The sequence below is a fragment of the Myotis nattereri genome (genome assembly GCF_964212035.1).
Source record: "Myotis nattereri genome assembly, chromosome: 7".
Classification (NCBI taxonomy): domain Eukaryota; kingdom Metazoa; phylum Chordata; class Mammalia; order Chiroptera; family Vespertilionidae; genus Myotis; species Myotis nattereri.
In genome coordinates this window covers 94,278,771-94,349,023 of record NC_138082.1, presented here as the reverse complement: position 1 = coordinate 94,349,023, position 70,253 = coordinate 94,278,771, and the positions used below count along the sequence as shown (strand labels likewise).

The 70,253-nt window shown below is 55.8% G+C and overlaps 1 protein-coding gene across 1 annotated transcript; it reads left to right on the top strand.

The window, feature by feature from the left end:
• The first annotated feature begins 41,023 nt into the window (after positions 1 to 41,023).
• HS6ST1 (heparan sulfate 6-O-sulfotransferase 1) lies at positions 41,024 to 70,045 on the top strand. The gene is made up of 2 exons (XM_081095953.1): positions 41,024 to 41,601; positions 67,347 to 70,045. Exons 1-2 carry the CDS (start codon positions 41,084 to 41,086, stop codon positions 68,050 to 68,052), a joined length of 1,224 nt encoding a protein of 407 aa, XP_080952079.1. The 5' UTR covers positions 41,024 to 41,083; the 3' UTR covers positions 68,053 to 70,045.
• Positions 70,046 to 70,253: the final 208 nt, after the last annotated feature.

The following is a 70,253-nucleotide window of genomic DNA, read 5'->3' as shown; positions in this document are numbered from 1 at the left end:
GGAGGCCAGAGCGAGGTGTGGCCTCCCTGAGCAGGTGGCAACCTCAGATATCTACGGAGAATCCTTCGTGCCCTCTGACCTCCCCAGGACAGCTGCGAGAAGATCAGCCTTTTGGCAGGTCCAGGGCCAGCCCTGACTTCACATGTCACCGTGGGGAGTGACCCCAAATCCTCCCCCCCAGGAGCGGCATCACTTTTGTGAGACAGTTTCAGAGGCTCCCCTGAGCTGTCGGGAGGTACATCACAGGTCCTCCCTCGGGTCCCCACATTCCCCTAGTCTGAGTTCAAGTATGGAGAACAGCACAGGCTGTGGCTCCCCCAGGCCTGCCTTTCTGCCCACCTCCCATTGACCAAAACACAACCATATGACCCCAGCCTTACCACCCAGGAAGCTGGGAAATGTAGTCCCCGTGTGCCAGGATAAAGTACTGGGACAGGGGCATCTGACGGGCTAGTTCACGCAGGCCCCAGGTTAGATGTCCAGGCTCTGGCCCCGCACTCCACCACCCACCCTCCCATGGGCCTCCCACACCCGTCTTCTCTGAGTCTGCTTCTGGGACAGGCGCTGAATCAAGACTTCAATCTGAAACCCCTCATGGAAACTTCGCTACAGGATTTTTGGTTAATAATGCAGATTTTTTTCAACAGATGGAGTTACACATATGTTGATATATATGCGATTTGATATGTATGCTGTTTTGTTGTATTGACAACAAGCTTCAAAACTTCATATGTCAAATTTTCTGAAGGTGTTAACATCACATATATTTTTACGCTTAAAAATGTCGAATTTCGTGCCAAAAAAAGCATTTGCGGGAAGTTTTAATTCATTACTTTATTTTGAAGAAAAGTTCTGCTGAAAACTTCAGGAAGCTTATGGTGAACATGCTCCATCTCAAGATGCTTGTGAACGCTGCTTTAAACGCGTTAAGAGTGATGATTTCGATGTGAAAGATGAGGAACGTCCAGGTCAACCCAAAAAGTGTGAAAACCAACAATGACAAGCATTATTGGAGGAAGGTGCGTGCCAAACTCAAAACCAACTTGCAGAAGGATTAAACGTTGCTCAGCAAACAATTTCCGATCGTTTACAGGCACTGGGACAGATCTTAAAGGAAGGAAAATGGGTGCCACATCAACTGAATGAAAGACAAATGGAAAACCGAAAAGTCATCAGTAAAATGTTGCTTCAACGGCACGAAAGTCTTTTTTGCATCGAACTGTGACTGGCGATGAGAAGTGGATTTATGTTGAGAATCCCGAACGCACAAAGTCATGGGTTGATCCAGGTCAACCAACAACATCAACTGCAAGGCCAGATCGCTTCGGAAAGAAGACAATGCTCTGCGTTTGGTGGGATCAGGAAGGTGTGGTGTATTATGAGCTTCTAAAACCAGGTGAAACCATTAGTACTGATCGCTACTGACAACAAATAACCAATTTGAACCATGCTTTGATTGTGAAACGACCAGAATGGGGCAGAAGACACGGCAAAGTAATTTTGCTCCATGATGACACACCATCACACACTTCAAAACCAGTTAAAGACACGTTAAAAATCTTGCCTGGGAAGTATGAACCCACCCGCCGTATTCACCAGACCTCGCTCCTTCAGATGACCACTTGTTCCGATCGATGGCACATGCACTTTCTGAGCAGCACCTCAAAACGTACGAAGAAGTGGAAAATTGGGTCTCTGAAAGGTTTGCCTCAAAACAAGAAAAGTTCTATTGGGACAGTATTCAGAAATTACCTGAAAGATGGGGAAATGTGTAGCTAGCGATGGACATTACTTTCAATAAAGCACTTTTGATGTTTCTCTTGAAATTATCGTGTTTTCTTTTATTACAAAATCCGCGTTATTAACTGGTACACCTGGTAAATACCAGCTAAGTGTAAAGACAAGAAGGCATTTATGATCACCCAAGAGGAAATTGCAAAGAGGGAGATTAAAACCACATTTGAATTATAGAAAAAAAATAATTGGCAAAGTTCCGGGAATCCAATACATACATTCCTGCAATGAGCTGCTTCTCCATAGAATTCTCTCCCCAACTGCAAAGCAATGCACACATCAGCTTCTAGGAGGCCAGAGACCTGGCTTAATTACAAGCTGGTTCGAGATTAAAGCTGCCCACGTCTTTCACTCTTCATTTAAACACTTTTAGATGCTGTCCACATGACACCTAATTTATTTGTAATGGGGACTTACCCTCTGAGCACCTGAATTAATCTGAAAGATAATCATATTATTTTAAATCTTAGAACGCATACCCTTATGTGAATAGGGGGTTACATCTTTCTTAAGTTTCCTTTTCAAGGCCTGTGCGAAGCAATTGAGGTGACTCAGCTGTGAATCCAGCAAGCAGAACCAATAAGCATGGTCAGGCCGACTCACCGGGAGTCAACACCATCTCAGCAACATCATCTCATCGCCTGAGGACTACAGTAGCTGATGTCTGCGGAGCCCAAGCCCGCACCTAGCACCCCAGCCCCTTCCCCCTTATAGTCCTGCCCCCTGCACCTGCTGGAAGACAGGATTTGAATGCTTGTACGCGCCCTGTCTTCTTGGTTGGCTGGCCTTCTCAGTAAACGCCTACTCTGACTCAACCCCACCTTCATTACTGGACACAGCAACAGGCAGCCCGAGCCCAGCTGGGGGTTTCCCGGGAACATCTGAAGCCATGGAGCAGGCAAAAAGCAAGGAACATCCCAAGAGAGGACGGCCCTCATTGTCTCTGGGTCAAAAGGACACATGGGTGCCTCCTGGGTTCAGTCTGTTTTTCATGGCAAAACCATTTGCGTTATTTGCTGCTGTGTAACAAATAGCCCCAAATTAACAACTTAAAACAACACACATCTTTATCACAGTTTCTGTGGGTCGGAACGGAGCTTGGTGCAGCTGGGGCCTGTGGCAAGGGCATCTCATTCAGATGTGGCCAGGCTGTCAGACAGGCTGCTGTCTCAGCAAGACCCCACACATGGTTCGACCGGCCCTAGCCCTGGCCTGGGCGCTGCTCCACTGGCTGCCTCCTGACAGGGCACCTGGTGTCCCCCAGGAACAAGTCAACACAGAGCAAGAGCCAGCATCCAAGCTGGGCCCATAGCCTCTTCGCAATCTGATCTCAGAAGTGACGTCCTGTCACCTCGGCCACACTCTGCTCGTTAGCAGTCGGTGCACACACCCAGCCCTGTTCGGGAGGAGGGGCTGCACAGCACCAGCGGGGGGCGGGGGGGGTGAGGGGGGGCCCGCTGCAGGCCACTCACAGCTGCCTCCGCATCTTCATTCCCGTGGCAGGTCTCCTTTCCCCACTAACGGCAACGCGCTCTTCCAAAACCTCGCTGCCCTGGACCCTCGTGCTCCCTGGACCCATGTGCTCCCTGGACACACGTGCTCCCTGGACACACGTGCTCCCTGGACCCTCGTGCTCCCTGGACACACGTGCTCCCTGGACACACGTGCTCCCTGGACCCTCATGCTCCCTGGACACACGTGCTCCCTGAACCCTCGTGCTCCCTGGACACACGTGCTCCCTGAACCCTCGTGCTCCCTGGACACACGTGCTCCCTGGACCCTCGTGCTCCCTGGACACACGTGCTCCCTGGACCCTCGTGCTCCCTGGACCCTCGTGCTCCCTGGACACACGTGCTCCCTGGACCCATGTGCTCCTTGGACACACATGCTCCCTGGACACATGTGCTCCTTGGACACATGTGCTCCCTGGACACACGTGCTCCCTGGACCCATGTGCTCCTTGGATACACATGCTCCCTGGACACACATGCTCCCTGGACACACGTGCTCCCTGGACACATGTGCTCCCTGGACACATGTGCTCCCTGGACCCATGTGCTCCTTGGACACACGTGCTCCCTGGACACACGTGCTCCCTGGACCCATGTGCTCCCTGGACCCATGTGCTCCCTGGACCTCGTGCTCCTCTACAACCTTGACACCCACCCATCAAGACTTGGAGCCGAATCCCCACTCCTTGCACCAAAGAAGCCTCTGTGACCGTTTCCGTCCATCCTGCGGGGGGAAGTGAGGTGACGGCTTGCAGGGCTTTCCCCTGGTTTTCTGGAGACCCTCCCTCACTTTTGGAACTCGGCCACCCTGTTTTAGAGAAGCCCAAGCAGCCTGTGCAGAGGAGCCCAGGCCTCAGGCCGCAGCCACGCCCACCCCAGGGACAGCCAGCACAGCCTGCCCGCGCATGTGCCATCGTGGAAGGGCCTGTCAGCTGATGCCATGAGCAACTCAAACTGAAGATTCATGAGGAAGCCCTGACCGGTGTGCCTCAGTGGATAGAGTGTCGGCCTGCTGACTGAAGGGTCCCGGGTTCGATTCCGGTCAAGGTCACATGCCCAGGTTGTGGACTCGATTCCCAGTGGGGGGCGTGCAGGAGCGAGAAAGCCAAGGGCATGCTCAGGAAAATCCTCTCACGGAAGGACCTCTGTGGCCTCACACACATGTCCACGGGCTTAGCCGCACGCGCTCTGGCTGCCCATCTCAAATGCACTCCCCACAGAGGGACTGCACATCTAGTGGCAAACCTTTCGAGAAAAATGCAGAGTGTGAGAAAGTCAAAGAAAGTGGGTGGAGAGCTCTTGGCCCCGCACCCAGGCCCTTGGGAAGAGAAGCCTGTAGTGGGAGGGTGGCCAGCTGAGAGGAAGACCCGCCACATGGCAAGGAGGAGGGGCACCGCGGCTCTCAGGTGCCCAGGAAGTCTGACAGCAGATTTTCTTTTCAAAAAGTGACCCTTTCTCCCGGCCAGTGTGGCTCAGTGGTTGAGTGTTGACCTGTGAACCAGGAGGTCACGGTTCGATTTCCAGTCAGGGCACACACCCTGGTTGCGGGCTCCATCCCCAGTGTGGGGCGTGCAGGAGGCAGCCGATCCATGATTCTCTCTCATCATTGATGTTCTATTTCTTTCTCCCTCTCCCTTCCTCTCTGAAATCAATAAAAAACATATTTTTTAAAAAGTGACCCTTTCTATGATGGTGTCACAAGCACCAGGTATCCAGCCTTGTCACGAATGTCCCACACACCATCTTTGTGTAGGAGTAATTATAACCACAATTTAGGAATAGTGTAAGATTGAGCTTTAAAAAACATTTACGTTTAGCATTTCAATATGATGTTCCAAGCATAACTTTTAAAAGCATCCCTGTGGCCGAAACCGGTTTGGCTCAGTGGATCGAGCGTCGGCCTGCGGACTGAGGGGTCCCAGGTTCGATTCCGGTCAAGGGCATGTGCCTGGGTTGCGGGCACATCCCCGGTGGGAGATGTACAGGAGGCAGCTGATCGATGTTTCTCTCTCATCGATGTTTCTAACTCTCTATCCCTCTCCCTTCTTCTCTGTAAAAAATCAATAAAATATATTTAAAAAAAATTTTTTTTAAAAAGCATCCCTGTGATATGCCTAGGCTGTGATGCCATTTTCCTGGGTCTTTTTCTAGTACCAGGTGCTCTGGAGCCAAATTCCCCACAACCATGGGGTCTCCTGGGAGAGGCCTGGGAGACACCTGGTAGGAGCACTGCCTTGCCCCTGCCCCTGCCCCCTGGTGGAAGGATGAGAAGGGCCTGGCAGGGCCTAGCAGATTTCATCTGGCAACGTTTTGGAAACAGACAGAGGCAGGGCAGAGAGGAAGCAGACACGCTTGGAATTCCAAAAATGCAACTCTGTCTCAGGCCTCCACTTGCTTCCCACTTCCCAGACCTCCCGACGGAGAGCGGGGCTGGGAGAGCAAACCACCAAACTCCCACCCTCCCAGAGGCAGGTGGGAGCCACCCAGCACCAGCCCCGCCTGGGCTGCCTCTCCAGGTCCCCAGCAGCCTGTAAGCCAGTGGCCACCCAGGGGATGCCGGGCTGTCCCAAGAACGCAGCCTCGGGGAGCCCACCTCAGGGCTGCCATCTCCAGGAGGGTCCCCCACCCCCGCTCTCACCCGGACACATGGAGCCAGGAGGCAGCTCTAGCCAGTCCCCTCCCACTGACACCTGACCAACCCTGTCTAAACCCATCTCCTCCCTAAAGAAGGCCCATGACATCGGTCACAGGAGTCGGGCGGTGGGAGGAGGGCTCACCCGCCAGGAGACACCTGTCTGTGGTGCAGGGGGAGGGGCTGTCTCTAAGAGCAGGCTCTGCACCTGGGGCCCGGCTGCCAACCCCGCAGCGGGCCTGAGCCCGCAGTAGCAGGAGGGAGGCAGACAGAGTGACAGACAGGGAGCAGCGGACAGGAAACAGCAGGCAGGACGTCACGGGGCGGCCGCTGGACACAGCCACCCTCTGCGCCTCCGCTGTGGAGCCCTCGGCACTTTTCGTCTTGGCTGGGGATGTGGGAAGCAAAAAATGTGTGCCGACCTCACCTATGAGTCTGATGGCGGTGGTTCCAACTGTAAAGTAAAATAAAATGTCTTTATTTTTCTTCTGCTCTCAGCCTCTTCGTCAAATCTCTTTGACACACAGCTAAGCCTCAAAACCCAGTTACACTGCACCGTGCCCATGGCCACTCACCCCACGGGGCGTGGCCCACTGGGCAGGGCAGGGGAGGAGGGGAGCCCTGCTCCCCAGGCACAGCTCCCCCTGCAGAGGCCAGGCGGCCTCCCATCACCCTTGTGGGCAGCAGCTGCTCCCCCAGAGCCCAGCCCTCCTGGGGGTCCACAGCACTGTCAGGGCCACTGATGGCTAATGAGAGGTACACTGTGTATTTTATGTTTTATAAAACGTTTTTAAAATATTTTTATTGATTTCAGAGAGAAAGGGAGAGGGAGAGAGAGAGATAGAAACATCCTATATAATAAAAGGGTAATATACAAACTGACCCTAACAGCAGAACGACTGGGAATGACTGGTCACTATGACACACACTGACCACCAGGGGGCAGACGCTCAATGCAGGAGCTGCCCCCTGGTGGTCAGTGCGCTCCCACAGGGGGAGCTCTGCTCAGCCACAAGCCAGGCTGATGGCTGCCAGCACAGCGGTGGTGGTGGGAGCCTCTCCCACCTCCTCAGCAGCACTAAGGATGTCCAACTGCAGCTTAGACCTGCTCCCTGCTGGCAAGTGGACATCCCCCGAGGGCTCCCAGGCTGCCAGAGGGATGTCTGACTGCCAGCTTAGGCCCAATCCCCCGGAGAGCGGGCCTAAGCCAGCAGGTGGACATCCTCCAAGGGGTCCCAGACTGCAAGAGGGCACAGGCTGGGCTGAGGGACCCCCTCGAGGGCACAACTTTTTGTGCACCGGGCCTCTAGTCAATGATAAGAGAGAATCATGGGTTGGCTGCTTCCTGCTGGCTCCACACTGGAGATCGAGCCCAAAACCCAGGCACATGCTCTTAACCGGAATCAAACCCAGAACCCTTCAGTCCACAGGCCAACGCTCTATCCACTGAGCCAAATGGGCTAGGAATATATATTTCTTAATTTAAAATTGTGAGGTAGTGGACATTGATAAGATATAGTCCTGGTATGCTGGTAAATGTTAAACAACCAGGTCTCCATCAATAAAGCTGAAATGTAGTACTTGCCAATTTCCATGGTGTAAATATTCTCACAATGGCCAGTTTTAAGCTACCAACATCATGTCCTGAGCACAGGTCAAACATCACATGGGACGTGTGAGACCCTCCTTTATTTTGTAAATATAGACCTCTTGCTACTCCCAGTTCCCTTGTCTGATGGAAATGTAACTTCTGCCTCTCCCAACTTCCCTGTCTTATGGAAATGTACCCTTTTGCAACTCTGTAGCCCTGTGTTTTTTTCCATGGATCCCCTTAATTTTAAAAATTCCCTAACCCTGTCTATTTAACCCCAAAAAATTCCTATTTCAGTCCCCCTTTCCGATTAGGAAACCCCAACTGCCATTGGTGACAGGGGATGCTGGGTCTTTCTGGCTGCTTCCTGCTGGCAAAGGGGTTGTAGTTTGGGGGTGGCAGTCAGGGTCCCATTGGAAGTGGGCGGTCTAAGGGTCACAGATGATGGATATAGCGGCCTTCGTTTGTGGTTCCATGTGGAGGATTAGTTATAGCTTTAGGGCTTCTAAATGGGAGGCTATGAAACACCACAAAGGTTAAACAGGCAACGGTTAGAGACAAACAGGATAAACCCATGTCTGAGAAGGGGAGCTAGCTCATAGGGACGGCATTATGTCTCTAATTGTTGCCCAGACCTCTGGGGCAAGAGGCTGTGAGGCCTTTTCCTTTGGCCAAGTTACTTGTAGCAAGAAGTGTTCATTATGGCACAGACCTCATCCTGCTCAATTGAGGGCTTCTCTGTGAGTACGGCTCAGAGATTTGAGAAGTGATCCTGATTTGATTGGTGTCAGTGGCAGCATAAACTGTCCTATCGACTACAATTCAGCACATTTTACTCTGAGAAGAATGTGGGAGATATATATATACTAGAGGCCCGGTGAACGAAATTTGTGCATGGGAGGGTCCCTCAGCCCGGCCTGCACCCTCTCCAATCTGGGATCTCTCAGACATCCCTCTCGCAATCTGGGACTGCTGGCTCCTAACTGCTCACCTGCCTGCCAGCCTGATCACCCCTAGCTGCCTCTGCCTCAGCCCCCACCACTGTGGCTTTGTCCGGAAGGATGTCCAGAAGATGTCGGGTCTAATTAGTATATTACCCTTTTATTAGTATACATATGTGTGTGTGTGTGTGTGTGTGTGTGTGTATCTTATATAATAAAGAGGTAATATGCAAATTAAACCTCACACCCTCACAAGATGGCTGCCTACAACCAGGCTGGCAGAGGGGTTAGTGAGGGACGACCAAACGACTGAACAGAAGGCTGAGTGGGGCGACCAGGCCAACAGGGGGGTTAGTGAGGGATGACCAAATGACTGAACAGAAGGCTGTGAGGGGTGACCAGGCCAGTGGGGGGGCCGTGAGGGGCGACCAAGCCGGCAGGGAAGGGGCAGTTGGGGGCAACCTGTCCGGCAGGGGAGGGCAGTTAGGGGCAATCAGGCCAGCAGGGGAGAGCAGTTAGGGGCAATCAGGTAGGCAGAGTGGTTAGTGGCAATCAGGCAGGCAGGCAGGTGAGCAGTTAGGAGCCAGCAGTCCAGGATTGTGAGAGGGATGTCCGACTGCTGGTTTAGGACCGGTCCCTGGATTCGGGCCTAAACCGGCAATCAGACATCCCCCAAGGTGTCCCAGATTGGAGAGGGAGCAGGCTGGGCTGAGGAGACCCCCCCACCCCATGCATGAATTTCATGCACCAGACCTCTAATATATACATATCCAATTGAGATTATTTGACCCTGAATTGGGCTGCTTATAACATACTTAGTAGTTAGGAATTTGGGGAGCCAGTATGGCTGAGAAAGTTGCTATGCCAGAGATACAGAAAAGCAGCTCTAAGTAGGAGCATCTTATGGTTTCTGGGTCCCAGCAAGGGCAGAGAAGATCTCCTCCAGGCACCAGTCAAGGGTTCAGGTGACACTTATGAAAAGACAGAATAAGAATTATTAAAAAGATGAAAACACGGATTACCTAGAAGTACCAGAGTATGTTACTTATCTGGCACTTATTAACTCTTCAGGATCCCTTCAAAAGAGAAGTTTCACGTCCTCTAGAGGCTCACACAGATAGGAATCCAGTGATTTAGTTGATGGCAATGCAGCTCCGTCCTCCTCCTGTTCTGGCATTCAAGGCTCACTCAAGACACAGATCTAGGAGTCGATGTTGCTGACCTGTGGGGAGACTTAAAGCCAGTGCCTGTAAAAGGGCTTTTTGAGCTATTTAAAGGGCCTGCCCAAATAAATGAGGGCCATTCCCAAAAATCCTGGGGCAGCACTGTCCATGTTAGCTGACGGTTGTGATTATTGTGATCTTCAAAGGCAAAAAGGAGCTGTGAGTTAGGAGGCAGGGGTATATAGAAAAGGCATCCTTGAGATCTAGTACTGTAAAAGACTCTGTGTCCTCCAGAATCTGGACAAGTAAAGCACAAGGGTTGGGGACAATTGGGTGGATAGGAATCACTGTCTTATTTACTACTTGTAAGTTCTGAACTAGTCCGCCCCCTCTATTAGGCTCTTATACCCTAAGATGGGGGTATTGTAATTACTATGACAAGGTTTCAATAAACCTTGGGCTTCTGAAATAGATGGCCTATTAGAATATTGAGTCCCTAGAGCCTCAGGGTTGAAAGGGTAGTGTTTCTGATGTGGATATGAGGCTTTCTGTGGGATCAGGAAGGATGGGAAAGGAACCACTTACCCCAGCTGCACCCTAAAGGCTGAGAAAAATTCCTTATTGGCTTCCCAGACATGCCTGTAACAGCTACAGGCTCTGCGGATGATTTGCCAGGGCTTGGGAGGAGTACAGAGAAGGTGGCTCCAGCATCGGGGAGGAAATTAATTTTCTTACCCAGGACTCCTGGGAAGAGGTGGCAGTCCTCTGAGGAGCCGGGTTGGGAGACCCCGGAGCCCGTCGTCCTATTGGGCCAGCTGGGTCGCTGGCCCACCCCAAGGGACCTCAGTCTCCAGAGGCAGTCCGACTTCCGATGGTTTGCTTGGCAGACAGGACAGGGCTTGAGGGGCCTAATACGCCTCTTGGGGAAATTCGGGCTCATATGTCCAACTTGGCCACACTTGAGACAAGTGACCGGGACTGACCATTTGCCTCCAGGCTCTGACGGGGGCTCCTGCTCCCCCGAAGCGTGGCTGCTGTGATCTTCTCTATCTCCTGACCGTGGCGACTGTGATCTTCTCTATCTCCCGAACATGGCTGCTGTGACCTTCTCTATCTCCCGAAGCGTGGCTGCTGTGACCTTCTCTATCTCCTGAAGCGTGGCTGCTGTGACCTTCTCTATCTCCCGAAGCGTGGCTGCTGTGACCTTCTCTATCTCCTGAAGCGTGGCGACTGTGATCTTCTCTATCTCCCGAACGTGACTGCTGTGACCTCTATTCCTGTGGCCTTCGCCTGCTCTCTCCTTTTTCTCCTCTCTTCCTCCTCCTGGCACAGAGCTGGCAGTCTTCAGGAGGTTCTCTAAAGTATTCTCAGGACCAATAGCCAAATCATGACATTTTCTCCTGACATCTGGGACAGCCGCCTGAGTGATAAACTTGTCCTTTAAAATTAGTTGTCCCAATTCTGAATCTGGGGTAATGTTGGTATGCTTGGCCAACGCCTCCCTGAGCCTTTCTAGAAAAGCCGAAGGGTTTTCATCAGCCCCTTGATTAATGGTGGTTAATTTAGAGTAGTTGATAGGCTTTGTTCTACCGTCTGAGGCCTTCTAGAACACAAAACTGGCAGTGCTTTATTTTCCACCTCAGTTGCAGGATTCCATTGAGGGTCTACAGGGGGGAGCTGTCTCTTGTCCTGTTAAGAATCCTCTATTTCCCCAGCATAAGTAAGGAAGTGATCACTCCCAAGTTCTCTTGCTTTTTCTAGTATATTTTGCTTTTCAGTGGCTGAGAAGGTCAGGTATAATATGAGCATGATGTCTCTATATGAGAGATCAAATACTTGAATGAAGTTTTGGAAGACTTCAATATATTTGTTAGAACTTTCCTGAATCACTTTTAATTTGTCTCATGTGCTGGGGTGAGAAGGGGATCTGGGTTAAGGTATGACCAGATCCTTCATCTGTCTTGGGGCAAGCTAAGGTTGGCTCAGCCTGGGAGGGGCAGGGCGCCGCCACTGCTACTTCCTCAGTGGACTTTGGGTTGTTATTGCCAGAAGCGAGGGACTTAGTTCACAGTTATTGAATAAATCCGGCTTGTTCCTTAGGGTAAAGAAAGTTTGAACATGTGGGACTTCTGACCATTTCCTATTTTTCCTACAAAAGGATCTAACTGTAGGACGGCGTTATAATTAAATCTGCCCGCTGTGGGCCAGCTTTCACTATTCTCTAGTTGGTATTGAGGCCAAACCTAAGAGCAGAAAAAAATCAGGCATTTCTTTGAGGTTTGTGGGTCAGCTGATCCCAATTCTTGAGGGTACATCCTAGGGGGCTGTCTGTATGTGGACAACACGCTTCCCACCTGAAAGAAAGAAGAAGTGCACAGGATGTCTCCTGTATCCACTGTGCTTACAAAGATGTCCTTGCCAGCGGGGCGTCCCCCACCTGGCCAGGGCTGAAGGGAGTCCCCACTCTCAAACTAGGAGTGAGGGGTTCCTTTGCCAAACAAAGCCGCAGGGTGGATTCACAGCCGCACTCACTATCGCGGCGAGGCCCCGAGCTCACGCAGAGGCCGCCCTCCTGCCTCCCTGTCTCGTGGGGGGAGCGTGCACACCCCATGACTCGCTCTCAGGTCCCCTGTCTGTGGTTAAAAGGGCCTGAGTTGGCCGTAATGTCTTTGAAGTGCCCACTGCACTGGGTGGGTCGGAGTGCCTGCTGAACCGAATTACTGAGGGGTCTGCTCTGGGCTGAGGACGGGGAGCACCGACACAGTAGCCTGACCCTGGCTGGGCCAATGTCCCAGGATCTGAGGAAAGCATAACCAGCTCCGGCCCCACCCGTGTAGAGTATGCCCTCGTCATTAAAGGGTTCATCCTCTGCCTGATTTGGGGGGAAAGGATTTAAATTCCCTGCTCACTGGCTTGACACTTAATTTTAACTGCACCTTAATTTGTGCTGTTTTACTTCCAAACCTTAAAAATGTCCGCCTCCATGGGTGCGGCAGCAGCTTATTCTACAATGTCATTAATAATTTTTGATATTTTACAACAGCATATTATACATTTATCCCAAACAAACTTACAAACTAATTCTTTGAATGTTTGGCAGCAATTTAATAAGGACATGAAAGGATTTAATCCCTTCCACTGTGTGGAAGGCCCCCTGGGAAGGCACTTGAGCATTCTACATTGACCTCTCTTGCCCTTTTTGCCAAGAGGGTCCCTCTTCTTACAATCCAATTGCCCATAGCTGTTGCCTGAGCTCTCTGTTCATGCTGAGGTTGAAGCCTCATGGTGGCTGGTACCATGGATCTGTCTCTCACCCAATGGCGTAAGATGGGCCCTCCCTGGAGAAGAAACCTGGGTTCCCCAAGATATGTGATAAATGCCAGGGCCCCGCCAGCAGGCCAGGGGACCCCAAGGCAGTTGCTGGGCGTGGAGGCCACAGGGGCATACGCTACCAAGGAGATAGAACTGAACCTCACATCACCCTGCTTGGCCCCGGAGGATGGCTGGTTAGGCAGAGACAGGTAAGATTCCCCAGGGAAGGAACAACCTAAGACAGGCACAGTCACAGAGGGGCCATCAGGAGAGAACTTGGGGGTCAACAGAGGTGGGGCACAGATCCTCACTGCCCCCCAATTATGCAGGGGCTTGAATACTCGCCCCTTCTGAGGGAGGTCTCCTGCCCCCATGGCTGCTGCGCTTCCCATGCCCAGCTCTGATCCAGACCCAGATAACAGAAAGAGACTTGGCCCGGCTGAGATCGGTACCCAGACAACAGAGACTTGGCTGACAGCAGCTACCCTATATCTACATCCAGCCTCACACCAGGAATGCTCAGGGCCTTCTCAAGGATGCAAAATAATCCTTCCCATTAATATTTACAGTGCAAACTAAGATTGTTGTTAGAGTATTAACTTTGACAGTAACGAGTTTAATTGAAATAAGTATTATTAACCAAAATTTTCATTTCATGGTAAAATTGCATAACCTAAAGCAGTCATATTTTTGTGCAAAACAATTAAAAATTTAAAGTTATCTAGACTACATTATAAAAATTTTCCAAAAGCCTCCAAATAATTAAATCAAAAAGGGGGGGATAGTGGAAAAAATACCATGTAAGGAAAAATATCCTGTAACTAAATTACATCTAGAAAAATTTTTTCATTTGTAATGCTAACAGCAAGACACCCATTAAAACATACGTGGTGTCAAAATAAGCCAAAGGAAAATCATTTGGGCAAATATAAAAAGGACCCCAAGTAAAATTTCCTTTATTAACCTTTGGTCGAAATACATTTGTATATTTTCAGAAAACAACTCCAAGACCATGTGGATTCCTGCAACAGAGAGGAATTATCAGGAATGCTCCAGCCATGAGGACAAGAGGAAAAACAATCCAAGAGGAAAAACGACGCTTTGCCATGCTAGTAGTTAAGCATCTGTGCGTCGCTGCAGTTTGCCCAGGATCAAACCAGAGAGGGTCGGACCTGCATTGCCACCATTTGTCCACCATCCAGAACTGAAATATCATTGCTGACATGTACACATAAGGAACTGTCGGACATTGAAACTTGGACTCAGAACTGTTGGACAAAGAAATTGGGACTTAAGCATTTTTGTTCTTGATGTTTAAGTTTTATTTTCATTATAGTAGTTTAATAATAAAAAAGGGGGGGAGATGTGGGAAACTGATATAGGGTTAAGCCTCAGACTGACCTGTTGGCAAAGTCACAAACAAGTCCCAGCTTAGAGGGCATAGTCCTCTTAGCATAATTAGGCTTTACCTTATAACACTCCCCAGATCTTATCTGGGAAGCTAATGGGCTGAGGGAAGTGCAGGAAGTGTAACTATGGTCAAAACAGGTGAAACTCACAAGAACTGTGTAACTATGGTGACCACTGCCCTGTTTACCTCTGACTATAAAAGGTTGGTGCAGCCTGAGCACCAGTGGAAGTCCTTCCCCTTGAGTTGGACTTGCCCACCTGGTCCCCCACTATTCCCAAATTATCTCTTGTCTCTTCTCTTTCATTTGTGTGCGGCTCGGCTCCTCTTCCAGATCCTGAACCCTGAACCACGCAGGACGTGGAGGGAAACATTTACAACACTGCCTCCAGGCTCTGTCCTTGGCAGTGGGTGTGGAGGGAGGCACGCAGGGCCTGCTGAGCAGGGCAGGTGTGGAGGCTGTGGTCCCACGTGGATGGCCAGGCTCTGGGGCTGGCTCAAGAGGTGCCCCCGGGAAGGCCATCGGCTCCTCTCACACCAAGGCCCTCAACCATCACAGCCCCATCCTCACAGAAGGCGGCCACAGGACAGCTCCCTGAGGGCGCTCTAGACACCGGCTGTGCATAAGAGCCAGTCATTCCATGAGCCTCGGTGTCCCCTCTGTAAACTGGGTCAATAGAAGTGTCACCTAAAAGGCTGCTCTCAGGATAATACATGTTAATGTGCCTGAGGTTGTCAAGGGCTCAATGTCATTCAAGTTCCCTCTATTCTCTTTCATGGGACCTAAAATAGGTGTATTTCTGATTTCCTCCAGACAGCCTTTCTCCGAGGATTCCACAGACCAGAGGGGGGGTGTCACTGGATGTCCCCAACCTGTGAAGAGGATGCGGCCAGCATGAGTGACCGCAACCCCCTTCCGTACAGACATACACCCCCTGCCAGTGGCCAGGAGAGGGCGACAGGAGCAGCGCCTGGCTGGCCCACGGCTCTGGATTTAATGACCTGATCCACGTTCAAGCTTGCTGGCTGATACTAAAGCAGTTTTTACAAAGAATTAAGGAGGGGGTGGAAGAGGCTATGCAGATGGCTTAGTAAGAGGTTGAACATGCCTGGTAGTGACAGTAAAATGATGTTGACTTAATTTCATTGTCCAGTCAGTGCTTATTGAGCATCCACAGTGTCTGAGGGAGGCCCTGCCCTCAAAACCGACACGCCCACTGCTGTCTGATATCTCAGGTCTAGCAATGGCAAACAAGTCTCCCCACGCTACAGCATGGCGTCTGCAAACGATTGTGTGTGCTGTCAGAGAGCTGTGTGGTTTCTACCCGTATTCCTAGAATAAAGCCTATTTTGTCACGGTGTAGTGTTATTCGATTTAAATGTCTATGTTTCACATTTTTGTGTTTATATTCAACAGTGAACTTTTTGTGTAGCTGTGTGCATGCATCCATGTGTGCACATATGCACACACACGTGTGTAGGTGTTGACTTTATCAAGTTTTGACTTCAAGGGAAATTACTTACCAAAGTTTGATAGACTTTGACTATAAAATTGTTTGGATCAGATAATACAATAGAAAAAGAAGTATTATAGGGGCTTCTGGTCACGTTGGCAGAATAGGTAAATGCTGCACTCAGAGCTTCCTGCAACCACATCAAATTACAACTAAACTACAGAACAACCATCATTCGGAATCTAAAACCTAGCTGAACAAAAGCCCTGGAACAAGGACTCAGAGAAGAACCCACATCCAGGCCGGTGGGAGGCAGGGATGCAGCATGGCTGGCCCCACACCCACGTGTGGCAGGTGAAATTGGGAGGGGGATTTCGGCTGCAGAGGTTGCTCCTGAGGAGCAAGGGCTTCCTGCCTGTAACCGAAAACGCAGGCTGGGCTGCCGGCCGCCACAAAGGCCAACCTGTGAGAAGGGTGTGAGTGCAAAACGGTGTACTCAGGTGGCGTGACCTGGGAGAACAGTAGACTCCCATCTCAAAGACCATCCCCCTTCCTGCTCAAGCCCAAGGTTCTTATAAGGATAGAAAGGGGAGGGCTTTTTCCTATCCAATTGCCTTGCTACTTTTCGTTGGCTCAGGCTCTATCCAGCCCTCCACCTCTTTAGCTTGGTGAGCTTGTGTAACAGCCCCACCTGTGCCTTCCTGGCCCATGAGGGAGACTCTCGAGTTATCTGACTGCCTGTGGCAGTGGGAGGATGCTGCGGGGCCTGCCCTCTGGAAGACAGGCGATGGCACAGCCCTCAGTCTGCCTCCCATGCTGGACTGGTGCCTGCACATCTGGGGGAGCCGGATGGTATCTGCACTGGATACCACTGGATCCTGGTGCGCCCATATCCTCTGCACAGGCCTTGCACAGCCCACCCCTCCAAAGTGCCAGACAGGCCCACTCTAGCTGATGGCTGCCTACAGGAACAGCCCCACACCAGGCCCTCAGCCCAGGGTTCCGGTGCCAGATAAAGAAGTCCCCATAACTTCTGGGTGTAAAAACCAGCAAGGATTGTGGCTGAGTGAGACAGAGGCTGCTGAAGTCCCAGGCAATTCCTCTTAAAGGGCCCACGCATGGACTAACTCAAACTCACTCTGAGCTCCAACACCTTGAAAGATACCAGGGACATATGAGGAGAAACTGAATTGTTTGGTTTCAGGGCAAGGGCTGGAGGGGCAGCTTTCTCCCAAATGGAAGTACTGGTACAGGCCACTGTTTCTCTGCTGAGCCTCCCCCGACAGAGCCTGCAGGCAGATGCCATATCTGAGTCTCCATCAACCTGGCTCACACTGTTTGCCCTGCCCTGGTGATTCCCCGAGATCCTGCCTCACCAAGCCAATTCCAGTAACACTGCCATACAAACAGCCTGTCTTGGCTCATGTTGTGGACTTTCTTAAAATCTCTTAAATGCCCACAAACCACAAACAAGCAGCAGCTGACCTCAGCCTGCCCTGTATCCCTTGCTAAGCAGCCTCAAGGTTGGCACTAGCAGCTGGTACTGGTTGCAGCTTGGCCTCTTCTTGGCACCTCCAAGCCCAGCATAGGCAGCAGCCATCTGATCACTTTGTAGCTCATGTCAGGTAGCCCCAGGCAGTCAAGCTGTGGCTGACATTGGCCTGCACCACCCAGGAGACCTAAGCGCCAACATATATGGTGGCCAGCTTTAGACCACACTGAAGCACCACCCAAGCAGCTCCCTGAATGACATATTCAAGGGGTTGCCTCATCAGGCACCAGAGTCCTGCTAAAGTGAGTCCTGCTCCCCGGGGTCAGCCCCTGCACTGCAGCTGCTCCACAGTGGACCAGCCAGTCTTCAAAGATGATTGGCCTTGTGTTAAACACCGCCCACCGATGTGCCGGTAGCAAGCAAGCCTTAACTACACAGGAGGGTACACACAGCCTACATGCAGGGCGCACCTGAACCACCAGGCTAGGGTAACCAGAGAGACCCCCAGGAGCCCTAGTACACAAGGCCACTCTACAAGACTGGGAGATATAGCACCTCTATCTAATACATAGAAACAAACAAGGGAAGCTGCTAAAATGAAGAGACAAAAAAGATGTCCCAAATGAAAGAAATAAACAAAACTTCAACAAATAAGTAAACAGCCCTGGCTGGTTTGGCTCAATGGAAAGAGCGTCAGCCTTCGGACCGAAGGGTCCCAGGTTCGATTCCAGTCAAGGGCATGTACCTTGGTTGCAGGCACATCCCCAGTAGGGTGTGTGTAGGAGGCAGCTGATAGATGTCTCTGTCTATCTCTCTCCCTTCCTCTCTGTAAAAATTCAATAAAATATATTTTTAGAAAAAGTAAGTAAACAAAATAGAGACAAGCAGCAGCAAAATCTCAGACAACTCTATGTTTGCCAATGCAACTCTTAGGACAAAGGAAACAAAGAATAAAATAAACAAATGGTACTGCATCAAAATAAAAAAAAGCTCCTTCACAGCAAAAGAAACCATGAACAAAGTGAAAAGGAGGCTCACTGCATGGGAGAACACATTTTCCAATGACAAATCTGATAAGGGTTTAATTTCCAAAATATATAAAGAACTCAGATAACTTAAACAAAAGGAAGACAAACACTCCAATTTAAAAAATGGAGAAAGGCCCAGCCAGCATGGCTCAGTGGTTGAGCATTGACCTATGAACCAGGAGGTCATGGCTCAATTCCTGGTCAGGGCACATGCCTGGGTTGCAAGCTTGATCCCTAGTGGGGGTCAGGCAGGAGGCAGCCGATTGATGATTCTCTGTCATCATTGGTGTTTCTATCTTTCTCTCCTTCTCCCTTCCTCTCTGAAATCAATAAAAATATATTAAATAATAATAATAATAATAATAATGACAGAATACTTCCCCTACCTGGTGAAGGAAACAGACATACAAGTCCAGGAAGCACAGAATAACAAACAAGATGAACCAAAGAGGTCCACACCAAGATACATCATAATTAAAATGTCAAAGGTTAAAGACAAAGACTCTTAAAACAGTGGTTTTCAACCTTCTGGCCCTTTAAATACAGTTCCTCATGTTGTGACCCAACCATAAAATTATTTTCGTTGCTACTTCATAACTGTAATGATGCTACTGTAATAAATCGTAATGTAAATATCTGATATGCAGGATGGTCTTAGGAGACCCCTGTGAAAGGGTCATTCCACCACCAAAGGGGTCGCGACCCACAGGTTAAGAACCACTCTCTTAAAAGCTGCAAAAGGAAAGCAGTTATTTACCTAAAGAGAGCTTCCATAAGACTGTCAACTGATTTCTCGACAGAAAATTTGCATGCCAGAAGATATTTGCATAAAATATTCAAAATGATAAAAAGCAACAACCAAGATTACTTGACCCGCAGGCTATCATTTAGAATTGAGGGAGAAATAAAGAGCTTCTCAGACAAGAAAAAGCTAAAGGAGTTCATCACCACAAAACCAGTATTACAAGAAATGTTAAAGGAGCCTCTTTAAGAGGGAAAAAAGAACAAAAATATGAATAATAAAATGGCAATAACTACATATCTATTAATAATTACTTTAAATGTAAGTGGATTAAATGCTCCAATTAAAATACACAGAGTGATGAATGGATAAGAAAACAAGATCCATACATATGCTGTCTACAAGAAACTCACTTCAGATTGAAAGAAACACACAGACTGAAAGTCACAGTATGTTCAGTGACATAAGCCAGTCAGAGAAAAATAAGTAATATGATTTCACTTATATGTGGAATCTAATGAACAAACTGAAGTCACCAGCAAAATACAGACTCATAGATAGAGAGCAGGCTGACAGCTATTCAGGGACAGGGGCTTGGAGAAGATGAAGGGATTGAGCAAAAAAGAAAAAAGGAGAAAGAACTCATGGACACAGACAAAAGTGTGTTGATTGTGGGGTGAGAAGAGTGGGGAAATGAAGGTGAAAGAGAGGATAGGGGAGATTAATGGCAATGGAAAATAAATTATATTAAAATAAATTTAAAATATAATTTAAAAAGTTAAGTCCAGAAAAAGCACTGGTCAGTTTGAGATTGTGGAAGGAAATGGAAACATTTTAACTGATTCACTTCAAAAATGGACTCTTTAAGCACTTCAAGGATCTAAAGTTAAAGAGGAACAATGAAATAATTCCTCACATACAACAAAACATGGAAAGTCAAGGTGACAGGTTTGGCAGAGGTGGCTTAAGAAGTTGCAAGGGAAGTGGATGCTGCACAGACACGCTCCCAGGACTACACTGGAACTACAACTAAAATACAGAAAAACTTCCTGAATAATCAACTGAAGACTCACTGGGGAGAATACTAATAATCAAAGATGGAAAGTGGAAACCACATAGAGACTGGTAGGAAGGACAGAGGCATGAAAGGGCTGGCTGGGCTCCCACAAACAGCAGCTGAGTTCAGAGAGATATCTCAGCTGTGCCGGGGGGGGGGGGGGGGCTTGAGGGGGGGCGGGGCATGTCACTGAGAACTCGGGTCTAATCTGTAAGCTGGGCCCACCAGCAGAGAGCACCAGAACTGAGAAGGGTACCCACATAACATCTGGCTGTGAAAAGCAGCAGGGTTCCTGTCTGCCAGGGAGAGATGGCTGGAAATGCAGGCACCCTCCTAAAGTGCCAACACACAAACTTTGATGTGGAGCCACTCACCTTATGCTCCAGCAGAGGGAGGGCTGAGTGGACTGAAGCTGTGTGATCAGAAGCCAGGGTCAGGGGCTCTGGTATATAGCTCAGAAGACAGAGACGCCTGTTTCCTGTGCTGAGTCAATCCTACACACTGCAGAGGTCACCATTTTCATGCAGACATTTGCTATAGAGGTGGCTTTCCTGGGGGAAGACAGTTGACCCACCCTATTAGAATATACTTGTTCCACAGTGCGGAGTTTCTGAGGCCTATTAAGAGACTGAGAATAACAATTAGCCTCCAGACAGAAACAATAGCCCCACCCTATTGGAAAAAAAACAAAAACACACACCACACCTGTGGAGTATTTCCTGATGGCAATTCAAGATGGAATCCTATCATCTGTAGGCAGAGGCAGTCTCTGGTGGCTTTGAGACTTTGCCTGATCTAATTAGTCAGAAACAGCATTTCAAACTGTCATGCACTAGAGATTGAGAGGCATAGCAGATCTACCTAATACAAAGTCACAAACCCAAACAGGCAGCCAAAAGGAGGAGACAAAGAAACAAACCCCAAATGAAAGAACAAGAGAATTCTCCAGAAGAATAAATAAATGAAATGGAGATAAGAAATTTATCTGATATAGAGTTCAGAAAAATGATGGTAAAGATGCTCAACAGCATGAGAAAAGATATAGTAACTAAGAAAACAGAAATAAAGAATGACATAGCACAAATAAAGAACACATTGGAAGGAATACACAGCAGATTAGGGGAAGCTGGGGATCAAATAAGTGAATTAGAAAACAGGGTTGAAAAAATCACTCAATCAGAGAATGAAAAAGGAAAAAAAATTAAAAAACAGGAGGACAGCTTAAGGGAGCTGTGGGACACCATGAAACATAACAGTATTTTAATAGCAGGAGTTTCAAAAGAGGCAGAAAAGGAGGAAGGGATAGAGAACATGGTTGAAGAAGTAATGAAGAAAACTTCACTAATCTGGTTAAGGAAAAAGGCACACAAGTTCAGGAATCACAAAGAGTCCCAAGCAAGAAGAATCCAAACAAACAGGCCCAACTCAGACACATCATAATTAAAATTCCAAAAATTAAAGACAAACAGAGAATCTTAAAGGCAGCAAGAGAAAAGCAAACTATTACCTACAAAGGAACTCCCATAAGGCTGACACCTGATTTCTCATCAGAAACTCTACAGGCCAGCCCTAGCTAGTTTTGTTCAGTGGATAGAGCGTCAGACTGCGGACTGAAAGGTTCCAGGTTTGATTCCAGTTGAGAGCACATCCCCAGGTTGTGGGCTTGATCCCCAGTTAAGGGCACGCAGGAGGCAGTCAGTCAATGATTCTCTCATCATTGTTGTTTCTATCTTTCTCTCCCTCTTCCTTCCTCTCTGAAATCAATAAAAATATATTTAAAAAATTGATTTGGTAGTGGATTTCCAGTTGGAAGAAGAAGAAGAAGAGAAGAAGAAGAAGAAGAAGAAGAAGAAGAAGAAGAAGAAGAAGAAGAAGAAGAAGAAGGAGGAGAAGGAGGAGGAGGAGGAGGAGGAGGAGGAGGAGGAGGAGGAGGAGAAGAGGAAGAAGAAGAAGAAGAAGAAGAAGAAGAAGAAGAAGAAGAAGAAGAAGAGAAGAAGAAGAAGAAGGAGGAGGAGGAGGAGGAGGAGGAGAAGGAGGAGGAGGAGGAGGAGGAGGAGGAGGAGGAGGAGGAGAAGGAGGAGGAGGAGGAGGAGGAGGAGGAGGAGGAGGAGGAGAAGGAGGAGAAGGAGGAGGAGGAGGAGGAGGAGAAGGAGGAGGAGGAGGAGGAGGAGGAGGAGGAGGAGGAGGAGGAGGAGGAGGAGGAGGAGAAGGAGAAGGAGAAGGAGAAGGAGAAGGAGAAGGAGAAGGAGAAGAAGAAGAAGAAGAAGAAGAAGAAGAAGAAGAAGAAGAAGAAGAAGAAACAACTCTACAGGCCCGAAGGGAATGGCATGAAGTACTGAAGGTGATGGAAAGCAAGAATCTGAAACCAAGATTACTATATCCAGCAAGGCTATCATTCAAAATAGACGGTCAAATAAAGAGCTTCACGGACAAAAACAGGCTAAAGGAGTACATCACCACCGAGCAGCATTACAAGAAATGCTAAAGGGACTGCTGTAATGAGAAGGAGAAATAGAAATAGAAAAAGAAACCTAGGCATACAGAATTAAAATGGCAATAAATAAGTACCTATCAATAATAACCTTAAATGTAATTGGATTAAATGCTCCAATCAAAAGACGTAGGGTAGCTGAATGGATGCAAAATATGACTCAACAATATGCTATCTAAAAGAAATCCACCTCAGAATAAAAGACACACACAGGATGAGAATGAAGGGATGAAAAAATTTTCCATGCTAATGAAAAAGAACAAAAAGCTGGGTAGCAATACTCATATCTGACAAAATCAACTTCAAAATGAAGGCCATCACAAGAGACAATAAAGTTTACTACATAATACTAAATAGATCGATTCCACAAGAGGATATAACCCTGGTAAACATATATGCACCCAACATAGGAGCACCTAAAGATATTTTAAAAAAACTTCTAGAGGACTACAAGGGAGAGATTGACAACAAGTCTTAGTATGGGGCTGTAATACCCTGCTGACTTCACTGGATAGATTGTCTGGACAGAAAAATTAACAAGGAAACAGTGACTCTAAAAGACACACTAGTTCTAATGGATTTAACTGACATTTATAGAACATTTCACCCCAAAGCTGAAGAATATATAATACATTCTTCTCAAGTGCACATGAATGCTTCACAAAGACAGACCACATGTTAGGACACAAAACAAGTCTCTACAAGTTCAAGAAGATTGAAATCATATCAAGCATCTTCTTAGATCACAGTGGAATGAAATTAGAAATCAACTACAGTAAAAACACCCCAAAACAATCAAACACATGGAGGCTAAATAGCATGTTATGAAACAATGAATGGGTTCTCAACAGGATCAAGAAAGAAATCAAAAACTTCCTGGAAACAAATGAAAACGAACATGCAACAACCCAAAATCTCTGGGACACAGCAAAAGCAATCCTGAGAGGAAAGTTCATAGCACTATAGGCCTACCTCAAAAAAAAACCAATAAAAATCAACAATAAATTAACCCTAAAACTTAAAGAAATAGAAAGAGAACAATAAGAAAAGTCCAGAGTAAGCATAAAGAAGGAAATTATAAAGATTAAAGCAGAAATAAATGACATAGAGACTAAAAAAAAAAATACAAAAGAAATCAATGAAAGCAAAAGCTGGTTCTTTGAAAGGATAAACAAGATTGATAAACCGTTAGCCAGACTCATCAAGAAACAAAGAGAGAGGACTCAAATAAATAAAATCAGAAATGAAAGTGGAGAAGTAACAACTAACACCACAAAATACAAAGGATTGTAATAAAACACTATGAACAATATTTGCCAATAAGTTGGACAATGTGGGTGAAATGGAAAAATTCCTAGAAAAATGCAGTCTCCTAAAACTAAATCAGGAAAAAACAGAAAACCTGAATAGGCCAATAACAACTGATGAAATAAAAGCAGACAAAAGCCTGGGTGTGACAGCCTCACAGGGGAGTTTTACCAAACAATCAAAGAAGAACTAACACCTATCCTCCTCAAACTATTCTAAAAGATCCAAGAGGAAGGACACTTCCTAGCTCTTTTTATGAAGCCAGCATTATTCTAATTCCAAAACCAGATAAAGACACTACAAAGAAAGAGACTTATAGGCCAATATCCCTGATGAACAAAGATGCTAAAATCCTCAACAAAATATTAGCAAATCGCATCCAGCAATATATTAAAAATATCACACCCATGACCAAGTGGGATTTATCCCATGGATGCAAGGCTGGTACAATATTAGCAAATCAATAAACATGATACATTACATAAACAAATTAAAAGACAAAAATCACATGACCATATCAATAGACACAGAGAAAGCATTTGACAAAATCGAACACCCATTCTTGATAAAAACTCTCAGCAAAGTGGGAATAGAGGGAGCATATCTCAACATGATAAAGGCCATATATGACAACCCTACAGCCAACATCTACTCAATGGGCAAAAACTAAAACCATTTCCTCTGAGAACAGGAACAAGACAGGAATGTCCACTTTCACCACTCTTATTCAACATAGTCCTGGAAGTCCTAGCCACAGCAATTGGACAAGAAGAAATAAAAGGCATTCAAATTGGAAAGGAGGAAGTAAAACTCTCATTATTCGCAGATGGCATGATATTGTACATAGAAAACCCTATAGACTCCACCTAAAAACTACTAGATTTAATAAATGAATTTGGCAGTGTACCAGGATACAAAATCAACACCCAAAAATTGATGGCATTTTTATACACCAATAATGAATTCTCAGAAAGAGAAACTAAACAAACAATCTCATTTACCATTGCAACAACAACAAAAAATTAAGATACTTAGGAATAAACTTAACCAAGGAGGCAAAAGACCTGTACTCAGAAAACTACAGGATGTTGAAAAAAGAGATAGAAGAAGATATAAACAAGTGGAAGAATATACCCTGTTCATGGATTGGTAGATTCAACATCATTAAAATATCTATACTACCCAAGGCAATCTACAAATTCAATTCAATTCAATCCCTATTAAAATACCAATGGTATACAGCAGGAAGGCTGGGGAGGGTGGGAGGGCAGGAGGGGGGTGGGTAAGAGATCAACCAAAGGACTTGTATGCATGCATATAAGCATAACCAATGGACATAAGACACTGGGGGGTAGGGGAGGCCAGGGGATTGTCAAGGGCGGGGGGGGGGGGGAGGAGACATATGTGATACTCTTTGTAATGCTTTAAGCAATAAAATAAATAAATAAATAAATAAATAAATAAATAAATAAATATAGAAATATAAATAAAATAAAATACCAATGGTATATTTCACAGAGCTAAAACAAATACTTTAAAAATTTATATAGAATCCAAAAAGACATCAAATAGCTGCAGCAATCTTGAGAAAGAAAAACAAAGTTGGAGGAATCACAATACCATATATCAAGCTGTATTACAAAGCCACCGTAATCAAAACAGGCTGGTACTGGCACAAGAACAGGCATACAGATCAATGAAACAGAACAGAGAGCCCATAAATAAACCCACACCAAATATTTATTGTCAATTAATATTTGACAAAGGAGGCAAGAGCATACAATGGAGTCAAGAGAGTCTCTTCCATTCGTGTTGGGAAAATTGGGCAGATACATGCAACAAAGTGAAACTAGACCACCAACTTACACCATGAGTGCATAAAAAAAGTTGTGGTACATTTACACCATGGAGTACTATGCAGCAGTGAAAAAGAAGGATCTTTTACCATTTGAGGCAGCATGGAGGGACCTGGAGAGCATCATGCTAAGTGAAATAAGTCAGTCAGAGAAAGACAAGTCATTCATATGTGGAATCTAAGTAACAAAATAAACTGATGAACTGAGTGGATCCGGAGACATGGAAGCATGGAATAGTGTTTGGAATCTTGGAGGGAAGGCAGGGGTGGGTGGGTGGGAGGTAATAAACCAAAGAGCTTGTATGCATATATGCATGGCCCATGGACACAGACAATAGGGTGCTGAAGGCCTGGGGGGGCGGGCTGGGGGGGGGGGTCTATGGGGAGAAAAGGGGGACATATGTAATACTTTCAACAACAAAGAATTTTTTTAAAAAAAATTTCCCAAATAGCAGGTCCAATAGGTGATTGCAGCAGGAAATAAAATCTGCAGAGGTGAACTCCACTTTTTTAAAAAACATTTCTTTATTTTTTTATATTTCATTTAAACTTTCTAATTTCTTCTTTTATCTTTCATATCTCTTATTCTTCTCTTTTCTTATTCTTTTTATTCTGTCTATTTTTATTGTTTCCATTTTTCCTTTTCTATTCTACTTTATTCATTATGATTACTTTTTTAAATTATTTTTTCTTTTATTTTTTATTCTTATTATTTTTCTTTTCTCTTCTTTCTTTTCTTTCATATTCTTTTGTCATTTTTTTTCCTCTAATTCATTTGGTCTTTTGCCTTTCAGTATTCTTTATTTAATTCTTTTTGTTGTTTTGTTGTTGTTTTTAGTATTGTTTTCAGTGTGGTCTTGTTTTGTCTTGTTTGGTTATGGCAGCACTTATAAAAAAGTTGGCATGACATAGTGTTGTAGAAGATGGAAGAAACCCACGCGACACTTAGAGAAATGGAGTTACACAACTTTATTACGCCGGTGGTCTCAGAGGAGTCGCCCCCAGAACCTGAGCAAATCAATATGGTGGAAGCCCTTCTTTTATCCCCTTTTGGTTTCTTTGTCCCCAAATATGGATGGGACTTCCGGACCTTTCCCGGGCTTTGCAAAAAGCCCCATGGGTTGGGATGGGGGTCTTGAGATCATATCTAAGGGCCTGGCCTGGTGCCAGTGTTGATAACCCCCTCTAGGGGTTATGTGTTATTCATGGTTTAGAGCAGTGGCCGGCAAACTGCAGCTCACAAGCCACATGCAGCTCTTTGGCCCCTTGAGTGTGGCTCTTCCACAAAATACCAACTTCTGCACATGGGCCACGAAGTTTCAATCACTGTACATGCACGCCCGCACGTGGGCCAAAGAGCCGCATGTGGCTCGCGAGCCGCAGTTTGCCGACCACTGGTTTATGGCCTCTGTAAAATGTGAGCATTTAGGTCTTGCAAGACCAGATTGTGGAGGAAAGGGTCAGTGACTTAATTATAGGTTATCAAGAATGTACATTAGGTTACTGCACAGATCCAGATTGCTAGCTGCCCCCCCGCCCCGCCCCAAACATCAGGGTTACATTGGAATTAGCCTTTTAGCATTCTCAATAGCATCAGTCAGCCCGCCATGGGCTGAGCACTCCTGCGAATGGGACAAGAGCAATCAAAACCAAATTACAAAGGGAGAGCGCACAGTCCACACGAGGGACATTCCTACAGCTCACAGCTTGGGATACTGAGGAGACTACACCACTGGGTCCCACATGACACCCACTACAGAGGCCACCCCACGAAGACTGGGAGTCATAGCAGTCCTATCCAATTCACAGAAACAAACGCCAAGAAACAGCAAAAATGGGGGAACAAAGAAACAGGCCCAAAAAGAAAGAACAGGAGGAATCTCAGGATAAAGAGCTAAGTGAAAGAAAGACAAGCAATTTATGAGAATTCAGAGTAATGGTTATAAGGATGTTCAAGGAACTCAGTGAGAATTACAATGAACTTAGCGGAAAGTACCACAGCATGAAACAAGAAAGAGAAGCCATGAACAAGAACCAGTCTGAAATGAAGAATATCGTATCTGACATCAAGAATACACTGGAAGGAAAAAAACAATAGGTTACATAAAGCAGAGGATCAAATCAGTAAAATAAAAGACAAGTAGAAAAAAAATCACTCAATCAGAACAGCAAAGAGAAAAATATAAAAAGCAGAAATGACAGTGAAATATAGCTTCCCAGACCAAAAAATATAAAAATAAAAAGGATAAAGGACTTTCTTACCACCAAACCAGCATTGTGAGAAATGTTAAAGGGACTCCTTTAAGTAGAAGAAGAAGGGGGGAGGAGGGAAGAAGGGAGGAATAGGCAAAAGAATTAAAATGGCAATAATAAATAACTATCAATAATAACCAGAAATAAAAATGGATGGAATGCTCTAATCAAAAAACATAGGGTGACTCAATGGATAAGAAAACATGATCCATATATATGCTGTCTACAAGAGACCCATCTAAGAACAAAAGATTCACACCGATGAAAGTGAAGGGATGGAAAAAATATTCTATGTAAATGGAAACAAAAATAAAGCTGGGGTAGCAATACTCATATCTGAGAAAATAGACTCCAAAACAAAAGCCTTAGAGCCTGTTGTGGTGTTGTAGAAGACCGAAGAAACCCAAGCGACGCTTAGAGAAATGGAGTTACACAGCTTTATCATGCCCGTGGCCTCAGAGGAGTCACCTCCAAAATTTGAGCAAAGCAATATGGTGGGAGCTTTTTCTTTATACCCTTTTTGTGTCTTTGTCCCCCAAATATGGATTATAGGTCCGGACCTTTCGTGGGCTTTGCAAAAAGCCCCAGGTGTTGGGGGTCTTGAGACCATACCTAAGGGCCTGGCCTGGCGCCAGCGCTGATAACCCCCCTCTGGGGGCTGTGTGCTGTTCATGGTTTATGGCCTCAGGTCTTGCAAGACCAGATTCTGGGAAAGGGGCAGTGACTTAATTATAGGTTATCAAGAATGTACATTAGATTGCTGGCACAGATTCAGATTTCTAACACCCCTCCCCCCCCCCCCCCCAAACATCAGGGTTACATTGGAATTAGCCTTTTAGCCTTCTCAGTGGAGGAGGAGAAAATGGCAGCCGAGTAGGCAGACCTGCTGTGCTCCTTGTCCCACGGCCAGACTGGAAATACAACTAAATTGGAGAACATGCACCTGGAATTACCCACTGAGGTCCAGCTGAGGAGGAGACTTATACCAAGGAAGGACAGAAACCACCTGGAGACCAGTGGGAAGAACGAGGCTGGGAGAGAAGCTGACCCAGCTCCCAGGGAGGCAGCCCGCAGGCGGCAGGCCGAGAGGGGAGGGACTCCTGCTGCAGGGGGTCTGCTCTCTGAGACTGAGGCCTAGAGCCTGGCTGGGTGCACAGCCTGGAGCACCAGAGCCGAGATCCACAGCCCATGTAAGATCCAGCCATGAAAGGCGGCAGGGCTGCGGGCTACGGCTGAGTTGGGTGCTGGTAGACAGGAGCTGGTCAGAGAGAAAGCCAGTCTCCTTGTTTTGTTTTGCTTCATTTTGTGTGTGTGTTTAAAACCCAGAGCACAAGAGTTTTCATTTGCAGCTACATTTGCAAGGAGGGAGACGCAGACTAGACGTGCCTAAGGGGAGACTGGAGTGAAGTATTGAGCGGAGACGTGGAACAGCAGCAGCCAGCAGTATTAGTCAAAGATCCCCAAACCGAAACACATTTTTGCTGAGAGGAACTGGCCACTCCCAGTAGCCACAGGACAGGGAAAGGAGAAAACTCGCCCTGGGTGATACAGCCCGCCCCACCCTCAGGAGCCCTGCATGCCACACCCTGCAGGGTGACCTTTCCAGAGGAAACAAAAACAGACGCCAAGCCTGAGGGTCTGAACAGTCTCAGGAGCATCAGGGCCTGGACTGGGGGAGGGGCTGTCCGCCCCACTGTCCTGGGAACCAGGCTGGTCCTTGCCCCACAGGGTGGAGCTGATAGAAACTCCAGGTCTCCAGCCGCCCCACTGGTCCCCATACAGGATCTGCCAGCCCAGGGAGAGTGATATTTGGGCCACCTGCAGAGGAGTAGCTCTGGGACAGGGAAACACGCCCACCACGTTCCCTGAAAGCAAAACAGCACCTCCCCTGCCTAAGGCCCTTTCAGAAACAGACTTTTGGTGATTAAGATTGACAGCTGGCTAGCAGACAAAGGAGGGCATAGGCAGAGCTCAGGGAACCAGGGGAAGTTTGCTGAGCAGTGCTGGGCCCCATGCTGCTAACAAACCTACGTTACAGGGCATATTGGCCCCTCCTGCTTGCAGCCAAGGCCTGTGAAGACAGACACAAACGGTGGATCAGTGGATCTCTGGGAGCTTCAAGCAGGTTGCCCAACGCCAAAGGACAGTGCCTGACAGTGGTTAGCACCTAAGTACCTCGCAGGAAGCTCCGAATCGTCAAACAGAAGAGTGGGATCCAAAGCCAGCTCCCATAGGGCACTAAACTCGGCTGAAACAAATGCCTCTTCACTTTTTTCTTCTTCATTTTTTCTCTTTCATTTCTTTTGTTTGTTTGTTTTAAATTTATCTCCTTTATGTATCTACTTTATTAATTTCTTATTATTCTAGTCACTGTTCTTTCATTCATATATCTAATTTTCCTCTTCCCTTTCCTACTCAAATTTTTTTCCTTTTTTCACTACTCAATTTTTTTGCTTCCTTTCTCCCTTCTTTTTCTTCTGCTTTCCCAACATTTTTCCTTTTCTTATTTTAGGTTTATCTGCTTTGTCCTCTATTATCCTTTTCAACATTTTTCTTCCTTCCTTCCTTTTCTTTTCTTTTCATCCTCCTTCATTTTAAACTGTTTTCCTTCCCTTAATGCCCTAATTCTTTATTTTTATTTTCTTTATTTCAGCTCTGCATTTACATATTCCTCCCCCTATTTTGTTGTTCTTTGTTTGTGCTTTCTTTTTGTATGTTTTTTGTTGTTGTTTTATTTTCTACTCATTTTTTGTTTGTTTTTTTTTCTATCATTCTTGCTCTCTCTTCTCTTTCCTAATGCTCGCTCTCTGGTGGTTGGTTTTGTTGGTGCTGTAGGGGTCTTTTGTAGGTTTTTGTTTTGCTTCTTTTGTTTCATGTTTTGTTGTGTTGTATTTTGTTCTGTTCAATCAGCACCTCCACAACAGCTTTATGAAATGCTTGGAGGTGAGCCACATAGTCAGCCAGAGAGGAGACTCCATCCACGAATGGAAAAATAACATTCAAGACCCAACTACAACAGGAGCACCCAAATAACTCAATTAAGAGGCTTTCCTAGATCACCCAGTTCAGGAGATCTAAGAGACTGCACCACTGGGTCTCACAAAACACCTACTACATAAGACCACCCCACAAAGTGTGGGAGGCATAGAAGTTAGATCTAATACATAGAAACAAAAACAAAGGGACAGAAAAATGGGAAGACAAAGACACAACCCCCAAATGCAAGAGAAGAGGGAATTACCAGAAAAGGAACTAAATGAAATGGAGGCAAGCAATTTGTCAGATAAAAAATTTGGAGTAATGGTAATAAGGGTACTCAAACAATTCAGTGAGACTACAAGCAACCTAATGAGAATTGCAATAAGAATTAAGTTCCTTAATGAGAGCTACACCAACTTGAAAAGAGAGGCTGAAACATTAAATAATAGTCGATTGGAAATGAGGAACATAGAGTTGAAATAAAGAATACCCTGGAAGGACTCAACAGTAGACTAGAGGAAGCTGAGGACTGAATCAATGAATTAGAAGACAAGGTAGAAAAACACCCATTCAGATCAGCAAATGAAAAAAAAAAGGCAGGAGGAGAGTCTAAGGGAGCTTTGGGACAACATGAAATGTAACAACATTCACATTATAGATGTACCAGAAGGAGCAGAATCTGAGAAAGGAACAGAAAACTTGTTTGAAGAAAAAATGGCAAAAAATCTCTCTAACCTGGTGAAGGAAAAAGTAACTCAAGATCAGGAAACACAGAGAGTCTCAATCAAAATAAACCCTCAAAAGGCTGCATGCCTGCACCAGTGGTGTTTTTCATTTCACTAACACACTCCCAGTGCATGGATTTCGCTCTTCTCTCCTCAACAATCCTGGCATCTCCTGCTGGCCAGCGGGGCTCTTGGGCCTCGGGGGGTGGGGACAGGAGAAAGAAAGCTAGCTCCCTACAGTGCTGCCGCACTGCCCTCGTGCACCAGGCCTGACCAGGTACAGCCGGCATGTCACTGTCAGTGGCTCCAACTGTGTTTGCTGTTCACATGGCCAGGACACTCGAGAAGTACATGGACCCTGCAGGGCGGGGCTGGGCGGGGTGTGGGTCAGCTGGACCTCTGTTGTTGCCTTGTCTCAGGAGCTACAAAGATCTCTTTCCCATTTTGAAGCTGCCACACCCCAGCAGCCTCACCCAGGGCCCCAGGTGTCGGGTGTGTCTGGAGGGGCAGCTTGTGCCTTCTTGGTTCTTAGTGGGCAAGGCCTGGCCTGCCTGCGTGTGATGGGTGCACCCCCTGGGGAGAAGCCAGCAGCTCAGTGACTGCTTTGGTAGACTGTGCTCTGGGACCTAAGTGTCTGCTGGTCACCTCAGACACCGGGGGACTGTGGTCCACCTAGTGTTCTTTCTTCATCAGAATCTCAGACTCCTGGTAGGAGGCAGGGCTACAACTCATTTGTCTTTTCCATAAAGTAAGTAACAGGTAATTTGCCAATATAGCCTTCTTTCTGAGGGAAATGAACTTCAATAAATAAATAAATACCCCCCCCAAAAAAAAACCCACACTAAGACACATCATAATTAAAATGGCAAACAGCCGAAACCGGTTTGGCTCAGTGGATAGAGCGTTGGCCTGCGGACTGAAAGGTCCCGGGTTCGATTCTGGTCAAGGGCATGTACCAGGGTTGTGGCACATCCCCAGTGGGAGATGTGCAGGAGGCAGCTGATCGATGTTTCTCTCTCATCGATGTTTCTAACTATCTCTCTCCCTTCCTCTCTGTAAAAAATCAATAAAATATATATATTTTTAAAAATGGCAAACATTAAAGACAAAGAAAGAATCTTAAAGACTGCAAGAGAGAGACAGAAAGTCACCTACAAGGGATCTCCCATTAAACTGTCAGCTGACTTCAGGCCAGAATGGAATGGCATGAAGTATACAAAGTAATTAAAAACAAGGGACTAACCCAGGACTACTCTATGCAGCAAGGCTATCTTTCAAAATTGAACGTGAAATAAAGAGCTTCGCAGACAAAAACAACAACAACAAAAAAACAAAAAACAAAACAAAAAAAAATGCTAAAAGAGTTTATTACCACTGAGCCAGCACTGCAAGAAATGCTAAAGGGACTGTTGTAAGAAGAAATAGAGATAAAGAGAAGAACACAGGCATAAAGAATAAGAATGGCAATAAATAAGTAGCTATCAATAATCATCTTAAAGGTAAATGGCTTAAATGCTCTAATAAAAAGACACAGGGTAGCTGAATGGATAAAAAAAAAAAAAATGACCCATATATATGTTGTCTACAAAAGACCCACCTTAGAACAAAGGACTCACACAGACTGAAAGTGAAGGGATGGAAAAAAATGTTCCAGGCAAATGTAAATTAAAAAAAAAAAAAGCTGGGGTAGCAATACTCATATCTGACAAAATAGACTTCAAAGTGAAGACTATAGCAAGAGATAATGAAGGCCACTCCATAATATTAAAGGATTGATACAAGAGGATATAACTCTGGTAAACATATGTGCACCCAAATACATTAAAAAAAATTCTGGAAGATTTTAAGAGAGAGATCAACAGCAATGCCATCACAGTAGGGGACTTTAACACCCCACTGACATCACTGGATAGATCTTCTAGGGAAAAAAAAATTAACAAGGAAACAGCAATCCTAAATGACTCACTAGATCAGATGGAATTAATTGGCATTTTCAGAACATTTTACCCCAAAGTTACAGAATATACATTCTTCTCAAGTGCACTTGGGGCATTTTCAAACATAGATTACATGTTAGGACACAAACTAAGTCTCTACAAGTTCAAGAAGATTGAAATTATATCAAGAATCTTTCGGATTACAATGGCATGAAATTAGAAAACTACAATAAAAGCACTGAAAAACATTCAAACACATGGAGGCAAAATAGCACATTATTAAACAATTAATGGGTTCCAAAGAGATCAAGGAAGAAATAAAAAAAAAAAAAAATCCTGGAAACAAATGAAAATGAACATACAAAAACCCAAAATCTATGGGGCACTACAAAAACAGTCCTGAGAGGGAAGTTCACAGCACTACAGGCCTACCTCAAAAAAAAAAAAAAAAAAAAAAACACAAGAAAAAGCTCTAATAAACTATTTAACATTACAGCTTAACGAATTAGAAACAAAACCAAAAAAAAAAAAAAAAGCCCAAAATAGAAGAAAGGAAATAATAAGATCAGAGAGGCACAAATTAAAACTAAATGAGGGATCACCTCACACCTGTCAGATTGGCTACCATCAACAAATCAACAAATAGCAAGTGCTGGTGAGGAAGTGGAGGAAAGGGAGCCCTCCTGCACTGCTGGTGGGAATGCAGACTGGTGCAGCCATTATGGAAAACAGTATGGAGTTTCCTCAAAAAATTAAAAATGGAACTGCCTCTTGATTCAGTCATCCCACTTCGGGGAATATATGCTAAGAATCCTGAATCACCAATCAGAAAGAATGTATGCACCCATGTGTTCATAGCAGCGTTTTACAATAGCTAAGATCTGGAAACAGCCCAAGTGTCCATCAGTAGATGAATGGATAAAAAACTGGTGGTACATTTACACAATGGAATACTATGCAGCTATAAAAAAAGAACGAACTTATACCGTTCTTATGCTGTTTGCAACAGCGTGGAGGAACCTGGGGGGTATTATGCTAAGTGAAACAAACCAGTCAGAGAAAGACAAATATCACATGATCTCACTTATATGTGGAATCTAATGAACAAAATTAACTGATGAACAAGGTAGGTCCAGAGGCATGAATACATGGAACAGACTGTCAGAGGGGAGGAGGGATTGGATGAAAGAAGGTGTAGGGATTAGCTGAAAATCATATACACATAACAGGAGACACAGACAACAGTGTATGATAGCTGGAGGGAAAGGGGTGGGCAGGTGGAGGTGGGCCAGGGGGCAATGGGGGAGAAAGAAACTTTGCTTGAGTGTGGTCTGTGCATGGCGCACTGTGCAGATAATGTTTAATTGAACTGTACACTTGAAGCCTGTATGCATTGCAAACCAATGTCATCTCTACAAATTTGATTAATTAAAAAAAGAGTTGAAGCTAACAGGAGGGCAGTTAACCCGCCCCCATCTCTGCAAAGGCATCAGGGTCCCTGGACAGTCCCTTCTTCACGCCTCACCCCTGGGCCAGCAGTTTCATGGAGCTGGGCGGGCAGTGGCAGCGCCCGGTCCTGGGGACTCATCTCAGTCTGCTCCATTTAAGCCTTAAAGGGTCACCACGCCGCCTGGAATATTCCCAAAGTGCCCCGCCCCCCTGGTGGCTCCTCCCACCCAGCTGGGCTGGGCCTCTCTAGGAAGAAAAAAGGAGATGAAGCTGAGAGGAGGCCCTGCAGGGAGCCAGGCACCCACACCCACAGGTGCCACCCCACCCACCCCCCACTGCCCACAGCCCTCTGCCCACTACCCTCTGCCCACAGCCCTCTGCCCACTGCCCTCTGCCCACTGCCCTCTGCCCACAGCCCTCTGCCCACTGCCCTCTGCTGACTGCCCACTGCCCTCTGCCCACTGCCCTCTGCCCACAGCCCTCTGACCACAGCCCACTGCCCACAGCCCTCTGCCCACAGCCCACTGCCCTCTGCCCACTGCCCTCTGCCCACAGCCCTCTGCCCATTGCCCTCTGCCCAGAGCACTCTGCCCACTGCCCTCTGCCCACAGCCCACTGCCCACTGCCCTCTGCCCACAGCCCACAGCCCACTGCCCACAGCCCTCTGCCCACTGCCCTCTGCCCACAGCCCACTGCCCACTGCCCACAGCCCACTGCCCACTGCCCTCTGCCCACAGCCCACTGCCCACTGGCCTCTGCCCACAGCCCACAGCCCACATCCCTCTGCCCACAGCCCACAGCCCACTGCCCACAGCCCTCTGCCCACTGCCCTCTGCCCACTGCCCTCTGCCCACAGCCCTCTGACCACAGCCCACAGCCCTCTGCCCACAGCCCACTGCCCACTGCCCTCTGCCCACTGCCCACAGCCCTCTGCCCACTGACCTCTGCCCACAGCCCACTGCCCACTGGCCTCTGCCCACTGCCCACAGCCCACTGCCCACTGGCCTCTGCCCACTGCCCACAGCCCTCTGCCCACTGCCCTCTGCCCACAGCCCACTGCCCACTGCCCTCTGCCCACAGCCCACAGCCCACTGCCCTCTGCCCACGGTTCACGGCCCACTGCCCTCTGCCCTCTGCCCACAGCCCACTGCCCACTGCCCTCTGCCCTCTGCCCACTGCCCACTGTCCACTGCCCTCTGCCCTCTGCCCACGGCCCACTGGCCTCTGCCCACTGCCCACAGCCCACTGCCCACTGGCCTCTGCCCACTGCCCACAGCCCTCTGCCCACTGCCCTCTGCCCACAGCCCACAGCCCACAGCCCTCTGCCCACAGCCCACAGCCCACTGCCCACAGCCCTCTGCCCACTGCCCTCTGCCCACTGCCCTCTGCCCACAGCCCTCTGACCACAGCCCACAGCCCACTGCCCACAGCCCTCTGCCCTCTGCCCACAGCCCTCTGCCCACTGCCCTCTGCCCACTGTCCTCTGCCCACTGCCCTCTGCTCACGGCCCACTGCCCACTGCCCTCTTCCCACTGCCCTCTGCCCACGGCCCAGCGCCCACTGCCCTCTGCCCACTGCCCTCCCCCCACAGCCCTCTGCCCACTGCCCACTGCCCACTGCCCTCTGCCCTTGCCCACTGCCCTCTGCCCACAGCCCACGGCCCTCTGCCCTCTGCCCACTGCCCTCTGCCCTCTGCCCACTGCCCTATGCCCTCTGCCCACTGCCCTCTGCCCACGGCCCACAGCCCACTGCCCTCTGCCCACGGTTCACGGCCCACTGCCCTCTGCCCTCTGCCCACAGCCCACTGCCCACTGCCCTCTGCCCACTGCCCACTGTCCACTGCCCTCTGCCCTCTGCCCACGGCCCACTGCCCTCTGCCCACGGCCCACTGCCCACTGCCCTCTGCCCATTGCCCTCTGCCCACTGCCCTCTGCCCTCAGCCCACGGCCCAGGGCGCAGTCAGGCCGAGAACGCAAGAGTTGAGCACCCCTCCCCCAGTCTGGGCCCCTCAACGTTGGGGCCGGGCGGGCGGCAGGCGCCCTGGTGGCCTCTGGGCGCTGGGACCGACCACCCACCGAACCGCCACCTGGGGGCCACCCTGCCAGCCCCGGCGGGTGGGGTGGGAGGGCCGGCTGCACGCAGGTTGCAGGTCGGAGGGAGCCGGGAGGGCGCCCTGGAGGAGGGGGCCTCTCCTGGAAACGCCGCAGGAGAACTGGGGGAGAACGCGGGACCCCGGGCCAGGCGGGCCTCCCAGGGAGACCAGAGTGGCCACGGGTCCTGCAGGCTGCCCGGGGTGGGTCTGCGACTCCAGTGGAAAGCCGGTCCCCAAACCAGCCCTCTGGCGCCCGCGTGGGCAGCAGGGTGGCGGGGGAGGATGGGGGCAGCCACAGCCGGAGGCCGCAGTTGATCTCCGGTTCCGGATGCTGACAAGCACGTGGGGAGGGAGAGAAAGCCTGCGTCTGGGTTCTGAGGCTGTTTTAGGTTTAAAGCAAATTACCTTTCACTCCTAGAGCCGAAATTTTATCAAGGCTTTTCCTCCTTTCTGGCCCAGAAGTGCAGGGACTAGTTTGTATCTGATCAAGCCTTCCTACCACTAGCCGAGCGCGTTCCTTTTTCTCCGGCATTAAGTGAAAGACTAGACATTAAAGAATTTATCAAGTGAGTATTTAGGAGACAAAGATAGTCACAGAGCAGAAGAGCTGCCACTGCTTTCGCCTGAACTCAGAACGCTCAGGCTGCGCTGCAGCCGGCAATGAGGCCTCCTTATAGTCACACACAATCTGGGACCAAGGGGACCCTTGTCCGCTCACCTCGGATCACACCGGCCAGACTGTAATGTGTGTTCCCGCCCGCTTTCCAGGGGGACACTGGGGCTCTGTGGGAGAGGACCGGGGGAGTGCTCCCTCCCCAACCCCAGGGTGTCGCCGGCTGCCATCTGCCTCTACTTGTTGAAGCAACTTGGGGTAGGATTCGTGATGCGTCTGATCTGACTTTGCAGCCTGGGCCACAGTGCTGGGCAGTGCTCGATCAAAGGGGAAATGGGATAAAATTCCACGCCGCGTGGGAAGATTTGCTCCCTCCTAAGAGAACTCCGGAGAGCCACTCCCCAGGCACAGAGTCGGGCTAGCTAGCCGCTCCCGGGAGCTGCTTATCTGGGCCCAGCTGCTGGGCTCCCGCGGGGCAGCCGCCCACTGGGGCCTGTCGGCCTTCTCCGCACTGGGACAGTGCGATTGTCACAAGGTGGGGCCCGGGCCGCCCACTGGGGCCTGTCGGCCTTCTCCCCACTGGGACAGTGCGATTGCCACAAGGTGGGGCCCGGGCCGCCCATGGGGCCTGTCGGCCTTCTCCCCACTGGGACAGTGCGATTGCCACAAGGTGGGGCCCGGGCCGCCCATGGGGCCTGTCGGCCTTCTCCGCACTGGGACAGTGCGATTGTCACAAGGTGGGGCCCGGGCCGCCCACTGGGGCCTGTCGGCCTTCTCCCACTGGGACAGTGCGATTGCCACAAGGTGGGGCCCGGGCCGCCCACTGGGGCCTGTCGGCCTTCTCCGCACTGGGGCAGTGAGATTGTCACAAGGTGGGGCCCGTGCCGCCCATGGGGCCTGTCGGCCTTCTCCCACTGGGACAGTGCGATTGTCACAAGGTGGGGCCCGGGGGCCTGTCGGCCTTCTCCCCACTGGGACAGTGCGATTGCCACAAGGTGGGGCCCGGGGGCCTGTCGGCCTTCTCCCACTGGGACAGTGCGATTGTCACAAGGTGGGGCCCGGGGGCCTGTCGGCCTTCTCCCACTGGGACAGTGCGATTGTCACAAGGTGGGGCCCGGGCCGCCCACTGGGGCCTGTCGGCCTTCTCCCACTGGGACAGTGCGATTGCCACAAGGTGGGGCCCGGGCCGCCCACTGGGGCCTGTCGGCCTTCTCCGCACTGGGGCAGTGAGATTGCCACAAGGTGGGGCCCGGGCTGAGCACGGGGTGGCCTCGGACAGCACTCCGGCCGCCTCATGAGCCCTCTGGCCCACGGTCCTCTGACAGCAGGGGTGGCTGTCAGGAGCTGAGGCTGGCCCCTCTAAAGCCCCTCACAGCCGCCACCCCAGCCTCGGCCCTGCATGGGGAGAGGGGGGCGTGCGGGGGGTGAGGGTCGGGCTCTGGAGCCAGACAACCCCAGATCAGAGTCTCAGCTGTGACTCTCTCACAAGAGAGGAGCTTGGTGCCCTGGCGGACACCTGTGGGCTCCCTGCCGGGCACAGACCCCAGGGCTTGGGGCAGTGGTGCCCACGGGGAAGTGTTTTGCTGGGGTTTATCCACCTGATCTCCTGGGCCCGAGGGAGACCACCAGCCATGTGACCTTCACCAGGGCCTTCACCCCATCGGAGCTTGCTCCCTTTTCTGCAAAATGGGTGCCAGAGTCCTCCGAAGGCGTGCTGGTGGTCAGGAAGGACACGTCTACAGCAGTTCCGGATGAAGAGCGGCCTCCACTCTGACTGACCATCTGGTAGAGAACTGTCATCCAGGTAGAGACGCGGGGGGCTGGCCAAGGCCCGCTCTGCCTCCCGCCTCCAGGCCATGAAGGGAGACTCCCCAGGACTCAGCCCAAAGAGGGTCAAGAGGCTGCAGGTGGAGGTGGGCATCTCCTGGCAGCCGGTGCCAGCCGCCTGTGCACCCCCCGCCCCCAGCTCTAAGGCATTCTCATGTGTTCAGGACCCTGCACCTTCTGTCCCCAGCGGCTGTTCAATCAAATGCTCCCTCTTAATGGGTTTTGGGGTGTCAGGGTGATTGTGCCAGTTCTCTGGGTTTGCTTCCAGTTGTGGTGCGACTTAATATGTTTTAAGTGTCACTGAGGTATAATTGACAAATAAACCCTTTCAAACCTCCTCCCATGCTCTCAGGGACCCCAACGGGAGGAAACCAAGGGCCCCTGGCAGGGGGTGGTGTGGGCACTGGCCCCCAGGCCTGGCGGCTGGACTCCCTCCCAGAGGCCACTCCGGCTGGAGTCGAAACACTGCCCAGGCCCATCGCTGCTGACCGCGGGGCCACGCAGCGGCCGGCCGGCCGCCCTCCTCCGGGCAGGGCCCCTGGGAGCCCTGCACAGGCCCAGCTGGGCTTCCGGGGACTCTCGCAATTTGTAAAGATTGGCTCAACTTTTTACAACTTTTTCATTAGGGTTATAATCATGGAGGACAGACGCACACCACGGAGGAAGTGCGTGGAGCGGCCGAAAGGCCTCGCGGACACTGCAGGTCTCCCCACGAGGGGCGGGCGGGGCGGCCCAGCGCGGCGGGTCCCGCAAGGGCGCCCCCGCCCCCTCCCCCGCCCCCTCCCCCGCCCCCTCCCTGCGCCCGCCCCCGCCCCCGCCCCCGCCCCCGCCCCCGCCCCCGCCCCCTCCCTGCGCGAGCTCCACGCCCCGCCCAGCGGGGGAGGTGGCTCCGCCGCGAGACCGGAGGAGGGCCGCCGCCCTCCCGCTCGAGGAGCCGCCGCTCCCGCGTCACGTCCTCCAGGCGCCCCCCCCACCCCCGACCCTGCGCGCGGGAAGGGCTCCCCGTGGGCGGCCTCCCGCCTCGGCGAGGCCCGGCGGCCAGAGACGGTCCCGGCGCGCAGCCTGGGCCGAGCCCCGCGAGCTCGGGGGGCGGGGCCGGGGATCGGCGCGGGCGGCGACGGCAAGAGGCCCCGCGCGGGCGGTGGGCGGGGCGGGCGGGCGCCTGCGGACGCGGCGGCGCGCGGGGCTGCGCAGTCTTCTCGGCGCGCGCGGCGGTGAGGGCCGCGGGCGGGCGGAGGCGGCGGGAGCCGAGCCGGGGAGGCCGGGGCCGGACGGGCTGGCGGAGAGCCGTCATGGCGCCGCGCGGGGCCGGGGCCCGAGCCTCCGCGCTCGACCCGGGCGCCGAGTAGCCGGGCGGGGCCGACGCGCGGCGGCGGTGGGAGCAGCGCCCGCGCCCGCCCGCAGGCCGCCCGGCCGGCGATGGTGACACATGCGGCGGCGGCGCGGCGGGACCATGGTTGAGCGCGCCAGCCGGTTCGTGCTGGTGGTGGCGGGCTCGGCGTGCTTCATGCTCATCCTCTACCAGTACGCGGGCCCCGGGCTGGGCCGCGGCGCCCCGGGCCGCGCGCCGCCCGACGACCTGGACCTCTTCCCCACGCCCGACCCGCACTACGAGCGGAAGTACTACTTCCCGACGCGCGAGCTGGAGCGCTCGCTGCGCTTCGACATGAAGGGCGACGACGTGATCGTCTTCCTGCACATCCAGAAGACGGGCGGCACCACCTTCGGCCGCCACCTCGTGCAGAACGTGCGCCTCGAGGTGCCCTGCGACTGCCGGCCCGGCCAGAAGAAGTGCACCTGCTACCGGCCCAACCGCCGCGAGACCTGGCTCTTCTCCCGCTTCTCCACCGGCTGGAGCTGCGGGCTGCACGCCGACTGGACCGAGCTCACCAGCTGCGTGCCCGGCGTGCTGGACCGCCGCGACCCCGCCGCGCTGCGCGCGCCCAGGTGAGCCCACCCCGCGGCCACGCGGCCCGCCCGCCCGCTGCGAGCGCCACAGGCCGCAGCCATCTCCCCTCGCTCTCCCCTCCTGCCCCAGCCGCGCTCCTTCCCCCTCTCCCCCGGGGCGGGTAGTGCCTGGGCCCCCGCCCGGGCCTCGTGGGCCGGTGTGAAACGGGGCCGCCCCACGTGCCAGCCCGCCGGGGAGGACAGTGGATTCTGGGCGTGTGCTCCCAGCTGGTGTGTGCGCTTTCCTGCGCCGCTCTCCCGAGGCGCTCCCACCCAAAGCTCAAGGAGGAATGGAGGGTGCTCTCCCTACCCTGTGGGCCCCCCGCCTGCCGCGGGGGCTGGGAAGGCCCTGCCCGCTTGTGTGCGCCCGTGGAACAAAGGCCGAGTGTGGCCTGGGCTGCTGGCTCCCGGAGTTGGGCCCCAACCAAGTGTGAGCTTGCCCTGAAGGAGGAACAAAAGCCAGGTGGGGGCGAGCTGAGCTGGTCAGGGCAGGTGCAGCCAGACACCTTTGCTGGGGACCCCTATCCTGTGGAGGTGGGGGCACCCGCAGGACGGTGCTGGGTTGTGGGTGGTTCCGGCTGGGAATCTTCCTCCCGTTTGGGGTGCTCTGGGGCCTTCTCCCCAGAAGGCGGCTGGGAGGCCCGGGGTGCAGGCTCTGCTGCTGTGGGTCTGCCTCCCGGGTGCCTCAGGACTGTGCGAGCCGAGCCGGCTGCCTGGGGATCTGGCCGCTGTTGTCTTGCTTGTCGGCACTCAGGAAGGCGCCGGTCTCGGGGATCTGGGGTGAACGCGGCCGTCTGTCCATGCACTGCTCCCCCTGCTCAACCCTGCAGTCCTTTTCCGGGTCTTTCCCAGGCTGTTGGGAGTTGGGGGAGGATAGCTCCCCCCTTTCCCTTGGCTGTGTTGCTCCCTGCCCCACAAAAAAGCCTCTCTCAGCCTGAGACAGAACATTCCTGGTCTCCAGTAGGCAGGTGCTGACGGACCTGCCTCCAGGGCCCCTGAGCCTTGCTTTCTGCCCACACTTGGCCAGCTCCGCACAGATGCACTCTCCTGGCATAATTCCTCCCAGCCTTGCCCCCAGCCTCCCCCCCACACACATCCGTGGTTGATCCTCGCTGTACTAGACTGAGCTTGGCCTGGGGGCTTGCAGCTCTCTGCCCACCAGGGCTGTAGGCCCCTGGAACTGGGCACTGCCCAACCCAGGTAGGCCTAGGCAGGCACGTCCCTGTCGGTAGGAGGGGGATGGGGACAGACACCATCCTGTCTGCCAAAGGGAGTTACCCCGAGAGCCCCTTAGGGAGCATGTGCAGAGCTGGCCTGCCGGCTGGCTAGGGCCTGAATCCAGCCAATGGCCTTGGCCCTAGTCTGCAACCAGGTTGTTCTTCCTGTAGCCCTGGGGTCACAGGGTGAAGGTTCCTGGCCTCTTTGCTCTGGAATTTGTCCTGATGAGCAGGAGATCAGGATCCTCACACACAGAAGGGGGAGGGTCAGGTGGAGCTGATTGCTCCCCACCCCACCCCACCCCTGTGCCACAGGGCCCACCCAGGGTGGGTATGTAACAACAATGGGAAATAAATGCCCGGCCTGGTCAGCCAGATGCCTGTTGCTGGGGTGGGCTGCCAGCACCTCCCCCACCCCCCAAATTGCTGAGCTCAGCGGCAGCAGCCTGTGGAGGGGGTGCTAGGGGTGCTGAAGGCCCTGCTCTGTTGTCCCCTCGGAGCCGTCGGTGCCACCAAGCAGGTGACAGCTTTGCCTTTGCTCTCCCTCCTGTCACTCTGTTCCAGGCACTAGACTAGATAGATTGCTTTTTAATGAGCTTCCTGAGAGGCCGCGTAGCCGGGCCTGTGCGTGTGCGTGTACGTGGGCCTGCCCCGAACTTGCCTCGCGCCGCCCTGGTGGTGGGCTGGGCTGCTGCTCTCCCCAGTTCAGCGGCCGGCACCTCTCAGGAAGGGGCGGGCCTGCCCTCCGCGCTCCTGTCCTGCCAGCCAGGGGCTGGTGGTGCCTGGTTTCATGAGTCTCGGATGTCACCCTCACCTCCTTCCAGTAGCGCCAGGTCCCACCCTCCCGTGGACGTGGCACGCCCCCAGCTGGGGTCTGAGGAGGGGTGGCCCTGGCTCCTAGAGCTGTCCTGACACGGCCCTTGGGGGTCTGGGCCCCGGTGAGGACCCTTTCCTTCTCTCAGGCCGGCACACTGCAGGACCTGGGCAGGTGCCTTTCTGTCACGAGGGGCACTTGGAGAATTTCTCCGCCAAGAATTTCTCTCCCAGCTCCTGAGGCCAGGTCTTCTCGGCCTGGGGAGGTGGGCCTTGTGCAGGAAATGAGGTGCTCCTCGCCCTGATCTCCTGGGTCAGCCGGGCGTTCTGAGGCCTGTGCTGAGGAGACGCATGGAGATGGCAGGTGTCCCCCTCCCTGGGATGTGCTCCCCGGCCTAGAAGAGAGTAACAGGTGTGTGAGTGAGGCCTGTGTCTGTAGGGGGGAAGGGAGGGGGAGCTGCTGCACCTGCTGGCCTCAGCCGGGAGGGCTTGTAAGGGCAGGACTGGCCTTGGAGAGGGGCGGCTGCCCCTGGGCAGCAGGCAGGTGGCTGACTGTTGCCAGGAGCTACTTTGGTGAGTGTCTCCGCACCCCACACCCCTGTGTCGCCTTGTGGGATCGGGCGGTGCCCTCAGGGCCAGAGCCCTCCTTCCTCCTTCCGTCTGCCTGAGGGGGCAGGAGCCAATGCCAGGTCTTGCCTGGGTGGCCCTGGAGTCACGTAGGCTTCATTTGGGGCCTGAATGTGGCTTCTGGGCCACCTTCATGGGCCCCTGGCTTGGCCCCTGGAGTGTCCCGGCTGCGGTGCTGCCTGCGGAGACAGCGTCAGTAGAGTGTGCCGTCGGCTCTGTGCCGCGGCTCCGGCCCCACGCCCGCCCTCCACCATCCTGAGGTCCTCAGGTTCCAGAAATAGCCTGTGCTGCCCTCCGCCCTCGCCCTCGTCTCTTCCCACTGCTCGGCAGGCTACCCCTCTCCCACGGCCCAGCTCCGCTCCCCGCGCCCAGGAAGCCTGCCCTGGCAGCACTCGTGGTGCCCTGCATCCTGTCACGTCCAGAGAACGCTGGCACCACAAGAATCCTCACCAGGACCCACAGCCACCCTGGGAGCTGTGCTCCGCAGGCTTCACCCGGACAGGTCGGGCTCGGCCTTGCGTGCAGTGCCAGCCCCAGAGAGACACAGCCGCTCCCGCCTGGCCTTCCCGTCACTGCTCGGTGCTCAAGGGGACCAGCCCGCCTTTGCCTGCAGCAGGGAGGCGCCGCCCGCCGCACAGGGCTGGGCAGTGGACAGGGCCCGCCTCAGGGGCCTGGGTGGGTGTCACAGTGGCCTGAAGCACCGAGAGAGCACTTGGGTTGAGACAAAAAGAACCTGAGGTCAAAATGTTCAGAATGACATTTTCATTTTTTAAGAAAAGGGAAAAAACATGTTTTTCAGCAGCTGCATGGGAACTTCCTTCCGAAGCAGCCTTTCCAACGGTTTGTGGACGGTGCTTTTCCGTGGGCTCTGGCTCGTGAAGTCACGTGCTCGACCTCGTGTGTCCCGCAGCCTCGGGGACCAGGACCTGTGTCCTCGGCGGCACTCCTCTGTGAAGCCGGGCCGTGCAGGGTGCCGGACGCGCGTGTGGCCTGGCTCTGGTCCGGCCTCGTCCACCCCTGGCTCAGCCTGTCCTGTGGGCCAGCTCCCAGCCGGGCCCGGGCCGGGGGAGCCAGCAGGCGTTTCTTTCTTGGCGGGAGGCCTGAGAAGCGTGGCGGCTACGCTGGGGAGAGGTAGGCGGCTGGTGAGGGCGTTTGTCGTCCTGGGGGGCCCTGGTCTTCCTTTCGCACCCTCCTCCTCTGTCGTAAGGGGGGCCGGTGGTAGGTCACTGGGAGTCGGGTGTAAAAGAAAAGCCTCCTCTTCTCCAGCGTCCCGGTTCTCTACCACTGAAACCGTAGTAGAGCTTCTCTGCACCTCCGTGGCACTGAGCAGAGCCCTGCGTCCGCCAGGCCCGCCGCGGCCGCAGTGAGCGCCGGTGTGAGTGCTCCGCCTGGCTCCGTAGCTCCGGCTTCCTTTTAAATTCCTGGGAGTGGAGCCTCTGAGGGGATGGGGGGTGGCTAGAGGCTCTTCAGCAAGTCTGTGCCTGTGTGTTGCCTCTGGTGGCTGGGCACCTGTCTCGGCAGCACCCCGTGGGACTGAAGGGTGCGTGGGAGCCCGGCTCTGGCTCCCTCACACTCGGAGTGCAGAGGAACCTCGCCGCTCACACCTAAATCGTCCCAGAAGGCGGTTCAAAGGAGAGATTTGTTTGAAAACCGAATCTTTTTTCCCATTAGAAAAAAATGTAAATTGAATTAATCCATTCCAGACCGCCAAATGATTTCCTGTTTTACCCTTTCTCATATACAGTACATGTCTAATGTGCTGTTTAATCTATAAATTTATGGAACCACCCCCTACTAGCCTTAAACGGATCCCTTTCAGCCCTCAGTCCAGGGGTGCAGCATCTTAGCTTGCCCACATATCTCTGCCTCCCAAATGCAGTCACTGGCTAACTGCTATTCCTTTATCCAAATCAACAAGTTTTCCTACTCTTCCATTTGCCTGTGAACTTTGTTTTGTGAGCACTTTTACACCCTTAGCCACATGAATACTCTTTTTTTAAAAAATATATTTGTATTGATTTCAGAGAGGAAGGGAGAGAAACATCAGTAATGAGAGAGAGTCATTGATCGGCTGCCTCCTGCACGCCTCCTATTGGGGACCAAGCCCACAACCTGGGCATGTGCCCTTGACCGGAATCGAACTTGGGACCCTTCAGTCTGTAGGGTCTATCCACTAAGCCACACCAGCGAGGGCAACATGAGCACTCTTGATGGCCTCTTTATGTTTTAAAATTGTGCTGATTTTTCATTGCACCAGCAACAAAAGCAAAAATAGACACAAAAATATTCATGATTTCCTGAGATGCTAAGGACTCCATTAGGAATAAACCAGGTTTAGGAGTGAAGTCGACTTCCCTCCTGGGTTTGTGGCCTGGGAGAGGCTTTTTGTTGTGGGTTGTATCTACATGAAGGGCTGTCAGGTTGAGAACTGCAGTGCTCTTAGGAAATGGAGACATTTTTCATTTGGCCCCGGCCCCACAAGGCAGGCGTGTGATGTTGGCCCCATTTTCCACAAGAAAGCCAGGCAGGGCCCAGGAAAGCCGGGGAACTTGCAGAGTCCCCGGCCTGGCAAGCCCACAGCTGGCCCGGTGTCTGTCTGTCCCAAGCCGTGTGCCCAGCCAGCTAGGCCCAGCACGGGGGCTCCCGCTGGGCAGCCCTGGGAAGGCTCCGGGGAGGGTTCAGTTTACGGGAACCATCTGCAGCCTCGCTGGACCCTGATCGGGCCACACCCTGGGCTCTGGCCGCGCCTGTGAGGCCCGCTGGCGGCGGCTTAGACTGTGTGGTGCCCAAGCAAGGCCTTTGGGCAGCAAGGCAGTGCCTCTCCCGTGGACGGGGCGTGGGAAGTTGTGTCATCCAGGCAGGACGTGACTCACCTGGAGAGCACACGAAGCCGCCAGGGGCTGGGCTCTCGCCTGACATTTTCTGAGCATTTCTCCTCACAGGACAAAACCGCACGCAGCCTCTCGCTGCACGAGGCTCCTCCCCCGGGCAGCGGCGGCCTCGCTGCCAGTGCTCACAGGTGAGAAGACATGTTTGTAAGAAGGTTTTTCTCTTTCAAGACTGTTGTTCTTGCCTCTTCCAGAACTCAGTTGGCTCTGTCTTCCTGTGACGCTTTTGCTGTCTGTGTCTTTCTTTCTTGGGGACTGGGGGTCATGGGGGATGTTATTCAGGAAAAAAGTACCAAGCTTGGCTGGGGCCACAGGGGATGAGATGCTGCCCCAGTCACAAAAATAGGCCAGCAAGTGAGTGGTGATGGCAGGAGATGTGCCCTGGAGCATCTGAGGGTTTTGCAGGATGAATAGGAGTACACAGGAAGTGGTGCTCTGGAACCAGTTAGGTTTCTAGACACACCCTCTGACACACACGGCCACTTGCAGGGACAGGCAGGGCCCAAGAGGCGGTGGGGTGGGGCAGTGAGTAGAGAAGGGCTCTCCCAGAGGGGCAGGCAGAGGCCCCGAACGCAGGCCTGTCTGGCTGTGGGACTGGTGGCCTGACAGTGTCCCCTTCTGGCGTGACATTGTCCCAGACCCCAGCTTACAGGGCCAGGTCTTTGGGAACAGTGCAGGGTGCACATATCCGCAGGCCAGTTAGAGAACTGGCTCCAGACCGCCGGCTGCGGCGGACAGTTAGCTGGCACCAGGGGCAGCCGCAAGGACGCCCCTAGCTGTGGAGCCCACACACCCTGCCAACCTCGCTGGGGCCTGGGGCCTGTTTCCTTGATGGCCGCCAGCTGCGCCTGCCCAGTGTGAGGGTGGGTGGCCTTCCCCGGCCCGTGGGTGGCCTGGGGGAGCTGTTTCAAACCCCCTCCCCTCAACCTCCCACTGCGGGGGTGGGGGGGGGGTTCACTCAGCCAAGCACCCTGGGTCTGGGGCCCCGGCTCACCAAGGGCTGCTGTCGGGACAGCCGTGCCCTGAGTTTCCCAAAAACCACTGCAGGGCCTGCGCCCTCGGCATGGACGGGCTCTGAGGCACCAAGCGGGCGGCGGACGTGGGATGTGGCCCCAGAGTTCCATCTGGGCAGCCCAGGCAGCCACTCTGGGCCCCAGGCGGCGCGGGCGGCCTCTCCCCTGTGCTGGAGTCCGAGGTCCGTGGGCAGCACATGGAAACCATCTCTGAGCCCAGCCCCATCTCTGCAGGGGACGTACAGCTTCTCGTTTGCCTGAGGCACTTGTGGCCTCTCCAGCCCCATGTCTGTCCATGTCTTGTTCTGCAGTCGGCAGCTCACAGGCCTGCTGCCAGGTGTGGAGCCCTGGGCCTCGCCTGTGTGGTGGGTCCTCTGGGGCTTCCCACACCCTTCAGGAGGCTGGCGGGGAGGGCGGGGGCCGCCCTGGGGAGCACAGCATGGGGCCCTGGGAAGAGGTGGGAGCTCTGATGTCTGAGCAGGTGCAACCGCCCCAGTTTGTTTGTATGGGGAACACGCATCAGCCCAACGCAGGGACCAGCAAATCCGTAATTGTCTGGCATGACGAAGACTAGAGAGATTAAAACTCTGGAGTTAACTGTTTATAAGCCTGTAGGATTGGAGGGGGTCAGACCAGCACCCCTGCAAGGGGCCTCATGCCCCGGGGCTGACGTTTGAACCTCAGCTCTTGAGTCGGAGCTGTCCTGCAGCCCTGGCCCAGCCCTGAGCACGGAGGCCTCGGTGTGAGGTGGGCAGCGCTCAGGTGGCTCTGCTCAGCCTGCCCCGGGCCACGTGTAGCGGTTGTGGGAGGACTTGGTGTGCACGCGGTCAGCTCCTGGAACTTCCGTCCGCCTCCACCTGAGTAAGGACTGGTGGTCCAGGGCGGCCTGGCAGCCAGCAAACAGCCCCAGCAGGTGGGAGAGCAAGGCCCTTCCTCAGAGCCAGAAGCCCGTGACCATGGAGGGTGGGGGTGGGGTCCCAGCTCTGCCACTCGCAAGCTCTGTGACACACGTGCCTCGGTTTCCCCTCTGTAGGACGGGCGCGCTGTTAGTGCCTGCCCACAGGAGGTGCGGGGATTGTGCCTGGCGTGAGGACTGTTGGACAAGAGGCTGCAGTTCCCTCTGAGAGCACAAGGCAGGGGCTCCTGACCCCCCGGGGTCGTCAGTGCGAGGCCCGCAGCTCCCCCCCAGCAGCTGGCGTCCAGCATCACTGGCCTCCACGTGGCGGCCTGGGCCGTGCTGTGCTTCCGCTGTGGGGTCTCCTGCTCACCCCTTTGCCATGTTTGCTCCCCAGATCTCCAGCAAACCCCGACAGCTGGGGGGCAGCCCAGGTGAACGGGCTGTCAGCGTGGTCTCTGAACGCGCAGGTCGGCCGGGTGTCTGGCCGGAGCAGCAGCAGCGTGCCCGCTGGTCTCTGAGAATTTGTGGGGCCCTAGCGGCGAGGGGAGAGGACAGGGTGGTGACTGGCTGGCCCGGGCCTTGCAGAGGCCTAGGACCTGCGGTTCCTCCGTCCCTCACCGGCTGCCTCGGCCCGGGCTGTGGCCACGCGCCCACCACGTGACGGCCTGATGCTGCCGCGGCCTCAGTCCCAGCGCTTCCACCGCTGAGGCCCCCGCACCCCAGTGCGCCGTGTGCTCACATACACTGCAGACACTGCACCCCTGAAACGGCACCACAGTTTAGAACCTTCTGGAACCTGCGTCAGATAGATGGTGCTTGACCCTGTGTACCCTGCTTTCCCCACTCAGCCTTGTTGTTGAGATTCACCACATTGGCCCACGACAGGCATGTTTAATGCATTGGCTGCTGGTTAGCACTGAGTTTGTCTGGACGCCTCTTTCCCCGTGTTTTGTCACAGGCCCGGCGCCTGGCCAGCCTGCTCCTCCCAGCAGAGGGCGGCCCGTCCTCAGCTCTGCTCGAGGCATCCAGCGCGCTCCAGCCTGGCTGCTGCAAACCGCCCCCCTGCCGTGCCCGAGCTCCCCCACCATTTGGACCGGCAGACGTTGCCATTTTGCCAGGCCAGTAGCCGTGGTCTTGGCGCACTGTTCCCATGACCGGGTGAGGCAGGCGTCCTGTTTGGTTGACTGGCTGCTGTTAGTGTCTCTGGGCCCAGAGGGTTGTTTGTCCCCCGACGTGTTCTGGTACAAAGTTCTACGGCGACGACACCCCCATCTGCCCTTCCACACTGTGTGTGGTCAGCGTTCGCACCATAGGGAGGGGGCGGCACACCCCTGCCCTCCGCCACTGGCACCAGAGTGCACTGCAGCGCTGGAGGGGAGTGGCCCTGCTGACCTCTGACCTTTCTGGGAACCCCTTATAGTGGGGCTCAGCCAGAGGCCTGGACAGGTGACTGGGAGACGGATGGGTGTCCCCAGGGCCTGCTGCTAAGCCGAGCCCAGAGGCTGGGCACGTGGGGGACCTCCTGCCTGGCGTCTGACACCCATCAGCCCTGGCGGTGGGTCCCTGTGAGGCTGGTCGGAAGACAGGGTCCCGTAGCCAAAGCCAGCCCACTGCTCTGAAGTCAGGGGCCTCCGCTCTCGATGGAGATCTGGGTGGGGCTTTCCTCGGTGAGGCCTGCTCCCAGCCGGGCCCAGCCCGCACCCCATCTCCACAGCCACACCCGGGGCTGCCCTGTGGGCGGGGCTCCCTGCCCCCACTGAAGAGAAGTGCGAGGCAGGGCTCCCTTACCGTCCCAGCAGCCTTGGGGGCACCTCGCCCGGCCCCACTGGCCCAGGCGGCGTCCGGGCCCGGGCCCCGCACGGGCAGTTCGTCTGAGCCTGCGGTGGCGATGAGCCTCGCCGAGTCCTGAGCTCCACAAGCTCGCGTGTCCGTGCCTCTGAGGCATCGGTGCCCTAGCCCCGGGATGAAGACGGGCCGGCACTGAGGCTCTGCAGTGACGTCACCACCGCAAGGGGCCCGTGGGGTGCCGTCCTGAGCTGGGGCCAGGCTTGGGGTGTAGCATGGCCTTTTCTGGAGTCCTGGGCTGCGTTCTCCTCAAGGAAACTGCAGCTGTCGGAGGCAGCTGGCCTGTGGGTGCTGGGCTGGGGCAGGCCCTTGCCAAGGGCAGTCGGAGCCCGGTAGCTGGAAAGACCCCCCACCAAGTGCCAGGCCGCCCCGTTCTTGACTCGCCGTTGGGGGCCCCGCAGGACGGAGGAGGACACAGGCTCAGAGCCTCAGCGCCTTGTCGCCCACGGGCACGTGTAGCAGAGCAGGAGGCCCCCGGCCTGTGTCCCAGGTCCCTCTTACCGCTCCAGGGGCGGGGAGCAGGCAGGTCCAGCGAGGAGGGAGCCAGGCAGTGGTCGTTCCTGCCCGTGGAGGCCAGCAGGGCAGCTTGAGTGACGCGCTTTCCCAGGAGCTCACATGGTCCAGGGCCTGGAGGGAGGCCGCAGTGCCCAGCAGCTGCCCTCCCTGAGCCGGCCGCACCGTGGTCACCGCCTGGTCACGGCCGGACCAGCTGAGCCAGACCGCAGGGCTGCCCCCCCAGAGGTGAAGGTGGGGGCGGGGCACGTGGCCTCCGGGCGATTTGGAGGCTTCAGGTGTCCCCTGTGAGGAGAGGCCCCGCCACAGGCACCAGGCAAGGAGCACGGCCACCGAGCAGGCGCAGTCCTGCTCCCGGAGAGCCCCCCCCCCCCCCCCCCCCGGGCGGCCACTTGTCCTGCTCACGCAGGCCCGGCACTCACCATGGCCCGGGGTCAGCCCAGGGCTGTGAGGGGAGGCTTGTTCTCTGTTTCTCTGGAAGCTGGGCTGGCAACGTTCCCAGAAGAAAACACCATTTTTATCAAGTGAAAGGCGGTCAGGTTTCAGCCAAGTGGGTGGAAGGCGGGCGGTGGGAGAGTAGGGCCGGCCCGCGGAGCCAGGCAGGAGTCACGGGACGCATAGCAGGCCCGCAGAGTCCCAGCCTGTAAGGGCCTCGGCGGTCCGAGGCGTCTTTCTTCTGGCTGTTGCACCTCACTGCCCGCCCTCACCTGTCCGCCCTCACCTGTCTGCGGCGGGGCCCCCTCACCTGTCCGCCCTCACCTGTCTGCGGCAGGGCCTCCCGGGACCAGCACTTTCCCGGAGGTCCTTCTGGGCCACAGAGCAGCTTTGAGTTGGCAGGGGTCCCTGTGGACCAAGGCACCCGGCTGGGGAGGTGGTCCTTGCTTGGCACAGCAAGGCTGAGCGGCCCTTCCAGCCCCTCTTGCCCATCCTGCACCCCCAGCCTGAGCCCTACGTCTGGTTACTGTCCCTCTGCTGGCCAGGCCAGGGGTGGCCTGAGGTGATGCCCAGCCTGGGGGTGGCGATAGTGCCAGAGCTGCCAGTGGGGTGGTAGCGCAGGTCTCAGAGCACCCCAGCTGGGGGCAGGGTGGCTGGCGCTCCTGCCCCTCCCAAGAGCCGTCCCAGGTCATTGCTGGAGGAATGCTCCTTCACGTGTGCCTGGGGGTGCTGGCCTGCGCTGCATGTGGGCTCTGGTCACCGGCCTCCCCCAGCCCCCAGCTTTGAGCTGTGGCCAGGCAGCTGGCATAGGAGCCTCACCCTGGGGGCCCTTCCATGGCTGTGGCTGTTGAGGTAGCTCAGGAACCCCAGCCTGGTTCTGTCACAGACCCTTTCACATCTTTAATTACAGGTTTCACTGAGCCCTCACTCCATGCAGTCTCGAGAGGGACACTGACATAGGCCCAGCCCCACCCCCACCAGGGCTCCCCGCTGTGTCTGAGGGGCAGCTCAGGATGGGGAAGCCCGGGGGGTCTTGGCACCTCCCTTGGGTTATGCTGGTGGCCCCACTGAGTTCACGGGAGCAATAGGAGGCCCCGATACCCTCTGGTGGCATTTCTGCTGTCCATCTGCCAGCAGGCGCTGGTTTTCTTCAAGGGATGTAGGTCAGAGTCCCTTCGCGGGCACCTTGCTCTGGCCTCCAGCGGCCACTCAGCCCTGGCCCACATGGGTCTGGGCACAGGCACGCCCCACACTCTCCTGCCTCAGGGAGGTCTGCAGCCCTGGCTGCGCTGCCCCCCTGGCGGGGCCGCCTGGCAGCTATCTTCCTGGAACCAGGCCTCAGTGCAGGCAGCGCTCCCAGGCCTCCCGCCCCAGGGAGCAGCACAACGGCCGCATCCTGGGCCCAGTCTGTTGCCCAGAGCCAGCCAGTCTCCCCGGGGGCCAGAGGGGGTGCTCAGGGCCATGGACATTCAGGACTAGACTATGCCAAGTGTCGGACAGTCCGGGTAATGACGTCACGTAGCAACGCTGGCTTCTCTCTAGCGACTAATCTCCTTGCAGTTTCCTCAGCCCAGGAACACGACTTGCTTTATAGCCAGGTGCAAACATTTTACACTTTAACCAAATGTCCGTGAAGCGTTTTCCTGTGCCTCATCTCATTTGACCCTCACAGAAATCCTGGAGTAGGTAGATAGGAGACTCAGTGGAATCCCATTTTCTTCTCATTAGCCAGAAAACTGAGATTTAGAAACTTGACCCGACTGAAAGGAAGAAATGGTGGACCTTGAAAATGACTTCAGGGTTTCTCACTGCACAGAATATAGTCAGACACTGCTGCAGTTAAATATTTCACCCTTTGTCCTCCCTGTGTGATCTACAATAATAATCTGCTTTGTGTTGATGTTTGTTGCTGTGTTGTTCACAACTACCTGAAAGAAAAGTTGGGGTGCTTCACTGGGCTGGAAAAAGTTTAGCTAAATCAGAAAGCAGGTCTAATTAAGCAAGTTCATTCTACATATATGAAAGGCTAAGTTGACTGGCGCATGCACAATACATATAAAGCTCTCGCTGGTGCCAATCACAGGCGTGTGTTTCCATCTGTCATTGTTAATCGTGAATTTGGTTGACACTTCGATTATAGAGAAAGGGCGAATAGCGATATTAAAATATTTCTTCTAATTAATTTCCTTTCAATGTGCACAAATTCATGTACCTGGCCACTAGTTTTAAATATTTGCCTTAAGTTCATCCCATAACAGTAGCACCTGTGGTAGCTCAGGAACAGAGGGAATCCTGGCCTGGGCCGGACACCTCCCTCGCTGCCCCTCTGAGGCGGCTGGAAGCCTTCTCACGGTGGCCACTGCGCCTGAGGGGTAGGCCCAGCCGATTTCCAGGGGCTGCAGGTTCCTGAGGGGCATGCTGGCGGCTCAGGCGGGAATGCTTCTATGGGACTTGAGTATTCGTGGAGTGGACCTGGTGGGCACCACGGAAGCTGCCTTCTGCGTGGTCCCGGCAGGGGGCCCAGGGCAGCGTGCTGCCTCCAGCTGCTCGTGGCTCCATCCATGTGGCTGGTGGAGGAACAGGCCAACCCTGAGGCTGAGCTCAGCCATGGTTTCCACAGTTGCCGGCCCCACGCTCTGTTGGGTAGAGCCACAGGCCTCAAACTTGCACACAACGTCCCCAAGATTGGGACAAGCACCTCCGCCTCTATCCTGTGTGGATTGCCCCCTTGGGGCTCCATGGCTCCCAGCCCCTCCCACCCACACAGCTGTGCGCACCTGGACAGCGGGAGCAGGCCACTGCTGCTGGGGGCGTGGTCGCAGCCTCTCCTGGGCTGGCCATGTGGCCCAGGCCTGTGTCCAGTTTGTGATCTGTGCTCCCTGTCACCACGAAGCAGAGACATCCCGGAGCAGTGATCTTGGGCTGGGAGTGGGCTTTGTCGTCCTGGGGCGGGGCTGTGGGCTGCATGGCTGGCCAGGCTGCAGAGGCCCCAGTGGTGAGCCGTCTTTCCCCTTACAAGTGGCTGGCACTTTGGGGCGTGCCCTCCTGTTTGAGGTTCCTCCCCACTATCCCCCTTTAGGCACCGAGCAAGTTTGCACCCCATGCGGGGCCGCCCCTGGCCCTGCCCTCAGGGCCAGCCAGGTCATGAGAGAATGTGTCTTCAAGGAAGAGTTTCTGTTGCTGCAGAATTGGGGGGGAGGGGCGGGGGGGGGGCTGGAGTCTGCCTGTGGCCCCTCGTGTCCCCATCCACACTGAGGTGGGGGCGCTGATGCTGGGCTCTGTGGGAGGCTGTGTGGGTCAGGCACCTCGGGCTCCCTCCTCCTGCCTTCCAGGAGAAGGGGCCTGGCCAATGGTGAGGACAGTGAATCGCCCGCACTCCTGGCAGGCCTTATGGGTTGTGGGCGCTCCCTGTGTCTGTGTCACCTCTACCCTCAGCACACCCAGGCCTGGAGGTGGGTCTCCAACAGGCGGTGCTGCTCGGGGCTGGGCTCACCAAGTCCAGGTGGGGTGAGGCGTGGTGCAGGGGGGCCCGGGGGGGCTGCTGCGGAGCCCCGCTCTGTCCAAAAGAACAAATGAGTCCTGGGCCATGTCTGAGTGCCTTTCTGCCCCGCCCAAGGCCTCCTCTGGTTCCATCGTCCCAGAGCACGCGTGTGGGGCCGGTCAGCCCAGGCTCCACGCCACCCTGCCGCGGGCGTGTCGGGTGGCCGTGCCCAAGGACGTCTTTCCTGAGCGCACGCCGCCAGCCAGGCCTGCCCGCGCGCTCCGGGGAGAAGCCCTGTTCTAAAGTGTGGCCCCCTGTGGACAGCATCAAACGCAGCGTGACCGCTCGTAGCGCACAGGTCGGTGCATGCGGTGCGTGCACATGGTTGGGGCGCGAAACCCCATCTTCTCAAACCCTGAGTCCCCTCCTCCCGGCCCTCCATGGCGCTGCCGGCGCTTGGAGGCAGGCAGCGCCTGTGTTGTGTGACTGGCTTGTTTCACTGAGCCTGGCGGCTTCAAGGTTCACGTACTGCGTCAGGACTTGGCTCCTTGCGTTCTTGGATGGACACCCGCTGGCTGCCCCTCGCTGTTGTGAATGTGCAGCTATGAACACACACGATGCGGCCCTGCTTTCAATTCTCGTGTGAGTGTGTGTGTGTGCGTGCATGTGTGTGCGTGTGAGTGTGCGTGCTTGTGTGTGTGAGTGCATGTGTGCGCGCGCGCGTGAGTGCGTGTGTGTGCGTGCATGTGAGTGTGCGTGCTTGTGTGAGTGCGTGCATGTGTGTGCATGAGTGTGTGCGCATGTGTGAGTGTGTGCGAGTGTGTGTGCGTGTGCGCGCGCGTGTGTGCGTGTGCGTGTGTGTGCGTGTGCGTGCGCATGTGTGCACGCGCATGTGTGTGCGCGTGCGTGTGTGCATGAGTGTGTGTGTGAGTGTGTGCGCGCGCGTGAGTGCGTGTGTGTGTGCATGTGAGTACGTGCTTGTGTGAGTGCGTGTGTGTGTGCATGAGTGTGTGCGCATGTGTGAATGTGTGAGCGTGTGTGTGCGTGTGCATGTGTGTGAGTGTGTGCGTGTGTATGCGTGTGTGTGAGTGTGCATGAGTGTGCGTGCGTGCATGTATGTGTGTGCGCATGTGTGTGCATGTGTGTGCGTGCACGTGAGTGTGTGCGCGCGTGTGTGCGCGCATGTGTGTGCGCGCATGTGTGTGCGTGCATGTGAGTGTGTGTGCGTGTATGTGTGTGAAAGTGCACTTGCTGGGTCGTGTGATAACCATGTTCAGTTTTTTGAGGCACCAGCACCCTATTTTACGTTGCCCCCAGGAATGCTTCGGGCTTCAGCTTCTCCACGTCTTCATAGCGTTTCTTACTTCCTGGCTTGGGCCCAAGGGCATTGCATACGGTGCCGGGCCCCGCAGGCCCCCACGCGGGAGGCAGGTGTCCAGCAGAAGGTCTAGGAGGTCCTGCCGGCTGAGGTGTGGCACCTTCAAGGGCGCCTGTCCCTGCAGTGGTCTCAACGCGGACCCCCAACGGGCCAGGTCCCACCCCTGGGATTTCCCTCGTGGCCACTGCCGCTTCTGCCTGGCTCAGCATGGTCTGAGGCAACTGTGGACTAACCGGGCCCTTGGTGGCCACCGGCCCCTGCCCATAGGGCACTGCCTCCTGAAGCTTGCCACCCCCAGGCTGGGTGGTAATTCCTGCCCCTGGGCCGTCGGGAAGCAGCTGTGTCTGTGCTCAGGTGTGTGACTTGCTTTCCTTCCCTGGCGGCCTGAGGCTCTGCACAAGGGGCCCGGCCTCCCTGCAGCCAGGCAGCGGGGCTGGAGGAGGCTGGGCTAACGGCCAAGCCCGTGCGCCCTCCGATCCCGGCACAGGCCTTCTGTGGCCGCCGCTGCCCTCCCCTCCTCGCCAGGGAGGAGCGTGGCTGCTGGGAAGCCTCCCTGGCTCCGATCGAGGACACGGCCCCGGAGGTGGCCCCCAAAGTCGCCACCACTGACTTGGTCAGTTTCGTTCCAACCCCAAAACCTCAGCTGTGCCAAGCCCGCCCCTGGCCCTGGGATGTGGGCAGGTGGACCAGGCTCTGGGAGGCCGGCCAGGGAAGGGGAGAAGCACCGGTGTGCGTGCCGTGCTGGCGTGGGCCGGGCGTGGGCCCGGGAGGAGAGCGATGGGAGGAGGTTACCTGAGACCGGGGGGGGGGGGGGGGGGGGGGCGGAGTCCCGCAGCCCTGGCCATGGACAAGGAGGTAGAGTGGGGGGCCCTGGGCTGCCTGTCAGTGCACAGCAGGGCTCGGCCACAGGAGGGGAGCAGCTCTGCCAGGACCCCAGGACCCATGGGGACAGGAAGCCCAGCTGAGCGCCAGGCCGCCCCAGGACCGTGTGTGTCAGGAGTGGGGGCCCGGTGGAGGGGAGTGGAGAGGACTGGGCCAGACGGGAGCCTGCCTGGGCAGCAGCTGTGCGGCTCCCCATCGGCGAGCCTGGCTCCTCTGGCAGTGACGTGGGCTGTGCCGACACCACTGGCCCCGCCTGGGGCCTTGGTCCTGAAAGGGGCTGCGTCTTCAGGTAACGCCGGCCCCCAGGAGCCCTCGGCAGTGTGGTGCCGGGTGGAAGAGGCACCGAAGTGGGGACCCACCTGAGCTCCCAGCAGCTGGGCCCCCAGGAGCCTGAGGCGGCCTCAGCTTGGGCTTTGCCCACCAGACGCCTGGACAGACACACATGTCCAGGGGGAACCTCGACTGACCGAGTGGCTGTCCTGCCTATGGACGCCCTGAGGTGTCTGGGGCTCCCCGGTCGGACCTGCGGGCAGCTGGGCTGGCGCATGGTGTGGAGTCCAGGACCTGGCCAAGCCCTCTTCCCTTGAGCTGCCTCTTAGACGCCCCTGCGTCTCCTGCCCCCGTGAGCCCAGCCTGTTTCCATCCAGAGCCTGTCAGCTGATGGCTCCCGCCTCCCATGTGCCCAGTGAGTCACTGCCCTCCGCTGTGCCACAGCCGGGGGAGCTCTGACCCCACTGAGCCACGCTGCCCATCCACTCAGGTGTCCCCGCCTCAGCTCGGTGGGTCCCGTGGGCCCAGGCCCGCCTCGCCCTCCCCCACAGCCTGGCACACCTGGCTGAGGACTCTTGGCCTGCTGCTCCGGGAGGCAGGGTCCCTTAAATTTCCCTCTAGTCCAGGCTGACGTGGCGCTGGGCCCACTGCTTCCTCATCTGCATGAGTGGGCACCTGAGGACGTGGCGGAAGGTGGGCGAGGCCTCTGACCCCGCGACCATCTCAGCAGCCTGTGCGCGCCAGGGTCCCACCAGCACTGGCTCCCAGAACAGGCCCTGAGCTGGGCCTGGGGCAGCACAGGGGCCCGCGCTTCTCTCCTCGCCCCGGCCACCTGCCCTCTCTCCCTCCAGATGGGCCTGGCCTCCGGCAGTGCCGGCGTCCCGTGCGGCGCGGTCCTGGGTTATTGGGACACGTGTGTCAGGCCCAGGGAACGCTCTTCTGGGGCCTCTACTGACCAGACACGGGAGCTCAGTGAGTGCCCCTTGTGCACCGGGGTCCTGTGCCTGCGACACAGAGCCCGGGTGGATGTCCTGGGGCAGCCTGGCTGCCCGTGTGTCTGTCTGACCTGGGCATTGGGGCGAAGGTGCCTCGGTGGATATTTCTTTCCTGTGATCTAGAAGAGTGTGCGAAGCGGATCATTTGTCCTGTTACAACTCAATAGAAATAGCCTAGCGATTGCTTTGTAGGAACGTCCCCACACACACTTAGTAAAACGTCAAACCGACAAGTTGAAATAGTAAGATCTTAGGTGACGGGAGGTGGTTTCACTTTGCGTGTGGCACCCAGATCACGTGTCTTGGAAATGTACACCTGAAGCCTATTAACCAGGGTCACCCCGAAAAACGTACTTAAAAACCCTCGGCCCTCTCCCCGGACGCACTGATGGCTCACCTTCTGCCGTGTTGGTGCGTGCCTGTGCGCTAGCTGTTGCTCTGCACATCTGTATGTCTGGGCATAAATGGACTTGTGCCTTTTTTCCTTTTTTGCAGAACTGTTTGAGATTAGGCTGCGGGCATTCCACAATACTTGTAGGAAGATCATGAACTGCTTACCCCTGACTTTTCGTTACGGTTATGGGGCTGCGTATTTGGCAGCTTCTCCCTCTCCCTCTCCCTCTCCCTCTCCCTCTCCCGGTGCCAAGAGCTGGGGAGTCCATTCTGGCTGTTTCCCTTCTCAAGTGGCCTCCTCTCCGCCCCTCGTGGCTGGGAGGCAGACGGGTACGGTGCGGTGAGGCCGTGGAAGCCAGAGACACCCCGGGTTACCGTCAGGCCTTGCGCTCACTAGGGCAGAGCCCAGGCAGGTGGGAGGCCCTGTGGGCACCTGCCCCCCTCCCCCTCGCACAGACCCCTTGTCTGGGGCTGTCAGTGGTGGGCAGACACCAGCATGGATGCCCGAGAGCTGGGGGGTTTCGGCCACGGTACCCCCACCTCAGCGGTGTTAGGAATAAAGCGAGGGAATGCCTGCTGGGCCCCAAACCACATCACACCTGAGCCTCCCTCCTCCCATCCCAACCACAGGAGGCCTGGCAGGAGGGACCGCAGACTCTCCCAGGACCAGTGGTCACTCCCAGCTCATCAGGCAGGTACGCCCGCCCCCAGCTGCGCTGCCTCCGGAGAAAGTGGCAGACGCTGCCGTTAGCGGGCGTCAGGCGGCTTCTGTGAAGTGTGCTTGAGGCCCCTGGGTTTCTGTCGGCAGAGGCCACCGCTCCCGGCCCACCCTGATGCGTGCGCCTGGGCAGGGGCAGGGGGGCCCTCCCCCTGTTCAAAGGCCCCGTGTCCGTGTCCGTGTCCACGTGGGAGAGCCGCATGGGAGAGCTTGGGGTCCCGGGAGGAGGGGTGTTGTGAGCTGTGGGGTCACCCCTAGAAGAGCCGGTCACTGGTGGTCTGTGGCCTAGCAGCCTCCCAGCGCCGCGTCTACACCTCCCCGCCCCCTCCCCCCCCCCCCCTCCCGAGAAAAGCAGATGTGATCACGGCCATCAAGGGCTTTTAATCCTTTTGTCTGTCTGTTTTGTCATGCATCCTGGGTTTTATAAAATGGGAAAAATGAAAAACAATTAAAAGCCGGGCTCCAGAAACAAGCCCCTCTGAAGTCGCCGGGCCTGGCTGGGCTTCAGCGCTGGGTCCGTGTGAACGCGAGGTGACATGGTGCTTTTGCTCATGTGCACACATGCGTGTGCTGCTGTGTCACTGCTGTTCCCACCTGGGCTCTGGGGGCAGGGCTTTGCCCGTCGACCAGCACAGGCCTCAGGAAGCAGTGCCCGTGGACAAATGGAGAAGTGACTGTCCCGTGGTCTCGGGCGGGTGGGGGGGCCTTGGGCTTCTCACAGGCATGGAGCCCACTTCCTGGAAGCGTGCCCTCGGGAGGAAAGGGGGCTCCGGGCCCCTGGAATATACTCCAAGGGCCTGCTGCTGGGGGACCTTCTGCCACACCAGCCGCCCAGGAGCCGTTGGGTGGACCCGTCGGTCGGGGAGGTTCCCACCCCCCCGCAGACCCACAGACACTGCGGAGAGAAGGGCTGGCGAGGTGCTGCTAAGCCTAAACTGGGAACGCTTGTTATTTGTGTGTTTTTTCAAAAACTTGAAGTTTTTTTAAAGATTTTTTGTTTTAGTTTTGCTTTTTTTTTAGCGAGAGGGGAAGGGAGCAAGAAAGAAGAAATCTCTGTGTGTGTGTGTGTGTGTGTGTGTGTGTGTGTGTGAGAGAGAGAGAGAGAGAGAGAGAGAGAGAGAGAGAGAGAGACATCGATCTGCTGGCTCCTGCACGCCCCCTACTGGGGATCGCGCCCACCCGGCATGTGCCCAGACCGGGAACCCAGCCAGCCACCCTGGGGCGCACGTGGACACTCAGCCAGGGAGCCCCACCGACCAGGGCGGTGATTGGAATTTTGAAACAAGGACAGGAGTGCTGTGGCCCATCTGACAGCGCTGTCCTCACTCACGGGGCGGACGCGCCTGCCTCCCACGTGGACGACGTGCAGTCTGTTCTGGCGCCGGCCTTCATCCGGGTCGGGATGCCCTCCTCTGCGCTCTGCCTGCCTCTCCCTCTCCTTCGACCTGCGCTCAGCTGCCACACCTCGGCCTGCCTGGCCTTCCCTCCGGCAGGGCTGTCCCTCGCCTGGCTGCCTGGTCGCACCCCTGCCCTTCCCGGCGCCGCGTCGTGCGGGCGGGAGGCCCAGGTCAGACTGCCGGGCCAGCCCCAGCCCGACAGCCAGGGCGCGGAGTGAGGTCCCTGGCTCTCTGTACTGCCCGGGCCCTGGCCGCTGCTGGCCCCATTGCTCAGCCGCCTCTTACCTGTCGCCAGGAGGGAGGCAGCTCTGCTGGGCCTGGAGGGGGCAGGGCTCCAGAGGCCCCCCTGGACCTCGGGCTCCCCGACATCAGGGTGGCCACGGCCCGGCAGCGGTGTTTGGACCCACGAACAAAGCACATCCTTGTCCACGAGGACCGGTTGTGGGCTGCACGGAGCCAGGGCCCAGGATGCAGAACCGCTGAGCCGCAGAGGCTTGCTCACAGCATGCGGGCTCTTTACGCCCGGGCTTTATCTTCGAGGGCCTTGGTCACGCTGCACCCTGCCCTGACCCAGCCACCCTTGTCTCTCCGTGAATTGAACAAGCCCTTCTCTGTCTGCCCCTGCCGTTGGGGAGCGGTGCCCCAGCCCTCGCTCCATCCCCTCCTGCCCAGGGCCCTGGGGAACCCATCACTGAGCCGTGCCCACCGGGGAGCCCGGCTTGTGCCTTGTTGCTGGGGCGAGGGCCCGGAGGGCAGTGCCGTGGACGGCCTTTGCTGACCACTGACAGCGTGCCCTGGGCCGCTGAGTGCCAGGGCTTCTCCTTCCCCAGCCCACTCCCTCCTGGCCATGGGACCGCTGTGGGGCCCGCTTCCTGGAGGCAGAGGGACAGCGCGACGCCCTCCCTGTGCCCAGAGCGGGTCCCAGATGGCTGCACAGCCCCATGCGCCCTGGGCCAGCGCTCGCCACCCTGCGGACGCCTGCCCTCCCCCTGCCAGGCGCCACGGGCAGCAGAGGAGCCACCTCAGCAGCCTCCTTGCCTGTGCGGGGCCGTGGGGACGTGGCTGTCCACCCTCAGGGCACTGGGCTGGGTGCCTAGGCCTGCCTTCCGGAGCAGCCGGTCTGTTGGGGGAGGGGAGACAGACCCTGGGCGTGGCACGTGGTGGCGGATGGGCGTGAAGCTGGGCGGGCTCTGCCAGTCCTGCTGCTGCACAGACTGCCCTGGAGGCCGGCACCGTGGCTCCCGTCAGGCTACGCTCCCAGAAGGTGGCAGAAGCTCTTCGCCCTGAAAGCACACTTTGTTGGCCAAGTCGCTGAGCGCCGCCTCAGCCCCGAGCGCCAGGTGGCAGCAGTGGGGGGAGCCCGGGCAGGCGGCCCTCCAGGGTGGGAGGGAAGCAGCACCAGCTGATGCCTGGCTCGGGAAGAGCCGTGGTCGCTGCTTGGAGAGGCACCGAGAGCCAGCTGGTGAGCGCATGGTCAGTTCACAGCCACGGGGGCCCCGCAGGCCCAGCAAGCTGGCCGCCCTCCCAGTTCCCGAAGATGACGTCCACGGTCCTCACCCTGCGGGGACCCTCCCTTCAGCCAGGCGGGCGGGAAGGTGGAGGGGTCGGAGGAAGGGCTGAAGGCGGGAGCTGGCAGACACCAGAGGGGAGGGCGGCATTGCAGGCAGAGTGAGCACGGGGCAGAATTCAGGGACCCTTGCGATTTGGGGAACCCTGACTCCTGGTTTGGTACGAAGGCTGGCTGGGGCCCTCATGCTGCCCTGAAGAATCTTGGTTTTGTTTATAAAATTTTTAAAACTTTTCCTTATCAAGAAGTGCTTGGAGCATGTGACAGGACTTGTGTAACGTGCATAAGAGACACAGCGTGGAACGCCGCGCCCTCCCGCCGCCCGAGGGACAGGGGCGTGGTCGGCGATGGCGCCACACCTTTTCAGAACCCGTCTCGGCGTGTATGTATGCCCCTCTAAGGAGGGTTTCCTTTACTTTTTATTTTTGGAAACTTGATAAACAGTGTCATTGTACTCTGTTAAATTTTCTTAATTTGCTTTTTTCCTGCAACCTCCTCGTCATCAAGTTTACCCAAGTTGTGTGAGTGGCTGTGGTTTGTTTGTGTTTATTGCTGAGCGACATCCAGGTGGAACCCGCATCGTCACTGTGCACGGGCAGCCTGTCCACGCCGCCCAGCGCACAGCCGGGCTCCCGGGTGGCGTGTCACGGCCCGGGGAAGCCGTGTAGCGGGGGTGGGGGGGGGTGGCCAGTGGCAGGGGCAGGGCCACCTTCGCACGTGCACAGCTGTTTGCCCTGCCCAGGTCCTCTGTCTGAGCTGTGAGCACCCCCAAAGAATGCCGAGCAGGTCTCATCCCAGCCAGAGCCGCTGGGTGTGGGTCTGTCCATGGGGTCTGTCCCACATCACACGTGCCCTCCCCTCACTTCTGGTCAGTGCCTTGCACCCCCTGGTGGCAGGCGATTAGCCAGAACAAACAGCCAGTGTGTCTGGGGACGTAGCTAATGGGCCAAAAAGCCAAGCAAGGGAGATGGACTAGGGCAGTGGTCGGCAAATTGCGGCTCGCGAGCCACATGCGGCTCTTTGGCCCCTTGAGTGTGCCTCTTCCACAAAATACCACGTGCGGGCGCGCACGTACAGTGCGATTGAAACTTTGTGGCCCATGCGCAGAAGTTGGTATTTTGTGGAAGAGCCACACTCAAGGGGCCAAAGAGCCGCATGTGGCTCATGAGCCACAATTTGCCGGCCACTGGACTAGGGGCCTCTGGGCGGGGGCGGCCCGGCCCAGGCTGTGGCCACAGTGGCTGCTGTGCGGTGGCAGCAAGTGAGCGAGGGCGGGTGGGCAGGCGAGGCGAGTGGAGGTGGGCAAGTGCCCGAGTCCCCGAGGAGGCCATGGGGGGAGCTGTGGGTGCCGAGGAGGGCTCCTGAGCCCCTCCCGCAGGAGCAGGCGGGACGGGGCTGGCCCACCAGCAGGTTCCAGAGCCCATCTGGCCTCTCCCACAGGCCTGTCTGGCAGGCGGGCCCCAGGGCGTGGCAGTCTCCTGAGCAGAGAAGGTGTGGCTCGCCCCATCCCACACCCTTCCTCGTGAGCCAGCCCTGCTCCCCAGACAGCCACCAGGGGCGCAGCAAGGAGAGGCCACCCACCTCAGCGCTCAGGTGGCAGAGGGGGAGCTGTGGGGTCAGTGAGAGGCTCTGGGGCTGCTCACCCCTCGCTCCACCAGGGAAGGCACACAGGGACCCGAGGCCCATGTGCATCTCCTGCCGCCTGTCGGTACCCAGTGCAGACGGCACCCCGGTGGCCCTCAGCGACTGCATCCGCGGGCCCTCGGGCACCAGGCCTCCCGCAGAGCCGGTGGTCTGGCAGCAGGGGCACCGTCTGCAATGGGCTTCGGGCCCGCCAGCAGGGACTCGCCGCCTCACGCTCGGTGTGTGGCAGGCACGTCTTCTGCCGTCTGTGGCTGCGACTAGAGGGACCTGGAAGCAGGGGCCTCCCTCGGGCAGGGAGGCTCCCCCTGCCCTGGCTCTCCAGGCCCAGCTGCAGGCCACTGGGTGCCCTGACCTCAGAGCTGGCCTCTAGGCCTCAGGATGCGGGTAGCAGTGACGCCTGGGTCCGCGTGCGTCGGGGCAGCGGGGCCCGTGGCGAGACCTTGGGTGAGGTGGCTGCAGGGCTGCCGGGCCCTGCCCTAGAGGTCACCTGGGGAGCCAGGCGGAGCCCATGTGGCCTTAGCTGGGGACGCATGTCTGCCAGGTGACATGCACGTCCTGGTCGTGTGGGTCCAGGAGGAACCCCACACTCGTCTGTTTCCTGTGGGTGGGGTTCTGTGTGGCGGCCTCCCTGTGGGGCCTGGGTGGGCAGGGCTGGACGTGGCACCGACACAGAACCTCCCGGGAGCGTGCACGCGTGTGTGCTGCGTGAACGCACGTGTGTCTGGGCGTGTGTCTTGCCTCTTGAGAAGCGGGTGTGGGGTCAGGATTCACCCCAGTCCCACACCTGGTCTCCGGGATGTTGGCCTTTGGGGGCCTGACCGCCCCGGTGGCCCCGTCCGAGGGCTTTCGCACCAAACCGGAGTCTGCAGGGCGGAGCCGGCCACACGCCGCCCCAGTGCTGGGGCCTCGAGAACCAGGCCGCTGCCTCGCCTCTCGGGGCGGGTGTCCTCTCCTGGGGCTGGCGGTGTGAGGCCCCTGCCCTGAGCCCCCTTCTGTCTGGGACCCCTCACCCTTCTCAGTCTTGTCCCGGGAGGCACCACGACCTGGCTCAGCGCACACCCAGGAGCCGGCTGCCTGCCCGTCCACTCCCTGCCCAGGGTGAGCTCAGAGGTCAGTGTGCAGTCCCGGCTGTGACAGGCCCCAGGGGAAGCCGTGTCTGCAGAGCAGGGCTGCTGGCGGTCTGGCTGAGGCCTAGAGGAGGGGCCGGGCCAGCGATGAAGGAGCGAGGGGAGAGGCCAGGGGAGTCCCAGGGCAGGGAGGGACTCGGGGGTGCAGGTGGCCTGCGCTCTTCTCCCAAGGCAGTAAGAGCCCTGGAGCAGGTTCCACAGGAGCTGGGGGTTCAGGTTTGAGCCACAAGCTACTCCCTCCGGAGGGGCTGGAACAGGAGTTGCCCAGGGCCCTGCCCACACTGTGTGGAGGCCTCAGCGCGCAGCACCAGCCTGTGGCGGCCGGGGACCGGCTGGAGGCGGCCCGCTGCCCTGGCTGCACACCGCGGGACCCATCTTCCTGCTGCCCCTCCAGCGCGGGCCCTGCTGGGAGGGGAAGGGGTGCCCAGCCCCCTCAGGAAGGTGCTCAAGAACGCTGCCTTTCAGTGTCCTGGGGGTGCCCTCCTGCGGCTGGAGTGCCTCCCTTGGTACCCCACCTTGTCCTTGCCACTACTGTGCCTACCCCCTGGGGCCTCTGACCCGTGATCAGACCTGGGCAATGCCAGCAGAACCCCCAAGGCTCTTCCAGACAGCAGTGTGAGGGGTGGCGGAGGAGGTGGGTGCTCTTGTTGGGCCTCAGTGAGGAGGGCAGTGTGGGGGCGTCCAGTGGGAGTGGTGTGTGGGGCTGAGTTGGCCCCTGCTACCCACCCCACCGAGTACGTCAGCTCTGCCCACCCTGGGGCCTCTGACAACAGCGGGCGGAGCCCACACCCAGGCCTGTCCTGGGAACACCCGGCCCCCAGCTCGGTGTCCTGCACCTGGGCCAGCCATTCCTGTTCTGCAGGGACATGGTCACGATCGGCACCTGCCCCGGCGAGGTGGGTGCAGAGCTCCCTGGAGTCATTTCTCCCGTTGCGCGGACACGTCTGTGGACAGGGGTCCTGGCTCTGCGGGGCTGGCACAGTTCTTGGGAAACAGCACAGATTACGGGTTGTAGCTCACGCCGGGGCCTGGGCTGGGCTCTGCTGGGGCCGCCCCCCGGCCTTTCGGGAGCCTGGGCGCGGGTGTGCCCGTGAGGGGCCCCGCTGAGTGCCCTGCTGCGTGGGCCTGGGTGGCGCTGAGCCTGTGCTGTGAACAGCTCTTTAAGCCACTGGTTCTAAGCGCACGGGCTCGGGGGACGCGACGCTCCGGCCCAGCAGGTAAGACCAGCTGTCCCGGGAGCCGTGGCCAGTGCAGGGCACCAAGGCGAGCGCCGCGTGGCCATACGCAGCCAGGACGGTGGCTGGGGCTCTCGTTTCTGGCCGTTTGGAGGTCTCGGCCTGAGGGTTCACCTCAGAGGTGAAGTCTGGGGCCCACAGTGAGACCCAGCATCAGACAGATCCAGCCCCCCGGCCCCACCCCCCCCGGCCCTGTGTGCCCTGCACCTCACTGCCCGTCTCCCCTGTGTCTGCGCCTCACTGCCCGTCTCCCCTGTGTGCCCTCACCTCACTGCCCGTCTCCCCTGTGTGCCCTCACCTCACTGCCCGTCTCCCCTGTGTCTGCGCCTCACTGCCCGTCTCCCCTGTGTCTGCGCCTCACTGCCCGTCTCCCCTGTGTGCCCTCACCTCACTGCCCGTCTCGTTGCAGGAAGTTCTACTACATCACGCTGCTGCGCGACCCCGTGTCCCGCTACCTGAGCGAGTGGCGGCACGTGCAGCGCGGGGCCACCTGGAAGACCTCCCTGCACATGTGCGACGGGCGCACGCCCACGCCCGAGGAGCTGCCGCCCTGCTACGAGGGCACGGACTGGTCGGGCTGCACGCTGCAGGAGTTCATGGACTGCCCCTACAACCTGGCCAACAACCGCCAGGTGCGCATGCTGGCCGACCTGAGCCTGGTGGGCTGCTACAACCTGTCCTTCGTCCCCGAGGGCCGGCGGGCCCAGCTGCTGCTGGACAGCGCCAAGAAGAACCTGCGGGGCATGGCCTTCTTCGGCCTGACGGAGTTCCAGCGCAAGACGCAGTACCTGTTCGAGCGGACGTTCAGCCTCAAGTTCATCCGGCCCTTCATGCAGTACAACAGCACCCGGGCGGGGGGCGTGGAGGTGGACGCGGACACCGTGCGGCGCATCGAGGAGCTCAACGACCTGGACGTGCAGCTCTACGACTACGCCCGCGACCTGTTCCAGCAGCGCTACCAGTACAAGCGGCAGCTGGAGCGCAGGGAGCAGCGGCTCCGGAGCCGCGAGGAGCGCCTGCTGCACCGCGCCCAGGAGGCGCCGCGGGAGGAGGCGGAGGAGCCGGGCCGCGTGCCCACCGAGGACTACATGAGCCACATCATCGAGAAGTGGTAGCGGCAGCCGGAGGCCCCGGGGGGGGGACGTCGGAGGGACGGCTCGCGGCCGTCGGCACTCGGGTGAGGGTCCCGGGTCCGCTCCCCGAGGGCAGGTGCGTCCGGAACTAAGACGGGATGGGCAGTGGCCCGGTGGGGCTGGTGCTCCCGGTTCCCAGGCCTGGGTCTGAGGAACCCATCTGTGCCGCCCACAGGCTCAGAGGAGGGCGAGCGGAGGCCGGGGGCCTGCACGGGCCGGGAGGCAGCAGCCTGCTGGCCCCTCACTGCACAGCAGCTGGAGGTTTGAAGATAGGGACAGACCATGGAGCCGAGAGTGGGGAGTGGCCCTGCCCGCTGCGCACGCCCCTCTCTGGGGCTGTAGGGCTCGTCCGGCTTGAGCCATCCCCCGGCCCTGGGCCTCCAGCCCCTCCTCGGGCCCGTGAGCCCTTGAGGTGTCAGGAGGGGGCGCTACCCTCACCTGTGTTCAGCAGGGGCCTCCCCTCTGAAGCCAGGAGGACTCTGGTCCAGCCTGGGAGCCCCCCCCCCCCCCGTCCTGCTTCGGGTCAGAAGGTTAGACACACCTCCTGCCCCACCCCTTCTCTGTCCTCACCGACCGGAGGCATGGAGGGCAGCCGGGAGTGGGAGTGGGAAGGCTGCCCCCGAGCCCGCCGAAGGTGCCCCCATCAGCCCAGCTCAGGCAGGGGCCGTAGCTGAGGGCCCCTGCCCTGTCCTCTGGCCCCTGGTGCTTGTGAGGACTGCCTGGCCCGGAGCCCCAGCCCGCTGCTCTCCGCCCCCAGTCCCCGCTCCGGCCCATGTATACCCGTCCAGCTCGGGCCAGGGTGGTTCTGGACAGCAGGACAGGAGTGCGGGCTCTCAGGTTCCTGCCTGGTCAGGAGAAACGGCTCCAGACTCCCTGGCACCCACCCTTGGGCCCCCAGCATTGCCCCGCCCCCCTCACCCAAGGCTGGCAGGCCCTGCAAACTGGAGCGCCATGCTCTGAGGCACACCCTTCAAGTGAGGCCCCACACCTGGGCTCCGGGAGCTGAGTGAGCCGCACACTGCGGACCCGCGCCGTTCCAGGAGAGGCAGCGGGTGGGGCACAGGCCGCTCAGAGGGGCCAGCCAGGGCAGCAGCCTCCCAGGCGGTCCCACCCAGGTCCCGCCGGCCCCGCTGCCCAGGATGGAGGGTGCGAGCAGGAGCCTCGGGTCACAGGACGCCAGTTGGGGTCCGTGAGGCGGCTGTCCACAGGGAAGGGCTCTGTCCCGTGAGCTTCCTGCACTGGCCACTCCGTCTTGTGTCCCAGGCAGAGCAGCCAGCGGGCCGGTGGGCGTTGCCAGTCCAGCCCGGCCCGCACCCGGTGACTGAGGTCGTGGCCCTGAAAGGGAAGCAGAGGACATGGCGGAGGCGGGGTCTGCACCGACGCGCAGCACAGCTGCAGGCGCAGGAGCTCAGGAGCGGCCGGCTGGGCTCAGCGGCCGGTTCCGGTTCCAGGGTGACCTGAGCCAGGACCTGGCCGCACGCGGGGCAATGTTTGAACCACAGCCTGTGCCCGTTCCCACGGAAACATGGTCCCTCCTCGGTTCCTTGACTGCGTCTGGAAAGCAGTGCTGCCTCGGCCAGCGCCCGGAGGAGGTGCCGGAGGAGGTGGGGCAGGCCGCTCCCCGCAGCCCCCCGCCCGCCCCACACAGGCCGCCCGCTGTGCGAGGGCCCGGGCCTCCCGACGCCGCTGTGCCCGGGGCAGGGCTCCTCGAGGGCGCAGGCGGCCCCGCCCAGACCCCTCCTGGGCGGCCAGGCCAGTGTGCCCGAGCCCGAACTCTGAGAACTGGAAGTGTTTAACTTGGACCAAGGAGCATCTAAAGCTTTATTTATTTATAGCTTCTTGTTTAAAAACGAAGTGTTGAGAAGAAATCTGGTTATTCATACAAAAACTGAGTTGATGGGAGACAAGTCATAATCCAATTGTTTTTGTCGAGGACAAGAGCGAATGTTACTGATGAAATAAACCCTGAGAAGGAGCCGGTGTGCGTGTCTGTGGTGGCGGGGCCTGGGGCCTGGCCGGTTTTCAGATGCCCCTCCGGCCAGGCCCAGGACGGGGGCGGAGGGGCCCAGGCCCCCACTGCTGGCCGCTCCCCTCGAGGCTGCTGCCCCCCAGCCCCGCCTCCCTCTCCGTGCCCTGGTCACACCCAGCGCTCGGCTGTGACGAGCAGCAGCAGCCTCCTGGGT

Bases quoted from the DNA above. Each gene is read 5' to 3' on its own strand.
- HS6ST1 (XM_081095953.1), top strand. From the start codon at position 41,084: ATGCGGCGGCGGCGCGGCGGGACCATGGTTGAGCGCGCCAGCCGGTTC. The intron at 41,602-67,346 runs GTGAGCCCACCC...GTCTCGTTGCAG, and splicing joins GCCGCGCTGCGCGCGCCCAG to GAAGTTCTACTACATCACGC.